The sequence below is a fragment of the Triticum urartu genome, chromosome 1A (genome assembly GCF_056163025.1).
Source record: "Triticum urartu cultivar PI428250 chromosome 1A, HENAU_Tu73, whole genome shotgun sequence".
Classification (NCBI taxonomy): Eukaryota; Viridiplantae; Streptophyta; class Magnoliopsida; order Poales; family Poaceae; genus Triticum; species Triticum urartu.
Genome location: NC_141873.1, coordinates 19,203,433 through 19,275,521, shown reverse-complemented (window position 1 = coordinate 19,275,521; position 72,089 = coordinate 19,203,433). Strand labels below are relative to the sequence as shown.

The 72,089-nt window shown below is 43.5% G+C and overlaps 2 protein-coding genes and 1 long non-coding RNA gene across 8 annotated transcripts; 2 read left to right on the top strand and 1 right to left on the bottom strand.

Annotated features, from left to right (window-relative positions):
- Positions 1-25,096: 25,096 nt before the first annotated feature.
- Positions 25,097-29,966, top strand: LOC147988506 (uncharacterized). Of its 3 annotated transcripts, none has more exons than XM_087544525.1 (15): positions 25,098-25,718; positions 26,100-26,169; positions 26,759-26,908; positions 27,015-27,123; positions 27,212-27,355; positions 27,572-27,676; positions 28,061-28,144; positions 28,287-28,402; positions 28,495-28,596; positions 28,677-28,790; positions 28,884-28,940; positions 29,053-29,119; positions 29,203-29,256; positions 29,342-29,416; positions 29,504-29,966. In XM_087544525.1, exons 3-15 carry the CDS (start codon positions 26,880-26,882, stop codon positions 29,651-29,653), a joined length of 1,206 nt encoding a protein of 401 aa, XP_087400651.1. In that variant the 5' UTR covers positions 25,098-25,718; positions 26,100-26,169; positions 26,759-26,879; the 3' UTR covers positions 29,654-29,966. The 3 variants fall into 3 exon arrangements, with proteins under 3 accessions (XP_087400656.1, XP_087400651.1, XP_087400654.1); XM_087544528.1 differs by having other exon boundaries at positions 25,098-25,735; positions 26,102-26,169; XM_087544530.1 differs by lacking the exon at positions 26,100-26,169 and having other exon boundaries at positions 25,097-25,735.
- A 587-nt stretch (positions 29,967-30,553) lies between these two features.
- Positions 30,554-33,256, bottom strand: LOC147988505 (uncharacterized). Of its 4 annotated transcripts, none has more exons than XR_015617077.1 (3): positions 33,101-33,256; positions 31,563-31,686; positions 30,554-31,058 (listed from the first exon to the last, which is right to left on the bottom strand). It is a non-coding gene; the product is annotated as an uncharacterized LOC147988505 (long non-coding RNA). The 4 variants fall into 4 exon arrangements; XR_015617075.1 differs by lacking the exon at positions 33,101-33,256 and adding an exon at positions 31,847-32,295; XR_015617076.1 differs by lacking the exon at positions 33,101-33,256 and adding an exon at positions 31,971-32,070.
- Positions 33,257-36,806: 3,550 nt separating this feature from the next.
- LOC125531189 (uncharacterized) lies at positions 36,807-39,320 on the top strand. The gene is made up of 5 exons (XM_048695601.2): positions 36,807-37,092; positions 37,219-37,377; positions 38,276-38,386; positions 38,505-38,571; positions 38,655-39,320. Exons 1-5 carry the CDS (start codon positions 36,889-36,891, stop codon positions 38,927-38,929), a joined length of 816 nt encoding a protein of 271 aa, XP_048551558.2. The 5' UTR covers positions 36,807-36,888; the 3' UTR covers positions 38,930-39,320.
- The last annotated feature ends 32,769 nt before the right edge of the window (positions 39,321-72,089 follow it).

Genomic DNA, 72,089 nt, shown 5'->3' with positions numbered 1-72,089 from the left:
TGGCGCGGGGCTGGGCGGATCTGGCGCAGTGGCTGCGAGGCAGAGAGGAGGCGAGGTGTTGAGCGCATGCGGGCGCGGTCTCCATGAGGCGGAGTGGAGGCGAGGTGTTGCGCGCGTGCGGGCGCGGTGCAATGCGCAGGACGGTGGCTCATTGCCACGGCGAGCGCCCTTGGCGGTGGCATGGTGGGCTCATGCAGATCCGGCTAGCTGGTGGCCGGGGTTGCAGCAGACGACGGACCTGGCGAGCGTGCTGGTGCTCGCGTTGGTGTGGCAGTGGCGTGAGGTCGCGGTCGTGGTGTGAAAGGATCGATATGGTTGACTAGAGGGGGGGTGAATAGGCAACTAACAATTTTTAGCTTTTCTTTAGCAATTTAAACTTTGCATCAAAATAGATTGTCTATATATGCAACTAGATAAGCAACCTATATGATGCAACACGAATAGGAACACAAGCAAGCAAGATATATGAAACAAATAAGCTACACAAGTAAAGGCACGAGATAACCAAAAGTGGAGACGGTGGAGACGAGGATGTGTTGCCGAAGTTCCTTCCCTTTGAGAGGAAGTACGTCTCCGTTGGAGCGGTGTGGAGGCACAATGCTCCCCAAGAAGCCACTAGGGCCACCGTAATCTCCTCACGCCCTCACACAATGCGAGATGCCGTGATTCCACTATTGGTGCCCTTGGAGGCGGCGACCGAACCTTTACAAACGAGGTTGGGGCAATCTCCACAACTCAATTGGAGGCTCCCAACGACACCACGAAGCTTCACCACAATGGACTATGGCTTCGCGGTGACCTCAACCGTCTAGGATACTCAAACACCCAAGAGTAATAAGATCCGCAAGGGATTAGTAGGCGGAATCAAATATCTCTCGGTGGAAGTGTAGATCGGGGCCTTCTCAACCACTCCCGAGCAAATCAACAAGTTTGGTTGGCTAGGGAGTGAGATCGGGCGAAAATGGAGCTTGGAGCAATAATGGAGCTTTAATGGTGGAAGAGGTGAGTCAACGGGGAAGAAGGAGACCCTTTATATAGTGTGTGGAAAAGATCCAACCGTTACCCACCTACCAGCCCGCGGCCAGCGGTACTACCGCGCATGGCCAGTGGTACTACCGCAAGGCCGCGCGGTAGTACTGCTTGCAACCAAGCGGTACTACCGCACGGTAGTGCGGTACTACCGTACCACCCTACGGTACTGCCGCGACCCCCAGCCAGGGAAACAGACGCAAGCTGGGGCGGTACTTCCGCACGCGCGGTACTACCGCGCCCTCAGTGCGGTACTACTGTGAGGCAAAAAGTCCCGATAGCGGGAAGGGAAACTTCCGTGCATACTTCCGCAAAAGAACGGAAGTAGCAAAAACTCGACACAGTAGTACTGCCGAGGGGCGGTACTACTGCCTGACCGCCTAGCGCGGTACTACCACACGGCGAAAGCGGTACTACCGCGGCAGGTGCGGATGTAAAAAATTACATCCGCTCCTACTACCGCAACCGGGCGGCACTAGCCTGGTGGGCAGCGGTAGTACGGCTCCAGGAGAGCGGTACTACCGCTCCACTGCGCGGTACTACCGTGGATGCCCACGGTACTACCGTTGATCCTGGAGCGGTACTACCGCAACCACACAAGCAGCCAGTCAACTATGGCAGGAAAACGGAGGAAGCTCCAAGGAAGAAGGAGGGGATAAAAGGAGACGTGTACGTGATGATTCCACCCAAACCTTTCCAACGCGGACCCCCTCTTAATAGTACGGCTTTCCTACGACTCAAATCCACCAAAAAGAAATGTAGAAAAGACGCCGTCTTCGTCAGTCTTCGAGGGGCACCCAATCGTCTTGTGCCTAGCAGAGAAGAGTCTGGAAAGCTCATGGCACACGATTTGTCCGCAAATGCGTTGTCATCAATCACCAAAACACTTAGGGATAAATATGACCTTACAATCTCCCCCTTTTTGGTGGATTGATGACAAAACGGGATTTGCACAAGGAAAGATACTATTGAGTAAAAGCAAACCCCTCCTCTCTATAATATAGGCGGGCTCTCTCTAAATGTGTGCCACCTAGATGAGCACGAATGCTAGGAACCGAGCTCCCCCTATATTATAGAGACAAGGCAAATTTATCGCTAGACAAGATAGTACAAACATAAGATAACTAAGATAGATAGAGTGCATATGTCTTACACCATATGGAGGAAAGGTCTCGGAAGCACAAACCGAACTAAAGCAAACGAGGTCCAAACGACAAAGCAAACAAAGCAAACAAACACACCAAACACAACGCAAATCCCTACACTCTCTCCCCCTTTGGCATCGAGACGCCAAAAAGGCAGAGAGGACACCTACAGACACAGGGTGGCTCAGGCAGAGAAGTCGTCCCACTGCTCCTCGTGCTCCTCGTCAGACTCAGCGGCGGGGATAGTCTCCTCCATGTCATCCTCTGAACTGGTCCACTTGTAGCCCTGCTTAGACATCCAGGCAGCCTCAGGAGTGATGACGTCCTCAGACCCGCCAGACACATCCTCTCCAAAGAGCCTCATCACCTTTTTGTCACGGCAGCGACTCTCCTTGTCAGACACGTGAGCCCTGTACTGTCCCTTCGCCTGCATGCAGAAGAGAGTCGTCATCTTGTCCTTCAGCTTCTTGGCCCATGATGGCTTGGAGGAAGAAGTGGTGGACCTGGCAGCACGGTCCTCAGCAGCACGGTCCTCAGCAGCCTTCCCCTGACCAGCAGCCCTCCTAGCAGAAGATGTCTCAGCACGAGTAGTGGTGTTGGCCCAGTTGGGCTTGACGCGGAGGCAAATGGACTCATGGCGGATCCAGTCTGGAGCAAGGAACTCATCACCTGGATACGTCTTCTCCCAAGTGGTAGAGAGCAGCAGAAACAGGTACGGTCCATAGATAGGAACCTTGCGAGTGAACACCGCAAACCGAAGCTCACACCACATGATGTGAGAGACATCAAGTGGCTGAGTCTGAGAAGTACGTGCCTCTGCACACAAGAGCAACATGTCCACTAGATATGCATGAACCTTGTCCTTGTCGCCAATGCGTGGGAACAGAGTGTTGCGGAAGATGCGATGCATGATATCCAGAAAAGAGTTCAACACCCAAGTAGACTTTCCATTGGGGAGTACCTTCTCAACAAGGAAGGGCTGAAGCAGGTTCTTGTTGGCAGACTCAGAGTTGGCATGGGGGAGGACGCCAACGGGGGTGTGAAGCCCATTATCAGGAATGTGCAGCAGATCCATGAACTACTTCCATGTAGCAGACAGCTGGCGGCCATTGGTCATCAAAGTCATCCTCCGCTCCTCCCCGGGATGAAAGTACACTGAGGCAAAGAACTGACAGATAAGCTCAGGGTCATAGTCAAGGTGAAAGGAGATCACCGGATCAATAGCAAACTGCTCCACCAAGTCCAGAGCCTCTCCAAAATAGTCATGAAACTTGTCTTTCCGCAGGTGATGCATATCTATCCACTTGACATCCACGTAGGTGTTCTGCTTGTTCTTGATCACATCCAGATAGATGAGAATCTGTTGCTTGGTCCAGAACATCTCGGTGCCTCTGAGGGTAGCCCGAGGATTCACATAGGGATTGATCTTCCGGCGCTCGACATACTCAGTGGTTGAAATCTCGTCCATCCCCTTAGCCGGTTCCTTTTGCTTGCTGGCAGTGGACTTGACAGTGCGCTTGGGGGCATTGGAGCCCTCTGGGGCTTCATCTTGGGGGCTGCGCAGATGCTTGGAGCCAGTGTCACGACTGGGATTGGAACGGCGAGAGCCACCACCTGAGACACAGAACACAAAACACCCACAACAGCCAAGAGAGATTAATGCAAAGACCACAACAAAGGCAAGTGAAACAAGTAGAAAGCACACATGATACATGCCTAGAGAGAGATTTGATCCCTACGGTAGTACTGCCAAGAGCTGCGGAGCTAAGAGAGTAGTACGACTCTTAGACGCGGTAGTACCGTGCAAGATCACGGTAGTACCGGGTGTAGGAGCAGTATTACGGCCTTAGCACCGCGGCCGGCACGGCAGTACCGCGTCCGCGGAGCGGTAGTACCGCACGGCACGGTAGTACCGCGCCTGACGGGCGGTAGTACCGCGAGAGCGGTAGTACCGCACATCGGGCACGGTAGTACCGCACCGCATCAGATCTAAACTGGTTCAAATCTGAGAAAGCCCGTGAAACCACGGCGGTACTACGGTAGGACAAAGCTACCACAAGACAGCATATCAATTATGTTTCCTACGCATCATGACTCTCCTACATCCTACTCTTGCATAGATTTGGCCTAAAATCTCAAGAACAACAAATTTCTCCCCAAAAACCTAGAAGCAAGAGAACAGCCAAGAAAAAGAGGGATTTGGGGAAAAACCTTGGTCCATGGCAAGATGAAGTGGTGGGGAACGATCCCACCGGTCGGAATCCGAGGAGAGTGGCCGGAGACGGAGATCCGGCGAGGGCCTCCGGCGCCGTTCTTGAGAGGGAGAGACGTGGAGAGAGAGACAATGAATGGGTATGGGGAGTGGTAACTCCCCTGCCCGAGTCATAACCCCCACGCGCCCTTGACGGCGCGGTAGTACTGTGCCCAGACACGGTAGTACCGCATGGTGCGGTAGTACCGTGCTGTGGCGCAGTAGTACCATGCCTCCCAAGCGGTAGTACCGCGCCCAGACGTGGTAGTACCGCGGGCTCAAGAAGATGCACGTTTCGAGCCAAAAAAAACTGGATCTTTGCACAAACTACTCCGAGCCAACACAACACCACAAGACCACGCAACACACAAAACCAGAAAGGCACACGACAAACGAACTAACCACGAGACACCACCTCTCCAAAAGAGAGGGCGGTGGCCGTAGCCACCTATGTTTGAGTCAATTGGTATGGCACCGCGAAGAATTATCCTTGGGTCCATGACCAAAACTCGTCTTTGAAGCACAAGTACCATCAAAAATGGCTAATGTGAAAGACTTGATTGATTTATGCATAATGGGGGGAGGGAGAGTTCATTGAGAGAACATCACTCCCCCTATGTCCATGCCTACATCTAAATAGGACAACCCGTTGAGTATGGTGGAGTGTGCAAGGGTTCAAGCAACATTGCTCGAATCGATGATATTTAGCTCATGCCTTAACTCGCGAAATCTTGCTTCATCCAAGGGCTTTGTGAAGATATCTGCAAGGTTATCATGAGTGTTGACGTAGTTGAGCTCGATCTCTCCTCACCTAATGTGATCCCGGATGAAGTGATACCGGATCTCAATATGCTTCGTCTTGAAGTGTTGCACCGGGTTGAGAGAGATCTTGATGGCACTTTCATTGTCACACCAAAGAGGCACTTTGTCACAAGTGACACCATAATCCTTTAAAGTTTGCCTCATCCATAAGAGTTGTGCACAACAACTACCGGCCACAACATACTCCGCTTCGGTGGACGAGAGAGACACACAACTTTGCTTTTTGGAAGACCAACTTACCAAAGAGCAACCAAGGAATTGGCACCCTCCGGAAGTGGACTTCCTATCCACTTTGTCTCCCGCCCAATCGGAATCCGAGTACCCTACAAGCTTGAAGTTTGATCCTCTTGGGTACCATAAGCCAAAGTTTGGGGTATGAGCCAAATATCAAAAGATTCGTTTGACCGCCACATAGTGACTTTCCTTAGGTGCGGCTTGAAACCGTGCACAAATTCCCACACTCAACATGATGTCCGGTCTAGATGCACAAAGGTAAAGCAAGGATCCAATCATGGAACGATATACCTTTTGATCCACCACTTTACCATTGGGATCTAAGTCAAGTTGGCACTTGGTGGGCATTGGAGTGGAAGCCGGCTTGACGTCACTTAGCTTGAATCTCTTGAGCATGTCTTGAGTGTATTTGGATTGATTGATGAAGGTTCCTTCTCTTCTTTGCTTCACTTCGAACCCTAGAAAGAACTTCAACTCTCCCATGGAGGACATCTCGAACTTTGAGGTCATGAGAGCGGCAAATTCCTCATTGAAAGCTTTGTTAGGAGAACCAAAGATAATATCATCAACATATAATTGGCACACAAACAACTCCCCTTTGACCTTCTTAGTAAAAAGAGTGGGGTCGATTATCCCAACTTCAAAGCCACGGTCTTGTAACAACTCGGTAAGGTGGTCATACCACGCGCGTGGGGCTTGTTTAAGGCCATAGAGTGCCTTATCGAGTTGATACACATGATCGGGAAAGTAGGGATCCTCGAACCCGGGGGTTTGCTTGACGTACACCAATTCATTAACGGGACCATTAAGAAAAGCACTCTTCACATCCATTTGATGTAACTTAAAGTTATGATGAGAAGCATATGCAATCAACATGCGAATGGATTCAAGACGAGCAACGGGAGCAAAGGTTTCACCGTAGTCGATACCCTCGACTTGGGAGTAGCCTTGTGCTACCAAACGAGCCTTGTTGCGAATGATAATCCCATGGGCATCTTGCTTGTTCTTGAATATCCACTTGGTTCCAATGACATTGTGGTTCCCCGTTGGCCTTGGTACCAATCTCCACACTTTGTTGCGCTCGAAGTTGTTGAGTTCTTCGTGCATGGCATTGAGCCAATCCGGATCTTCTAGCGCCTCATAGACCTTGTGGGGTTCCACACAAGAGACAAACGCATGATGCTCACAATAATTTGCTAATTGTCTATGAGTGCTTACCCCCTTTCTTAAGCTTCCAAGCACATTCGTCATGAGATGATCCTTGGTGGAGAGCTTGGAAGCAACCTTGGCGGCATGACGCCTAATTCCTCCTCGGTGGTGAGTTGAGGAGCGGTTACTTGATCATCTTGAGCGCCGTCATGAACTTGTTCTTGATCTTGAACTTGCTCGGGGGAGAGAACTTGACCTTGGGCATCACTTGGTGTGTCCACACCGTCTTGAGTATGATCTAGCCCTTGGTCTTGTTCATGAGGTTGAGGGCCTTCACTTTGTTCTTCGGAAGCGTGTGGGCCTTGGGTTGGTGATGGCTCCACTTGAGTGGAGCATTGTCCTTCTCCTTCGGCCACAAGGGGTTCCTCAATGGGTAGGATGAAACCAACACCCATTCTTCTTATGGCTTGAGGAGGAATTTCATCACCTACATCACAAGTGCCACTTTGCTCCACTTGGGAGCCGTTATTCTCATCAAACTCCATGTTACACGTCTCCTCAATAAGTCCCGTGGATTTATTGAGGACACGGTAAGCATGAGAGTTTGTAGCATAACCAACAAATATGCCCTCATAAGCTCTAGCCTCAAATTTAGACAACCGAACACCTTTCTTGAGAATGAAACACTTACACCCGAATACCCGGAAGTACTTGAGGTTGGGCTTGTTACCGGTGAGTATCTCATATGGAGTCTTGTTCAAGCCCTTGCGGAGGTAGAGCCGATTGGATGCATGACATGCGGTGTTGATGGCTTCGGCCCAAAAGTTGTACGGAGACTTGAACTCCGCCATCATGGTCCTTGCCGCATCCATCAACGTCCGGTTCTTCCTCTCCGCAACACCGTTTTGTTGAGGGGTGTATGGTGCGGAATATTGATGCTTGATTCCCTCATCACTAAGAAATTCATCCAAGGTGTAGTTCTTGAACTCGGTGCCGTTGTCACTTCTTATTGTCAAGATCTTTGCATTGTGTTGACGTTGTGCTTCATTTGCAAAGTCAATGACGGTTTGTTGGGTCTCGCTCTTCCTCTTGAAGAAATACACCCACGTGTACCGTGAGTAGTCATCCACAATCACCAAGCAATACTTCCTACCTCCAAGACTATCGAAGGATGGAGGCCCAAAGAGATCCATGTGAAGGAGCTGCAAAGGCCTCTTTGAATAAATGATAGTCGTGGGAGGGTGAGCCTTCTCATGTAGCTTTCCTTCGATACAGGCACTGCAAGCACGATCTTTAGCAAAACTAACATTCGTTAGTCCACGGACATGGTCCCCCTTTAGGAGACTTTGCAAAGATCTCATATTGACATGAGCTAAACGGCGATGCCAAAGCCATCCCACATCAACTTTAGCCATTAGGCATGTCGCGGTCTTAGTGGGTCGCTCCGAAAAGTTAATCACATATAGACCGTTCTTGACATGCCCAACAAAGGCTACTTTAAGAGTCTTGCTCCACAAGAGGGCCACGGTATCGATATCAAAGAAAGTGGCAAAGCCCATGATTGCAAGTTGACGAACGGAAAGTAAATTGTATGCAAGGGACTCAACAAGCATGACCTTCTCGATCGTGAGATCATGAGAGATGACAACCTTGCCAAGTCCCAATACCTTAGAAGATGAGGCGTCACCCCACTCGACATTGGTGGGCATAGATGGAACCTTGTGCACGTCCACCACCAAGTCCTAGCTTCCGGTCATATGATTTGTAGCTCCGCTATCGAGCAACCATGATCCACCACCGGAAGCAAACACCTACAAGAGATCAATGCTTGGTTTTAGGTACCCATTTTGTAATGGGTCCTTTGATGTTAGTAACAAGGGTCTTAGGAACCCAAATAGACCATTCAATGTACTCATGAAGAGAACCAACAAATTTGGCATAAACATGCCCATCACTAGCACGGCACAACACATAATAAGGATTAAAATCGCCGGCTTTGTTGGGTGAGGTGACATTGCCCTTCTTGACTTTGTTCTTCTTCTTATCCTTGGGGACACTCTCTCCCGCCCTCACAAAGGTTTGCGTGAGGGGAGGAGGTCGTTTGGTCTTGTCATTCTTCTTCTTGTTCTTGGAGTCGGGGACGTACCCAACCCCTTCCTTCGCCACACCTCCCTTTTGGTTGATCAAGAGATCATTGAGGTTCTTCTTGCCTTGTATGCAAGTCGCAAGGCCTCTCTCAAGTTGCTCCTTAAACTTAGCATTTTCCTCAACAAGATGTATATGCTCACAACACGGGTTAGTAGAATTTGCACTATCAATTAAAACCATATGAGGAAAAGTTGCTTTCTCCTTAGTTAGCTTCACTTGGAGTTGATCATGAGACTCCTTGAGACTAGCGTGAATACCCTTCAAGGCCTTGTGGGCCTTGTCAAGTATATCAAACTCCTCTTTGAGTCTAGCAAGATCAACCCCGAGTTTTGAAGGAAATATGCCCTAGAGGCAATAATAAAGTTATTATATATTTCCTTATAATCATGATAAATGTTTATTATTCATGATAGAATTGTATTAACCGGAAACATAATACATGTGTGAATACATAGACAAACAAAGTGTCACTAGTATGCCTCTACTTGACTAGCTCGTTAATCAAAGATGGTTATGTTTCCTAACCATGAACAATAAGTTGTTATTTGATTAACGAGGTCACATCATTAGTTGAATGATCTGATTGACATGACCCATTCCATTAGCTTAGCACCCGATCGTTTAGTATGTTGCTATTGCTTTCTTCATGACTTATACATGTTCCTATGACTATGAGATTATGCAACTCCCGTTTGCCGGAGGAACACTTTGGGTGCTACCAAACGTCACAACGTAACTGGGTGATTATAAAGGAGCATTACAGGTGTCTCCAAAGGTAGATGTTGGGTTGGCGTATTTCGAGATTAGGATTTGTCACTCCGATTGTCGGAGAGGTATCTCTGGGCCCTCTCGGTAATACACATCACATAAGCCTTGCAAGCATTACAACTAATATGTTAGTTGTGAGATGATGTATTATGGAACGAGTAAAGAGACTTGCCGGTAACGAGATTGAACTAGGTATTGGATACCGACGATCGAATCTCGGGCAAGTAACATACCGATGACAAAGGGAACAACGTATGTTGTTATGCGGTCTGACCGATAAAGATCTTCGTAGAATACGTAGGAGCCAATATGGGCATCCAGGTCCCGCTATTGGTTATTGACCGGAGACATGTCTCGGTCATGTCTACATTGTTCTCGAACCCGTAGGGTCCGCACGCTTAAGGTTACGATGACAGTTATATTATGAGTTTATGCATTTTGATGTACCGAAGGTTGTTCGGAGTCCCGGATGTGATCACGGACATGACGAGGAGTCTCGAAATGGTCGAGACGTAAAGATTGATATATTGGAAGCCTATGTTTGGACATCGGAAGTGTTCCGGGTGAAATCGGGATTTTACCGGAGTACCGGGAGGGTTACCGGAACCCCCCGGGAGCCATATGGGCCTTCATGGGCCTTAGTGGAAAGGAGAAAGGGGCAGCCCAAGGTGGCTGCGCCACTTCCCCCTCCCCTAGTCCTATTAGGACTAGGAGAAGGTGGCCGGCCCCCCTCTCTCCCTTCCCCTCCGAGGAATCCTAGTTGGACTAGGATTGGGGGGAGGAATCCTACTCCCAGAGGGAGTAGGACTCTCCTGCGCCTCCCCTCCTTGGCCGGCCAGCCCTTCCCCTTGGCTCATTTATATACGGAGGCAGGGGGCACCTCTAGACACACAAGTTGATCCACGTGATCTATTCCTTAGCCGTGTGCGGTGCCCCCTGCCACCATATTCCTCGATAATACTGTAGCGGAGTTTAGGCGAAGCCCTGCTGCTGTAGTTCATCAAGATCGTCACCACGCCGTCGTGCTGACGGAACTCTTCCCCGACACTTTGCTGGATCGGAGTCCAGGGATCGTCATCGAGCTGAACGTGTGCTCGAACTCGGAGGTGCCGTAGTTTCGGTGCTTGATCGGTTGGATCGTGAAGACGTACGGCTACTTCCTCTACGTCATGTCATCGCTTCCGCAATCGGTCTGCGTTGGATACGTAGACAACACTCTCCCCCTCGTTGCTATGCATCACATGATCTTGCGTGAGCGTAGGAAAATTTTTGAAATTACTACGAAACCCAACAGTGGTATCACAGCCTAGGTTATTTATGTTGATGTTATATGCACGAGTAGAACACAAGTGAGTTGTGGACGATACAAGTCATACTGCCTACCAGCATGTCATACTTTGGTTCAGCGATATTGTTGGACGAGACGACCCGGACCAACATTACGCGTACGCTTACGCGAGACCGGTTCTCCCGACGTGCTTTGCACACAGGTGGCTTGCGGGCGACTGTCTCTCCAACTTTAGTTGAACCAAGTATGGCTACGCCCGGTCCTTGCGAAGGTTAAAACGGAGTCTATTTGACAAACTATCGTTGTGGTTTTGATGCGTAGGTGAGATTGGTTCTTACTTAAGCCCGTAGCAGCCACGTAAAACATGCAACAACAAAGTAGAGGACGTCTAACTTGTTTTTGCAGGGCATGTTGTGATGTGATATGGTCAAGGCATGATGCTGAATTTTATTGTATGAGATGATCATGTTCTGTAACCAAGTTATCGGCAACTGGCAGGAGCCATATGGTTGTCGCTTTATTGTATGCAATGCAATCGCGATGTAATGCTTTACTTTATTACTAAACGGTAGTGATAGTCGTGGAAGCATAAGATTGGCGAGACGACAACGATGCTACGATGGAGATCAAGGTGTCGCGCCGGTGACGATGGTGATCATGACGGTGCTTCGGAGATGGAGATCACAAGCACAAGATGATGATGGCTATATCATATCACTTATATTGATTGCATGTGATGTTTATCTTTTTATGCATCTTATCTTGCTTTGATTGACGGTAGCATTATAAGATGATCTCTCACTAAATTATCAAGAAGTGTTCTCCCTGAGTATGCACCGTTGCGAAAGTTCTTCGTGCTGAGACACCACGTGATGATCGGGTGTGATAGGCTCTACGTTCAAATACAACGGGTGCAAAATAGTTGCACACGCGGAATACTCAGGCTATACTTGACGAGCCAAGCATATACAGATATGGCCTCGGAACACGGAGACCGAAAGGTCGAGCGTGAATCATATAGTAGATATGATCAACATAATGATGTTCACCGATGAAACTACTCCATCTCACGTGATGATCGGACATGGTTTAGTTGATTTGGATCACGTGATCACTTAGAGGATTAGAGGGATGTCTATCTAAGTGGGAGTTCTTAAGTAATATGATTAATTGAACTTAAATTTATCATGAACTTAGTACCTGATAGTATCTTGCTTGTTTATGTTGATTGTAGATAGATGGCTCGTGCTGTTGTTCCGTTGAATTTTAATGCGTTCCTTGAGAAAGCAAAGTTGAAAGATGATGGTAGCAATTACACGGACTAGGTCCGTAACTTGAGGATTATCCTCATTGCTGCACAGAAGAATTACGTCCTGGAAGCACCGCTGGGTGCCAGGCCTGCTGCTGGAGCAACACCAGATGTTATGAATGTCTGGCAGAGCAAAGCTGATGACTACTCGATAGTTCAGTGTGCCATGCTTAGAATCGGGACTTCAACGACGTTTTGAACGTCATGGAGCATATGAGATGTTCCAGGAGTTGAAGTTAATATTTCAAGCAAATGCCCGAATTGAGAGATATGAAGTCTCCAATAAGTTCTATAGCTGCAAGATGGAGGAGAACAGTTCTGTCAGTGAGCATATACTCAAAATGTCTGGGTATAATAATCACTTGATTCAGATGGGAGTTAATCTTCCAGATGATTGCGTCATTGACAGAATTCTCCAATCACTGCCACCAAGCTACAAGAGCTTCATGATGAACTATAATATGCAAGGGATGAACAAGACTATTCCCGAGCTCTTCGCAATGCTAAAAGCTGCGGAGGTAGAAATCAAGAAGGAGCATCAAGTGTTGATGGTTAATAAGATCACTAGTTTTAAGAAAAAGGGCAAAGGGAAGAAGAAGGGGAACTTCAAGAAGAACAGCAAGCAAGTTGCTGCTCAGGAGAAGAAACCCAAGTCTGGACCTAAGCCTGAAACTGAGTGCTTCTACTGCAAGCAGACTGGTCACTGGAAGCGGAACTGCCCCAAGTATTTGGCGGATAAGAAGGATGGCAAGGTGAACAAAGGTATATGTGATATACATGTTATTGATGTGTACCTTACTAGAGCTCGCAGTAGCACCTGGGTATTTGATACTGGTTATGTTGCTAATATTTGCAACTCGAAACAGGGACTACGGAATAAACGGGCACTGGCAAAGGACGAGGTGACGATGCGCGTGGGAAACGGTTCCAAAGTCGATGTGATCGCGGTCGGCACGCTACCTCTACATCTACCTTCGGGATTAATATTAGACCTAAATAATTGTTATTTGGTGCCAGCGTTGAGCATGAACATTATATCTGGATCTTGTTTAATGCGAGACGGTTATTCATTTAAATCAGAGAATAATGGTTGTTCTATTTATATGAGTAATATCTTTTATGGTCATGCACCCTTGAAGAGTGGTCTATTTTTATTGAATCTCGATAGTAGTAATACACATATTCATAATGTTGAAGCCAAAAGATGCAGAGTTGATAATGAAAGTGCAACTTATTTGTGGCACTGTCGTTTAGGTCATATCGGTGTAAAGCGCATGAAGAAACTCCATACTGATGGACTTTTGGAACCACTTGATTATGAATCACTTGGTACTTGCGAACCGTGCCTCATGGGCAAGATGACTAAAACACCATTCTCCGGTACTATGGAGAGAGCAACAGATTTGTTGGAAATCATACATACCGATGTATGTGGTCCGATGAATATTGAGGCTCGTGGCGGATATCGTTATTTTCTCACCTTCATAGATGATTTGAGCAGATATGGATATATCTACTTAATGAAACATAAGTCTGAAACATTTGAAAAGTTCAAAGAATTTCAGAGTGAAGTTGAAAATCATCGTAACAAGAAAATAAAGTTTCTACGATCTGATCGTGGAGGAGAATATTTGAGTTACGAGTTTGGTGTACATTTGAAAAACTGTGGAATAGTTTCGCAACTCACGCCACCCGGAACACCACAGCGTAATGGTGTGTCCGAACGTCGTAATCATACTTTACTAGATATGGTGCGATCTATGATGTCTCTTACTGATTTACCGCTATCATTTTGGGGATACGCTCTAGAGACGGCCGCATTCACGTTAAATAGGGCACCATCAAAATCCGTTGAGACGACGCCTTATGAACTGTGGTTTGGCAAGAAACCAAAGTTGCCGTTTCTTAAAGTTTGGGGCTGCGATGCTTATGTGAAAAAGCTTCAACCTGATAAGCTCGAACCCAAATTGGAGAAATGTGTCTTCATAGGATATCCAAAGGAAACTATTGGATACACTTTCTATCACAGATCCGAAGGCAAGACTTCTGTTGCTAAATTCGGAAACTTTCTTGAGAAGGAGTTTCTCTCGAAAGAAGTGAGTGGGAGGAAAGTAGAACTTGACGAGGTAACTGTACCTGCTCCCTTATTGGAAAGTAGTACATCACAGAAAACTGTTTCTGCGACACTTACACCAATAAGTGAGGAAGTTAATGATAATGATCATGAAACTTCAGAACAAGATACTACTGAACCTCGTAGATCAACCAGAGTAAGATCCGCACCAGAGTGGTACGGTAATCCTGTTCTGGAAGTCATGCTACTAGATCATGATGAACCTATGAACTATGAAGAAGCGATGGTGAGCCCAGATTCCGCAAAGTGGCTTGAAGCCATGAAATCTGAGATGGGATCCATGTATGAGAACAAAGTATGGACTTTGGTTGACTTGCCCGATGATCGGCAAGCAATTGAGAATAAATGGATCTTTAAGAAGAAGACTGACGCTGATGGTAATGTTACTGTCTACAAAGCTCGACTTGTCGCAAAAGGTTTTCGACAAGTTCAAGGGATTGACTACGATGAGACCTTCTCACCCGTAGCGATGCTTAAGTCCGTCCGAATCATGTTAGCGATTGCCGCATTTTATGATTATGAAATTTGGCAGATGGATGTCAAAACTGCATTCCTGAATGGATTTCTGGAAGAAGAGTTGTATATGATGCAACCGGAAGGTTTTGTCGATCCAAAGGGAGCTAACAAAGTGTGCAAGCTCCAGCGATCCATTTATGGACTGGTGCAAGCCTCTCGGAGTTGGAATAAATGCTATGATAGTGTGATCAAAGCATTTGGTTTTATACAGACTTTCGGAGAAGCCTGTATTTACAAGAAAGTGAGTGGGAGCTCTGTAGCATTTCTAATATTATATGTGGATGACATATTGCTGATTGGAAATGATATAGAATTTCTGGATAGCATAAAGGGATACTTGAATAAAAGTTTTTCAATGGAAGACCTCGGTGAAGCTGCTTACATATTAGGCATTAAGATCTATAGAGATAGATCAAGACGCTTGATTGGACTTTCACAAAGCACATGCCTTGACAAGATTTTGAAGAAATTCAAAATGGATCAAGCAAAGAAAGGATTCTTGCCTGTGTTACAAGGTGTGAAGTTGAGTAAGACTCAATGCCCGACCACTGCAGAAGATAGAGAGAATATGAAAGATGTTCCCTATGCATCAGCCATAGGCTCTATCATGTATGCAATGCTGTGTACCAGACCTGATGTGTGCCTTGCTATAAGTTTAGCAGGGAGGTACCAAAGTAATCCAGGAGTGGATCACTGGACAGCGGTCAAGAACATCCTGAAATACCTGAAAAGGACTAAGGATATGTTTCTCGTATATGGAGGTGACAAAGAGCTCACCGTAAAAGGTTACGTTGATGCAAGCTTTGATACTGATCCGGACGATTCTAAATCGCAAACCGGATACGTGTTTACATTAAACAGTGGAGCTGTCAGTTGGTGCAGTTCTAAACAAAGCGTCGTAGCGGGATCTACATGTGAAGCGGAGTACATAGCTGCTTCGGAAGCAGCGAACGAAGGAGTCTGGATGAAGGAGTTCATATCTGATCTAGGTGTCATACCTAATGCATCGGGTCCAATGAAAATCTTTTGTGACAATACTGGTGCAATTGCCTTGGCAAAGGAATCCAGATTTCACAAAAGGACCAAACACATCAAGAGACGCTTCAACTCCATCCGGGATCTAGTCCAGGTGGGAGACATAGAGATTTGCAAGATACATACGGATCTGAATGTTCCAGACCCGTTGACTAAGCCTCTTCCACGAGCAAAACATGATCAGCACCAAGGCTCCATGGGTGTTAGATTCATTACAGTGTAATCTAGATTATTGACTCTAGTGCAAGTGGGAGACTGAAGGAAATATGCCCTAGAGACAATAATAAAGTTATTATATATTTCCTTATAATCATGATAAATGTTTATTATTCATGCTAGAATTGTATTAACCGGAAACATAATACATGTGTGAATACATAGACAAACAAAGTGTCACTAGTATGCCTCTACTTGACTAGCTCGTTAATCAAAGATGGTTATGTTTCCTAACCATGAACAATAAGTTGTTATTTGATTAACGAGGTCACATCATTAGTTGAATGATCTGATTGACATGACCCATTCCATTAGCTTAGCACCCGATCGTTTAGTATGTTGCTATTGCTTTCTTCATGACTTATACATGTTCCTATGACTATGAGATTATGCAACTCCCGTTTGCCGGAGGAACACTTTGGGTGCTACCAAACGTCACAATGTAACTGGGTGATTATAAAGGAGCATTACAGGTGTCTCCAAAGGTAGATGTTGGGTTGGCGTATTTCGAGATTAGGATTTGTCACTCCGATTGTCGGAGAGGTATCTCTGGGCCCTCTCGGTAATACACATCACATAAGCCTTGCAAGCATTACAACTAATATGTTAGTTGTGAGATGATGTATTATGGAACGAGTAAAGAGACTTGCCGGTAACGAGATTGAACTAGGTATTGGATACCGACGATCGAATCTCGGGCAAGTAACATACCGATGACAAAGGGAACAACGTATGTTGTTATGCGGTCTGACCGATAAAGATCTTCGTAGAATATGTAGGAGCCAATATGGGCATCCAGGTCCCGCTATTGGTTATTGACCGGAGACATGTCTCGGTCATGTCTACATTGTTCTCGAACCCGTAGGGTCCGCACGCTTAAGGTTACGATGACAGTTATATTATGAGTTTATGCATTTTGATGTACCGAAGGTTGTTCGGAGTCCCGGATGTGATCACGGACATGACGAGGAGTCTCGAAATGGTCGAGACGTAAAGATTGATATATTGGAAGCCTATGTTTGGACATCGGAAGTGTTCCGGGTGAAATCGGGATTTTACCGGAGTACCGGGAGGGTTACCGGAACCCCCCGGGAGCCATATGGGCCTTCATGGGCCTTAGTGGAAAGGAGAAAGGGGCAGCCCAAGGTGGCTGCGCCACTTCCCCCTCCCCTAGTCCTATTAGGACTAGGAGAAGGTGGCCGGCCCCCCTCTCTCCCTTCCCCTCCGAGGAATCCTAGTTGGACTAGGATTGGGGGGAGGAATCCTACTCCCAGAGGGAGTAGGACTCTCCTGCGCCTCCCCTCCTTGGCCGGCCAGCCCTTCCCCTTGGCTCCTTTATATACGGAGGCAGGGGGCACCTCTAGACACACAAGTTGATCCACGTGATCTATTCCTTAGCCGTGTGCGGTGCCCCCTGCCACCATATTCCTCGATAATACTGTAGCGGAGTTTAGGCGAAGCCCTGCTGCTGTAGTTCATCAAGATCGTCACCACGCCGTCGTGCTGACGGAACTCTTCCCCGACACTTTGCTGGATCGGAGTCCGGGGATCGCCATCGAGCTGAACGTGTGCTCGAACTCGGAGGTGCCGTAGTTTCGGTGCTTGATCGGTTGGATCGTGAAGACGTACGGCTACTTCCTCTACGTCATGTCATCGCTTCCGCAGTCGGTCTGCGTTGGGTACGTAGACAACACTCTCCCCCTCGTTGCTATGCATCACATGATCTTGCGTGAGCGTAGGAAAATTTTTGAAATTACTACGAAACCCAACAAGTTTGGCCTTCTCGGAATTTAGCACACGAGAAACAACGAGGGCATGATCATAATCTTTCTCTAACTTAGCATGATCAACGTTGTGTGACTCCTCAAGAGCCAAACGAAGACCACGCTCTTCCTCAAGAGCATTGGAAAGATCCGAAATCTCATCGGCATAGTCACGACTATGCCCTTCCATCTTCGAGATGGTGTCTTCGTGAGCCTCGATCATGTCATTGGCCTCACCAAGTTGTTCCAAGAGAGCAACAAAGTGCTTCTTGGATTTTCCCTTGAGTTTACCCATAAAGGCCTTAAACTCGTTAGCCTCCACATTAGCTCCCTCAACTTCATTAATGCTATCCGTTGGAGAAGGATGATTAATGATGGTAGTTTTGATGTTGGAGGTTACCTTGTTGGTGGCTTTAGCCATGAGGCACTTGGCGGTGATGCTCTCGTTGGGTGAGTCGAAGAGAGACACTCGTGACGTTGTTGCAATGGCGACGGAGGCCATGGCAACCGACTCATCATCTTCATCATCATCATCATCCTCATTGTACTCTTCTTGCACAACCAAGGCCTTTGGGAGGAGTCTTCTTGGTGAAGTTGTTCTTGTTGGGGAACGACTTGGCCTTGTCCTTTCGGATGAGTTTGCCACCATTGTCTTCCCTCTTCTCATACGGGCATTCCGCAACGAAATGACTTACGTTGCCGCAATTGTAGCAAGTCCTTACACGTTGCTTGCCCCTTGTGCCACTCGAGTTGTTTTTGCTAAAGTTGGGCCTCGAGTTTTTCTTGCTCCAAAATTGCCTTGAAGCAAGTGCCATATGTTCATGATATGCATACTTCGTATCTTCGGGGTTGCTCTCCTCTTCTTCCTCTTCTTCTTCTTCCACGGTGAGCTTGGCCTTCAATGCAAGGTTAGGCTTCTTTGCCCGTTGAGAACGGAGCACCGCATTGTCGGCGGTCTTGTCCAAAATGTTCATGGCCACAAACTCATCCAACACTTCGCTTGAGGTCAAAGTGTGGAAGTCCGGTCTATGACGAATGACGGAGGACATGGCCTTGTGGTAGGGCATCATCGCCTTGAGGAATTTGCGCTTGATCCAATTGTCATCCGTGTCCTTGCTCCCGTGATCTCGTAGTGAGACCGCGAGTTTGGTGAATCTCCGATAGAGCTCACGAGGTTCTTCATCTTCCTTCATTGCAAACTCATCGGCCTCATCTTGTACCACTTCATAGTTGGAGCATTGAATGCTTGCGCTTCCCCGGTAGAGAGACACGACAGAATGCCATGCATCTTTGGCCAAGGCGAAGGGACGAAGATGAGGTAGGTCTTCGGGTGGAATTGCATCTTGAATGATGAAGAGAGCATTCTCATTGAATTGATTATCTGCGGCTTCTCGAGGAGTGAAGTTGCTTGGATCATGTGGATAGAAACCTTCTTCAATGATTCTCCAAAGGTTAGTGTTCACATGATTTAAATGACGTTTAAAGCGGTAAACCCAAGAATCAAAATCCTTATTTTTCACAATCTTAGGGGAGGACCGCATGATTCAAATGAGTGGAAGGAACCGGTCTACCATAAACAAGTGGTGGTTCCACATGGGCAAAGATGCCGGTGCCATTCTTGCCACTAGAAGAAGGAGCCTCTTCACTACTAGCTTCCCCCTTTTCGGGGATAGCATCCGACACCTTGTTGGCGGGATCCCCCACTTTCAACGGTGCGGTTGATAGTTTAAGCCCCTCAAGAAATTTAGTAAACATGCTTTCAACTTCGGTCGTCATGGAGGTCTTCAATGTCTCCAAGGCTACATTGAACTCCTCACGAGAGACCGAAGTTCCCCCATCGCCCGTAGACGAGATAGGATTCACACTGGAGTGTTCCTCCACTCCGTCTACGGTATCAACCATACTCTTCGGACGGTAAAGTCCTTAATAAAGAGACGAGGCTCTGATACCAATTGAAAGGATTGATATGGTTGACTAGAGGGGGGGTGAATAGGCAACTAACAATTTTTCGCTTTTCTTTAGCAAGTTAAACTTTGCATCAAAATAGATTGTCTATATATGCAACTAGATGAGCAACCTATATGATGCAACACGAATAGGAACACAAGCAAGCAAGATATATGAAACAAATAAGCTACACAAGTAAAGGCACGAGATAACCAAAAGTGGAGACGATGGAGACGAGGATGTGTTGCCGAAGTTCCTTCCCTTTGAGAGGAAGTACGTCTCCGTTGGAGCGGTGTGGAGGCACAATGCTCCCCAAGAAGCCACTAGGGCCACCGTAATCTCCTCACGCCCTCACACAATGCGAGATGCCGTGATTCCACTATTGGTGCCCTTGGAGGCGGCGACCGAACCTTTACAAACAAGGTTGGCGCAATCTCCACAACTCAATTGGAGTCTCCCAACGACACCATGAAGCTTCACCACAATGGACTATGGCTTCGCGGTGACCTCAACCGTCTAGGATGCTCAAACACCCAAGAGTAACAAGATCCGCAAGGGATTAGTAGGGGGAATCAAATATCTCTTGGTGGAAGTGTAGATCGGGGCCTTCTCAACCACTCCCGAGCAAATCAACAAGTTTGGTTGGCTAGGGAGTGAGATCGGGCGAAAATGGAGCTTGGAGCAATAATGGAGCTTTAATGGTGGAAGAGGTGAGTCAACGGGGAAGAAGAAGACCCTTTATATAGTGTGTGGAAAAGATCCAACCGTTACCCACCTACCAGCCCGCGGCCAGCGGTACTACCGCGCATGGCCAGTGGTACTACCGCAAGGCCGCGCGGTAGTACTGCTTGCAACCAAGCGGTACTACCGCACGGTAGTGCGGTACTACCGTACCACCCTACGGTACTGCCGCGACCCCCAGCCAGGGAAACAGACGCAAGCTGGGGCGGTACTTCCGCACGTGCGGTACTACCGCGCCCTCAGTGCGGTACTACCGTGAGGCAAAAAGTCCCGATAGCGGGAAGGGGAACTTCCGTGCATACTTCCGCAAAAGAACGGAAGTAGCAAAAACTCGACACAGTAGTACTGCCGAGGGGCGGTACTACTGCCTGACCGCCTAGCGCGGTACTACCGCACGGCGGTCTTATTCAAATTCAAAGCGCTTCGTAATCTTCAACCAGTTCTGTGCTTCAATATAATTTCCCGGAGTAAGCGTTATAGCTTGTTTCCAATATTCAGCAGCTTGATCAAACCAAGCTTCCGCAATTTCCGAATCACCCTGTAGAATGGCCTGTTCTCCTCGGTCGGAATAGGAAGTGCGGTACTAGCGCGGCAGGTGCGGATGTAAAAAATTACATCCGCTCCTACTACCGCAACCGGGCGGCACTAGCCTGGTGGGCAGTGGTAGTACGGCTCCAGGAGAGCGGTACTACCGCGCCACTGCGCGGTACTACCGTGGATGCCCACGGTACTACCGTTGATCCTGAAGCGGTACTACCGCAACCACACAAGCAGCCAGTCAACTATGGCAGGAAAACGGAGGAAGCTCCAAGGAAGAAGGAGGGGATAAAAGGAGACGTGTACGTGATGATTCCACCCAAACCTTTCCAACACGGACCCCCTCTTAATAGTACGGCTTTCCTACGACTCAAATCCACCAAAAAGAAACGTAGAAAAGACGCCGTCTTCGTCAGTCTTCGAGGGGCACCCAATCGTCTTGTGCCTAGCAGAGAAGAGTCTGGAAAGCTCATGGCATACGATTAGTCCGCAAATGCGTTGTCCTCAATCACCAAAACACTTAGGGATAAATATGACCTTACATGGTGTCTGCGAGCGGGCTGGCCAGATCTGGGCCCGTCTAGGACACGGGAGTCTTCGTTCGTGCTCGTGGATCTGCAAGTGGGAGGTCCCCAAAGCGGAGGCTCCGGGGCGAGGCGGTGTTCGTGCTGGCCGTGTGTACGGCGGTACACGGCCGGTGGTGCGTGCGAGGGGTGGCTGCAGCTGATGCACGGGGTGCCGGATCTGACCAGTCACAGTTGGATCGGCTGTTCTGGTGGTGGTCTAGCTCGGGTTGGTGGTTGGAGGTGCAGGGCCGGGTGAAGACCTTGCTGCCGGTTTTTGGGCCGGGGCAGGCGACGACGACGCTTGCAGGCGCCGCTTCCTTCTTGAAGGCGTCGCCGAGGCGTTCCTGCTTGCTCCACTATGCAAGAATGCTCGGGGGAAACCCATGATCCCCTGGGATCGGGCGATGGTGGTGATGTGCATCGCACCTCTTGGGGCATCGTTCCAGGAGCTCCTTACCGACCAGAGGGACCAGTGGTAGATGGGGATATCGCTCGTGCTGCTTGGTAGTGTCTGTCCGGCAATGAGGGCGGTTTGGCTTCTGTGGCAACGATGACGGTAATGAGCATCGTCGGAGGCGTGGCATTGGTCGTGGTAGTCGGCTCTTCTCCGACGTGTCCGTAAGATTACCTCGGCCGCTTTGTTGTTGTGAAGTCGAAGCTGCGGTGCGGGGCACTGGTGGTGTACGATGACGGGGCGGCAGGCGGTTCGTTCGGTGATATTCTGTGACGCCAACCATGCTTTGTTCTCTGTAGTTCTTCGTCGAAGTCGGAACTGCGTTGTCTTGCTGTGGATGGATGGTGTTCCATCTTGTAAGAGTAGTGTTATTCTGCAGCCAGTAGAGTTGTCATTTTTCTTTTTCTTTGATCTTCGGATCCTCCTCATGTTATTCTTCCGCTGCTTTCTGCTAAATCTAATCGAAGCCAGCAATTTGCTGGATCTTTAAAAAAAATATGTAATGCACGGTACACCAGTTCATGGAGTCTGCTGGGTTCCAGTGAAGTGGGTTAAGCAAATGTTATCCAACTAATATATAAATTTAGTGATGAATAACAGCTAGAAACACATTTCAAATTGACGTTAAGAATCAATTCCAGCTTCTGCCAAGAGCGGACATGTATACATTCATCGATTTCTACTTTTTACTAACAGTGTGCTTTTGCTATGTAACCATTCCAATTCTCAGGAACACGTATCTTGCAATTATTCGTCGTCGTGGGTGAGAAATAGTTATTCTTCATCCTCTCTACTCTCTCTCCCCCTCTATTTTAACATAAATGCACCGGAATTTACATTTTGTAAATTTTGCCTTATTCCACACGTAAAAAGAAAACGTAAGAAAATATATAATTACTGTAAAAAATATTTTATATTACGTAAAATTAGAAATGTCAAAACATAATATAAAATATACATAAAATGCAAATTTTCTTGTTTTACGATCTATATATTTGTTTTCTTGTGCCAAATTTTACATAGCGAATCAATATGAATGTAATTCCAAATGTAATTTATTTATGAAATGGTTGCTCGGGTGAAGAATAACTTATTCCGCACCCTGTATCATGTGCCTAGCCTGTGATCTTTGCAATATCCTGTTTCTTGGTTGAACTTACTAACCATGCAAACACTTGTATGTTTCATAGAAATTCGCGAACTCTCTCAAATCCGCGAACAGACCTCCTAAAGAGAAGATTTTGTTTTCAAAAATATACAGTAGCAAGAGTAGTGCACTGGTCGGCCTTGAATCATTCTTTTCTTCTATTTGACACATTTCGACATGTACACCCCTGTATTTAGCGCACACCCCTGTCAATTGTTTCTTCCGTCAAAAGGCCGGCCCATCTAATGTAACTTAGCATGCGATCTGGTACGAAGCTCCTCCTCCCCCCCCCCCCCCCCCTGCGCGCGCGCTTATACCGCCTTACCTGGTTTTGTAAAAAAATTTTCTTTTTTATACTTTGCTTTTCTATTTCTTTTTCCAAATGTGCGCAGATTTTTCAAAATCGAATTTGTTTTTGCAAATTCTTGAACTTTTTACTCAAATTCATGAACGTTTTTTCAAAATTCGTGAAGCTCTTTCGATTTTTCGTGATCTTTTCATATTTGTCAACTCTTTTTCATTTTTGCAAACTTCTTTTCAAATGGTTAACATTTCCAAGTTTTGAACTTTTTTCTTCAAATTTTTTGAACTTTGTTTAAACTTGTGAAATATTTTAGAATTCATGAGCATTTTTGTAGCCGCTAACTAGTTTCAAATTTGCTAAAAAAATCAAACTCATGATTTTTTTTGACTTTTTCAAAAAATCAACAGTCAGCCGGTCGACTGTTTAACTGGTCAATTAATGGTCAACTGGTCAACTGAGGCAAGCGAGCTGGGGTAGCTGGGCCTGCCCATGTCGCGTGCGCGTGAGCGCCAGCTGGGTTGCTGGCGCCGCAAGCGCTGTTTAGGAGGTTTCCTTCACAAGTTTAGCGCGCATACTGGGCTGGGCTCAGGGCCAGCGGCTGGGAGTTGACTAAGGCATGACCTGGTCAGACCGGCCCAGATCGCCTCAAACTGTTTGTCGGTCCATCGCGCGACCTGCTCAACGCGCGCACATAAATGACGAGAAAAAGTCATGCGCAGTGGTCAAAAGTGGAGTACTACTCAGCATCTTTTTTTTTTGTCTAAAAAAACTCAGTATATTTTTTTTACCTAAAGAAATATCTACTCGGTACTCCCTCCGTCCCATAATATATGATCACTTTTCAAAGTCCTGGTGCACGTTTTGTGGGAATCGAGTCCATCCTCGAGTCTAGAACCATCTGATCAACTTTAGAGGGCATAAATGGATGTATCTATAACTAAAAACGCATCTACCTACATCCATTTTCGCGACAAGTAATTTAGAATGGAGGGAGTACATAATAGCAAGTTAATGTAGGTGTTGAAAAACTTCGGCGAGGCAGCAAAAGGAGGCGTCGGCTTGTTGTGGGTTATCTCATTATGGACGTGTCAGGCCCTCCACAACGTCATAAGAACCGGAAGTCCCTCATCATGAGAACATTGGTGCAGCAGATGGAGGAGGAGCCATTCAGGCCCCGTATTCTTGATCTTCTCCAAAGCTGGCATACTCCAATGCTCGCTCATAGCACACCAGAGACCTTGCGCCATCGGACATTTGCAAACACACATGGAAATCTACTCAGTATTATGTGACGTTCTAGTATTCTTTTTATATGGCATGTGGAGTCGGTTTTCAAACATTTTTTTTTAAAGGAGGATGACCCTCGGCCTCTGTATTTGGAAGATGCAATGAAGACATGTTTTGCTTTGACCAGTAGAGTACGTTGCTGCCGTGTGGTGTAGACGACGGAGAATGGAAATCTAGGAGTAATGCAAGCATGCGAAGTCTTTTTTGATTAAACGTCTCTAAATCTTGCACAAATACTACATGAAAATCTTTCTCTTGGTGGGAGACGTGGGCATGGCAGCTTGGTAGGTGGCTGCCATTTTCTCCTGTCCGTCGCGGGAGGGGACAGCGCACAGCTCGGACGGCGGTTGGTGCACGTGGCCTACCCCCGCGCGCGCGCCCATTCGTCCACGCATCCCGGCCGTGCGCTGCCGGATCGGCCGCCGCGGGCGCGTGGACCGCACCGCAACCGGCGTCGCGTCCACGTCCACGACGTCGTCGCCTCGCCCGGAGTGGGAGGGGAGGGAACAGTGAAACTTCCTTTCCTCTGCTTCGCTTTCCCCTGCTTGGCTTGGGTGCTTCTGTTTGTGCGGTTGGTTGGACTCCGCCTCCCCTCTCGCCGTCGCGCGCCGTTGCCGCGCCCCACGACTTCCGCCCCCTCCACCCACCTCCGCCCCTACATATACGCGCCGGCCACAACCTCGTGCCGCACCGCCTACTTTCCTAGCTGCTCCGCCCGCCGCGCGCCGCGAAGCTGCTTGCTTTCTTGGTTTGGTTGGTGGGGTTGAGGCGGGATTCGTCGCGGGTTCCGGCGCCGGTGCACTCGATCCGGGGGGCCATCGCCGTGGGCGGCGATCCCGTCTGTCTTGCCAAGCTCAGCGGCTGCGCCGGAGGCGAGGGGGATCGGCTCCGTCCCAGTGGTTCAGCTTCCGCCACCGCCTCTGATTCTGGTAGGTGCGCGCACAGGTTCCTCTCTTTCCCCAACCCTTTTCGAGTAGCAAAAAATATGCTTTTTTTTCTTCTTCTTCTTCTTCTCTGAAAAGCATGCTTTTAGGTAGGTAGGTGCAATTGGTTGGATTTGGGGATTGGATTTCAGAAGATGGGGACCTGGATTGCTACTACTAATTGGATGTTCAGTCAATATATTTATCACTATTTATTGTTTGTTTAAGAAAAGATTTAGTTTATAGTTTAGGAGTTGAATCCTCCGTAAGCATGCTTGGACTTTTCAACTCTAAGTCTTAGTTAATCAGCAGGAGTAATCAATCCCGGTGCATAGAGGCAGGTCTCTCAAGTTGACTGTGGGCTAAATTTAAACTACTGTTACTACAGGTTGTGATGTTCGATACTTCTGAGGTTGAACAATTGCAAGCTGTCAGCGTCTTGTGGGTCACTGCAATGTATTCTGGTTGGTCATTAGTTCATCATGCATAGTAAGTCAGAGAGGCAGGTTTCTCAAGTTAACTGCAGGCAAAATTTAAACTACTCTACGACTTATTAGCCCTCCATTCATCGCGAAATATCGTGTTGTTCAATGCTTTTGAGGTTGAACAAATTCAAAATGTCAGCGTCTTGGGGGGGCATTAGAATATGTTCTGGTTGTCAATCTTGAAAGAAAGAAAAGAATTTGTTCTGGCTGTCAATCTCAAAAAAAGAAAAGAATATGTTCTGGTTGGTCATTTGTTCATCATGCATAAGCCAGAGAGGCAGGTTTCTCAACTTAGCTGCAGGCAAAAATTTAAACTACCACTTACCACTTGTTGGCCGTCCATTCATCATGAAAACATTGCATTGTTTGATGCTTTTGAGGTGTTGAACCATATTACAATTGCAAACTGTCAGTGTCTTGTGGGTCAATCTTGAAAAAAGAAAATAATATGTTCTGGTTGGTCATTACTTCATCATGCACAGGTCATGCAAATATGCAATGTCACTTGCTTGTACTTCTCGGGGTCTCTCACCATGGGTTTGCCATTGTGTTTCCTACAGGCTTTGATTTTGTTCTGCGTATGGTGCGGCGCATCTCCATCAGCATGATCTCTGTGGACGAGGAGTAGCAGTCCTCGCTCGCAAGTGTCCACCCCCTGTGGTTGCGTTCTTGTACTGGATCATGGCGAAATTCCCAGCTGTCAGTCGCAGGTGTGTACCTTCTTCGCTCTCTACTTCTGATTTGAATTGGCTATACGCTTCCCCTGCAGTTAATATTTCCCCATTTGCTCTTTGCGTGGCATGTCAATGCTCGCAGCGTGTTTAGATTTACGAACGAAACCATGAGGATTGTTATGGTAACCGTTATCGGAGTGGTCCTTGGCTTCTTCATTGGAATTTCATTCCCGTCGGTCAGCATAACAAAGGTAGTAATGATGTTTTTTTTTCTCAGTGTAACCGCATTGTTTTGGTTCAACGGAACAGAGTAACTTATTTGTGTTTGGAATGTGCCAGCTACACTTCCCATCCAGCTTTGTTTCGTACATAGAGGAGAGGAACTCTGGGCTCACGACCCAAGCTTTACTTAATCATGCCTGGAATTCTGTCAGGAATGCAAGGGAGAACACTTCCGAACCAAATACAAACACTACTTTAAAGGTTTTCTTCTATGACTTGTTAATTTTGACATTGTGACAGAATGCTACTAGTTTAGTTTGTAAAGTATTTGATATGGCGTCCATTTGGCAAAACATTCTGCTTGAATAATCGGTGTGCATAGATTAACCATTTACATTGATCACATCCATTCCTGATCAATGTTCACCTCTACTAGATTTTGTCCACTAAAACAAAGTATTTGCTTATGAATCATAGATTTATGTCCCGACAAACCCCAGGGGTGCAGAGAGGCTAGCACCAGGCATTGTTGTGCCAGATACCGACTTCCATCTGCGCAGATTGTGGGGAGACCCAAGTGAGGTACATTTTCTTGGGCAGAATACTCACATCACCTAACTGATATCCAGTTCAATGGAACTATTTATAACTGAACATCTTGAGAAATATCTTGCATTCCCATCTCTGTGTCGAATATTCAGATTTACAAGCATGTGTGCGTTATCTTTAAGCCAGTTCTCTCTTTAAGATCAAAACGTCATGCACTGTTGAGATTGAAATTAATGTTATACTTTGTGGCTCTTCATGTTCATCTCCATTGTTATTAAGTTAGAAACTTAGTACCTCACAACCAGTGCTCACAACTCACATGTTATGTCTTGAACTAATTCAAATCAGAAGTCCTAAATTCTGTACCCTTCTACCGTCTGGTGCTTGGTGTGCTGATATTTGATCTCAAATATGCAGGACCTGCCATTCAAACCAAAGTACCTTGTGACTTTCACTGTTGGATATGCACAGAAAGAAAATATAAACAGAGCAGTGAAGAAGGTAATGCTGTTGTCAACTTTATTGAGCAGAATAACCAAAAATTTAGCTCTGTGCAGTTTCAGTAGAAACTGAATTTTCTTATCAATGCATGCCATTTCACTTGATTACCATCCTGATTGTTTTTTCTTCTTATTTGTTGCAGTTTTCTGACAATTTTGCTATCCTGTTATTCCACTATGATGGTCGTGTGACCGAATGGGATGAATTTGAGTGGTCAAAGCGAGCCATCCATATCAGTGTCAGCAAACAAACTAAATGGTGCGCTACTGTGCTGCAATGTGCTGGCTGTTCCTCTGATTGTAATTTGAAATCAATCTTCTTTTAACGCTTCTTTATGCACGTACCTCTAGGTGGTACGCCAAAAGATTCTTGCACCCTGATATTGTGGCAGCTTACGAGTACATATTCATCTGGGATGAAGACCTTGGGGTCGATCATTTCAACGCAGAGGAGTATGCCTCCACTCTTCAGTTCTCCAGACATTTTTTCTTGATATGAGAACTGACATATACATATTGGTGTTGGATTACAGGTACATCAAACTTGTTAAGAAAAATGGTCTGGATATCTCCCAGCCTGGCTTAGAACCTGACCGAGGACTAACTTGGCAGATGACCAAAAGAAGAGGTGACCGAGAGGTCCACAAGTGAGTGGTGCATTTACAGTCTGAAAGAAAGCAAAGAAATAGATTTCTTTGTTCTGATGTAGTAACTTGAGCTGGCAACTTGTGTTGTTGCAGGGTGACAGAGGAAAGGCCAGGCTGGTGTGCTGACCCTCATCTTCCACCTTGTGCTGCGTATGTGCTTATTACCTCTTTGCTGAGTTTGATCCACATCTATACTATTAGAGAGATCTAACTGACGCGTCTCTGTTGCTAATTACTTGATTTATGTTTTGCTGTAAAACAGGTTTGTTGAAATAATGGCTCCAGTCTTCTCAAGGGAGGCATGGCGATGCGTATGGCATATGATTCAGGTCAGTATACGTTACTGGCTAGTGCCTGCCGTCCTATATGGACTTTATCCGTCTTTACTCATTGGTGCCTCTCCTGAATGCAGAATGATTTGGTTCATGGATGGGGTCTCGACTTCGCCCTCAGGAAATGCGTAGAGGTATATTTATCTCTCTTTCTTTAAATTCGTCATGAAATTTCAGCAGCATATATCTTTACTGAATTGTTTTGGTCTTCGTTCACAGCCTGCTCATGAGAAGATCGGAGTCGTCGATTCCCAGTGGATCGTTCACCAGGTGGTTCCTTCTCTTGGGAACCAGGTAATTATTCACTACAGATACTTCGCGTATCAGGTAGCATGGCATTGAGGCCAATCTGCTGATTTGTATGAGTGTTGAATTTGGCAGGGCAAGGCGGAGGGCGGGAAGCCGGCATGGGAAGGGGTGAGGGCGCGGTGCCGGAAGGAGTGGGGCATGTTCCAGACGAGGTTGGCGGATGCCGAGAAGGCCTACTACAAGATGATGGGCATCACCCCTCCAAACTCCACACTTGTCTAGCTTAGCTGATGACTCGTCTCGGTCCTCCTCATCTCCATGTTTTCTTTTGATGGATGACATGACAAGCCCTGACTCCTCTACTAGGATGATGAAGATGACGATGACAACGATGACAACGATGAATGTATAGCTTTTAGATGCATGTAGAGTACATGATGGTGGTTATGTATCAACCAACATTACAGTGCAGTTGTTGACTCATGGTCCTTTCTGACTGTCGATCTCATGAGAGAATTGGCTCGAGAATTTCGAGAAACCTTGTCTTTTCGGATTGTACCTGCATATATGATATATATATAATACTACCGAACCAGATCGCATAATAGTAATGAGCACCAGTTAATCAGGGGTGGTGCATCCCCAGTTCCTTGGCCTTACCTCTGCCAGATTGTCTATGGAAGATGCTGTTTTTTGGTCTGGTGAATGATAGTACAGTACATTACAGGTGAATCAAAATAGCTCATCATTGCCAGGCAGTCAGCGGCGATGAGTTCACCATCTCCATCGCAAACCTGAAGACGACACCTTCTCGCTGATCTCCTTGGTCTCCTTCCGGTGAGATTGCGTGCATCGATATCAAGGGTGCCATACTGAACTTTCCTCTCCAGAAAAGGTACAATGCTGAATGGTTCTGCTGTTTCTTCTGTTGCAGTGTATATATATGTAGGGAGGCCCAATGGATGAAGCACTGCCCTGATCCCACCTTCGATGTCTTTTTTGTTAGTCGGTGTTGGATTATTTCGGTTGAAACAAATATATGCTGACTATGTGTATTGCAATTGCATTGTTTTGTGAATTATCCTGTGGCAGAGCAGGTTGAATGTCTGCTTTTGCTCCTGTTTTGGATGATATGAAAAGCGGGCTCGGGTTTTCCTTGGCCTTGCCTCTGCCAGTTGCCTATGGAAGATGCTGCTTTTTTGGTCTGGTGAATGACAGTACAATACATTACAGGTGTATCAAGAATAGACTCTTCAGGTCGAGGCCACCAGCTGGTTGACGATTGACCGTCCTGGTGGTGAGCTTCATCATTGCCGGGCAGTCTGCGGCGACGAGACACCATCTTCATCGCAAACCTGAAGGCGACGCCTTCTCCCTGATCTCCCTGGTCTATTTTCTACCAGCCAGTCTGCACGCATTGATATCAAGGTGTAGGACTGACCTCTTCTTTGAAAATAACAAATAATGCTGAATGAATCTGCTATTTCTTCTATTGCAGTGTATGCAGGGAGGCCCAAAGATGAAGCTGTGCCCTGATCCCGCCTTCGATGTCTGTTTCGGTAGTTGAGCTGCAACTGCATGCAAAGAAGGGCTGGTGCAAGTTTGTGTGCTGAAATATGTCAGGACAGGTATTAACGTAGGTGTGATTGCCCTTATTTTCTCTCAAGACCACTGCTGGTTTTATTTCCTGCAAAGTAGGACAGCGCAATCTTGGTTATTGACCCAATTTGTATTTTGGTCCTTTTCACAAATAAATAAATAAATTGGATTTTGATCTGAAATGGGGTACTTTCAGATATGTAGAACACTTTCTTTTTTTCAGTTTATGAAGTTTCAGAAAGATAGTTCACACATGGAAATGTTCATATAATATACGTATTTGCAGATTTCATGTGCTTGTGCAGAAAAGAAAACAAAAGCCGAGTTCTGTGCTAAATTAGCCCTTCATCCCTGTCTCATCTAAATGTTATTGTACATCTGTCACCGTTGACCAATTAGGTTCAGATCAAACTATATCTGGATGAGATTCGCATATGCTCATCCAGCATGTAAAAATAAAAGCCTACTTAAATCAATGTACAAGTGGGTGGCAAGATGCATGCTTGAGGGCCAGATCTATTGTCTCGGTTCGACGATACTGAATGATGCAGGAGCATCATCCAGTCAGTCAGGATGGTGCGTCTCTACATACCTTGTTCGTCGGCATTCTTGAGTGTACTGATTTATTCACCACTCTTCCTTCTGTTCTTCCAACGTATATAGTCGCCTCTCCCCCTTTTTTTTATGCCAAGATATTCGTCGTTCATTCTGCTTTCCTGCAAAGAAGATGTTCGTCATTCTCCATTTATCTGTAAAGAAGATATTCGTCAGTCTCTATTTTTCTACAGGTCATGTGCATTCATGGATGAATCGGGTGCAACCCATGCTGTGGGACGAGGGTCCTCGTTGAAGGCTTCTTCCATACCGCAAACTTACCACCAGGCACAGCCGCGACGACAACAAGGATCAGCGCAACCGCTGACAAGTTTGCGGTTAATGGAAACAGCCTTCAACGAGGCCGTTTGATCGTCCCATTGCATGAGTTGCACCCCGTTCGTACATGAATGCACACCGCCGCACGAGGAATAGCGCAACTGAGATGCTCGTGATCTTGGCCATCGAACCTAAGAAAGTGGTTGAGGGATGATTCATGAATCCAATGAGATGCTTCGCCTGGAGGCTTATGAAGGTGGTCATTGCTCTAAATAGGAGATGGCGTATGAAGACGGTGTGAGGCCACGAGAGCTTCACGGGTGTTGTGTGGTGGATGCAAAATTGGTTGCATGCATATGCATGTGTCTAGGCGTACGGGCCACTGCTTGCCCGTTGTATTGACCGAGCACCCACAAGTGGCCACCGATTAGATACCCTGAAGAATTCCTAGGAAGCAGGAGTACCATCCATCTAGGTAGTCATTCATAAGTAGTGAGGCAATTTTGCTCTTGTCTAAATGTACATGTTTTCATGTCTGAGATTAAGTCAAACTAAAACATCTTAGTAGGCAGAGGAAAAGACTAAGAGGCTATCTGGTTTGAGACTAAATTTGTTTAAGGTTGTCACATCTAAGGTTAGGAAATTTTGACCAACTTAGATGGAAGTTTGGTTTAAGACACATCATAGGCAAGATGCTTTTTGCCACACTAAGACCCCATGTCGCATACACTCAAAAGATGTGGCAAGATTCTATTATGCTTGCCAACTTGTGGCTCCAAATTTATGAAACTAACCTCAGGCAGGTTTGCCAAAAATATTTAGTGTGGCATTCCTAGGTCTAGAACCAAACAATCCCTAAACCTTTGTACTTAATCCATTGATTTTATCTCTCAGGAATACAGGCCGGTGTCATTCTTGTTCTTGTTCAAGATTTGGTCGGTACTATTGTGCATGACTGACTAACTTGTGATCTATTGTTTTGAGATTGTAAATTTGCAAAATGCATGTAGTGTTGGTTGGTTGTGCGGATTGATGCCCCAGAGTGTTTTATGATTAAGATGCTTGAACTGAAGCAAAGAAAATATTATTTACATAACTATGTTTATGTCTGAGGATTTATGCATGTGCACCATATAATTTAAATATATCTTTTTTGAGTTTGCAAAGCAAGATGTCCAGGTTTAGCCCATATACATTTTATCTATCTGATGTCTTTCTAATAAAGACATCGTGTTATGGTGTTAGGTGCAACTCAACCTTCTAAATTTTCCTTGGTAAGTTTCATGTATAGTGTAGTGTGTGACACCCTATCATTAGATGGAAAATGTGTCTTCTTTAACACTGGGACACTGGGTCATTTTCCCTCTTGGTCCGCCCCTGATAGTGAGCTGGAACATGCAACTGAAAAAATAGGAAGACGATAATAATTAATGAGGTGACATGTGTGCATATTGTGAAAAATAAAAGTAGTGAGAATCAACTATCTTGGTATACTAGAAGATAACTATCTCTCTTTTCCTGCAAAAAAGAAGAATATAACTCTCTCATTGCAGCAGTAAGACATGCTAAAATTGGTAGGATAACGATATTATGAGGATGAGTTGCATGGCAAACATGCATGACTTATTAAGGTGGATGAGTTGCATGGATAGGAAAAAATGTATAAATTATGAGGATTAACTATGTTGCCATTGCATGTTGATGATGTGACAAATGTGCGTGACTTATTGATGTGGATGAGTTGCATGGATGGGAACAATATATATAAATTGTGAGAATTAACTATGGTGGTGATAATGGCGTGGCAAACACGCATTACTTATTGATGTGGATGCATTGTATGGATAGAAAAGAATACTAATGTGAAGCATGCAACTAAAGAATATAAAAAAGAAAGCAATTGATGAGGTGATATATGTGATTGTGTGTGTTTTAAAAGAATATAAGTATTGGGCATCAACTATTTACTTTCCATTTCTACTTCTCCAGGGAGAAATATTCATCGATGCCAAGCTAATCCTGGTTGCAATTGTGATGATGTGCATTCGTGGAAGGGGTGACACTCATGCTATGGGACGAGCTGCCCGATGAAAGGTTTCTTTCAAACGACAAACTTGTTAGCGAGGGTGATGACACTGGTCTACCATGATGGCAACAATGGTAGGTGCAACTGCTAACAAGTTTGGCGTGATGGAAGCAGCCTTCACCGAGGCTGCTCGGCCAATAACATGAGTGGCACGCTGCCCATCAATGAATGCACACCACCGGTTGTCCTAACAAGTGGTCGGGGGATGATTTGAGAGAGATGTTGCTGCTTCCAATGAGATGCTTCATGTGGAGGCTTATGAAGGTGGTCGATGCTTAAAATAGGAGACAGTGCATGAAGGCCTCTTGAGGCCACAAGAGCTTCACGGGTGTTGTGCGGTAGGTGGGAAATTGGTTGCATGCATGCATGCATGTCTAGGCGTATGGACCACAACTTGCCCATTGTATTGACTGAGCACCCACGAGTGGGCACCCATTGGATACCCTCAAGAATTTCCAGGAAGGAGAACCATTCGTGTACGTAGCTAGGCATCCATAATTAGTGAGACGATTTGGTCTTGTATGAATGTATATGCTTCTAGGCCTGAGATTGAGTCGAACAGAAACATGAAACATCTTAGTAGCCAAAGTAAAATATTAAACCTTATTTATTTTTTGAGTTCCATTGATTTTATCTTTAGGAAATGCATATGACATTCTTGTTCTTGTTCAAGATCCAATCGGTACTTTGTGTGCATGATTGACTAGCTTTCTAATCCCTTGTTTTGACTTTTGAGATTGTAAATTTGCACAATGCATGCAGTGTTGCTTGATTGCTTGTTTTGAGAGTGTTTTATGATTAAGATGCTTTAATTAATTGAACCAAGCAATTGTATTTTAGATAATTATGTTTATGTTCGACGGTTTATGTATATATAACATTTAATGTTTCAATATTCCTCTCCCTGATTGCCAAGCAAATCTTCAAATTTAGCCACAACATTTTATCTATTTGATCTCTTTCTAGTTAAGTTACTGTGTTAGGGATAACTCAAAATTAAATTAACACACATATCTATTTAGCCTCCCCTCTCACTAAAACCCAGCTAATTAGATAATATTTTCCATTCTATTTATAATATGTGGCATCCCTATGGTATAAGCGGCCTAGGATACAACATACTGCAGTAACCATACCCATTCCACATTATTACAACGTGAAGTCCAATTGTAATTCAACGGTTGGATTTTTGTAGGCTGGTACCCGAAAACTCATGGGACACGGATTAGAAATAGCCTCACGGACCCATTGGGTACCATTTGATAGGTGGGCCCACATGGAAGTGACCCAGGTCATATAGGTAGTCTCGAAGCCCAATGACCCAAAGGTGAATACATGTCTGTACTTGTGATGTATGCAAGGCTAAATATATGTAATGTAATATGAGCAGACTTTTAATATTGTTATTGTTGTCATACACACCGTTGTGGTTCTTTTTTTTTATTGTGGATGTCCAGCGGACAAGACACGAGCAGAAGCTGTGATCCGTTAATGTTTTCATGGCCGAGAAAATGGGAAATGGATGTACATGGATATGGTCATAGATTTGAAAGAGGGTTGACTGTCCAACATGGCCTCATTGCCATCCGCAGATAAACTAGGGACCTCTAGTGGACACTCATTGTCGTCCAATAGAGGTGACGATACCTGAACCGAGGCACTAATGGTCTGACCCACTCCAAAACTTTCTGTTACGCAGGACAACAATATTAATAAATTTTTGGTGTATACTTTAAAAAAGTTCAGTGTGTATTAGGGGAAAATGTTCATCGTATGTTAAAAAAATTTAACCACATATAAAAATTGTTCATCGTATATTAGAAAAAAAATTGATGTGTATTAAAAAATGTTTACCCTCTATCAAAAATGTTCAGTGTCTATTAAAAAGGTGTTCAATATATATTAGAAAAGTTTGCTGTACAGAAAACTATAAGAAAGAAAAGGTGAGAAAGGAAAAAGGGAAGAAAACCAGGGAAAAATCAAACCCCAAGATAAGATAAAAATAAAGTAAAATCATAAAATGTGAAAAAAAACCATAGAGAAACCAAAAAAAAATAGAAGAAAAGTAAAAAAAAACTACGTAGCATTCAGCGAACGAAACAGAGCAACCGCACGCGAACTCTGGAACTAGGCTGACTCTGTCTCAGCTGCAAGCGTCAACTAGGGTTGTTGATAAATCATACTCCATTCGTTTCAGAATATAAGGTGTGATTTCCATGCAAGTCAACCATTTGAATGTTTGACCAAAAATATACAATGAAATAACAACACCTGCAATATTAATAGACAAAATATGAAACTACTTTTCATGATCGATCAAATTATATAAATTTCATATTGTGGATATTGATATATATTTTCAAAAAACTTGGTCAAACAAGCACTCATTTGGCTTTTGAAAAAACAAATACACCTTATATAAAGGAAGGAAGAGAGTGCTTCTTTAGATGTTTCGATAAATCATTATGTAACAAAAAAACAAATTAGAAGCGAATGGTTCAAGTCTACCATGGTTCAAGTCCTAGACTTGACACTAATGCTCGCATTTTCCTGGATTTGTTTTAGGTCTTTAGGCAACATGCGTACAGCGGGAGGAGACGTTCTCGTCGACTACGAAGACGTCTGTGGCGACTTTGTCAATCTCAAGATGATGTGCCAGCTCAATCTCTCGAAAGAGGTCAAAGGGGTGGGTTGTGTCTGCCTGTATCCGTAGACATAAGTGTGCGAGCATTTCCGTCTGTATACTTTAAAAAACAACTCAACTCGGACTTAAGAAAACTCAACATGGACTTTGGTGGGCCGTGAGAAAGCACATTTAACGTCAAGCCCAAGCCAAACCACAGTGGGAGAGAAAACAAAAACTTAAACCCATATCTAAACCCCTAGTGGGCCACACGGCTCTTCGTCTCGGCTCGATCCCCATTTCTCCCTTCCTCCCGCTAGGGTTGCGCCGCCGCCAATGGCCGCCGCCGCAGCCGCCGCCGCCATGGCGCGCAGGCTGCTCTCCCCCTCGGCCTCCACCTCCGCCCGCTTCCTCCTCTCCCGCCACCTATCCTCCGCCCCTTCTTCCTTCCCGCGCGGCGGCGCCCCGGCGGCGCTGATGGACATGCTGCGCCCGGCGGCCGTCGCCCCCCAATCCTTCCATCAGCTGATCCGCAATGCTGTAGGTGCACCACCCCTCTCCCGCTCCAGCTTCTTACACACGATCTGCGGTGCTACGTTTCCTACTGGTTGCTCAAATTTGGTGATGGCTGAAATTGTGCGTTCGCCGCTGGTTGTTTCTTTGCAGGGGATATCGACCGCGAGGAGCCTACTTGCTGATGATGATGCAATGGTCCCTGTTTCTTCCCCGTTGTCGTCGCCGTTGGGGGCTGCGGAAGGGACCGACAACAAGGGAGCAGTGGTGAAGCGGACGAAAGTCCAAGCCATCAAGAAGGACATCAAGCAGGTAAACATCAATTCAGTAACTCAGTTGTACTCCCTCCGTAAACTAATATAAGAGCGTTTAGAATACTAAAATAGTGATCTAAATGCTCTTATATTAGTTTACGGAGGGAGTAGTAGTTAGTTATATTCCTCAGAGATATCCTAAAACGCTTGACTAAGCACATGTGTTGTGTAGCTCTGTGACAGCCATGTCAATTGTCAAGTATGCAGTTTTCTGGAAGCTTCCCTTCAACATGTAGTTTTGTCGAAATACATGTCATTTCCATGAAACTTACTGAAAATTGCTTAGGCGCATGAAGCTTTTTATGCACCTCATCTACAATTGTTAAATATGTTTTCCTGAGATCTGCAATGGCTACTTAGCCTACTGTTAGTCATAACGATGAAAGTAGAAAGCTTCTAGTGCATGTCTGCCCTTAGCAGAAGCTGCAATTGTTTCTTCATGCCAATTGAAAATGTGTTTGTAGCTTCTATCCATCACTCAATTTATGCATTGGCTGGTAAACATTTTCTTATCCCACTTCACTGGAATACAATGGTGAGCACGTATAGAGATTAAGGCTGTGCAGCATACTTTATCAGCTGGTTATTCATCACTAAATTCATATATTAGTTGGAAAACTTTTGCTTACCTCACTTAGCTGCAATACAATGATGGACACGTAGAGAGACTAAGGCTGCCCAGCAGACTTTATCAACTGGTTATTCATTGCTGAATTTATATGTTGGCTGGAAAACATTTGCTTATCTTACTTCGCTGGAATATAATAATGGGCATGTAGAGAGACTAAGGCTGCCCAGCAGACTTCATGAACTGGTGTACTGCTCATAATATATTGCTAGTACCATCAAGAGATATTTGTTTCTCCAATTGATCTTAATGTTCCTGGTTGTTTTAGAGCCCCAAGAAGGTAAATCTGGTAGCCAAGCTGGTTCGAGGAATGCGCGTGGAAGATGCCCTTTTACAGTTGCAAGTGACGGTTAAAAGGGCTGCGAAAACATTGTACCAGGTTCGGCAATCAGCAAAAAAAATAATGTTACCTACTCAAGTAACTCTACTTTCTGCGATAGGTCCAGACTGACCATTGATGTTTTTAAATAAAAATTTCTTCCTATCAATTGCTGTAGGTTATCCATTCTGCTCGTGCGAACGCAGCTCACAACCATGGACTGGATGCAGATAAACTTATTGTGGGTAAGATTGCCACAAAGCTGCTCACATTTACGTCAACATCTGCAATAAATTAGATCTCATCTCCCTCCTTCTTGACACTGCAGAAGAGGCTTTTGTGGGAAAAGGACTTTATCTTAAGAGGTTGTCTTACCACGCCAAAGGGAGGTGTGGTGTCAGGGAGAGACCTAGGTGCAGGCTGACGGTGGTGGTCAGAGAAGCCACAGCCGAGGAGGAAGCCAAGATTGCGAAACTCAGGGTCATGAACTACAAGAAGCTCACCCGGAAGGAGAAGCAGCTCATGCCGCACCGGCTTATCGAGGTCAGCCCCAAGTGGGCTCGCAAAAGGAAAGAGGAGGAGGAGGCTGGTGCTTCAGCGTAGTACGAGTTTCCGTTTGCAGCAGGGTCCGTCTTTCTTCCCGGGCCTGGAGCCAGAGACTAGTAGCTGGATCTGTACTGAAGAACAGCCGTGGCGTGGGGTTCCATACTGAAGAATCTGTGATCTCGTCTGCCCGACCAGCCTCTGTTGTGTTTGTGTCATCCATACGAAATCTTTCAAGACATTTGCTCTAGTTGACAATGAATAAGTTGACCTCTGATGTGTTGTTAGGCACGTCTGTTCTTATACATGCCATCGGTCTGTTTCTTGAATTCATGGAGCAGTGGAAGTGCTGGTTCTTTTTGTCTCGGCAACGCTAGTTGTGCGAACCACATTTTGAATTTTTGATACTAGTTGCCGCCTCCCCTCAGAAGTTGATATTTAAGGGTGTTTAGGTTGTGGGTGTGTTATTTTTTGGAAAGTTGTTATGAATGGTGTTAATCAATGGTTAGATATTCTCTCAAATTCTGGACCGAATAAAATGCATTTCTTGCAACTTGATTAATTTTCCTTGTTGAGAAAATGCAACCTGATTAGTTGTCTGTTGAATACTCCCAAACCTAATAGCTGAGTAAATCGGAGTATTATTAGATTATTCATTTTAAGATTTAAGTCCGGCCTGCCAAACCTAATACTCCCTCCATTCTACAATGACTGTTATGGTTTTAGTAGTTTAAATTTTGAACAAGCACACCTAGCAGCCCAGTCAAGACAGACTTGAAAAGTAAGGGGAGACAAGAAAATGTAATAAGTAAGAAAAACATATATTTCTAGAAATTTTAATGATGCTTGTTAGTCCAAGATATATATTCTAGAAAAACACATTGGATTCAAAATCATTTATTATTATATATATATCTCCAACTTATCACATTCTCCATTGCCTTTCAATGATGATCCTGTTTTCTAAATTTCATTGAAATCTCTAAAAAAATTCCTTCAGTTTGTTAATGCTAGTTGACGCAGCGGGTGGTACACATGGGGTGGATTATAAAATCAACTCATTACTTTTATTGCTGGGCAATGTGGATGAATCGTCCCGTCTACGTGCGAGAGTTTGTTCATTTTTTTCTGCGGAGCCTGACATTGGCTCAACGATGGGATTTTTTTTTTTGGATAATTACTGGACTTCTTTCACGGGGGATGCTAATGCTATTATTATTTCTTCTCATAATAATAATGATTTGTTGTCCGTTGACGGAGGAAAGTAGGACAAAACCATCATAACATCATAAGGGCGACCCTCGTCGTCCATGAAAGCAGGTACTTGTATATACTCCCTCCGTTCAAAAATAGATGACTCAAAATAGATGACTCAACTTTGTACTAATTTAGTATAAAGTTGAGTCATCTATTTTTGAACGGAGGGAATATATGGGACTCACACTAAAATATACAAAAACATCAGAGTGGCACAGCGGAAGCGTGGTGGGCCCATAACCCACAGGTCCTAGGATTGAAACCTGGCTCTAATAATTGATTTTTTTTATGATTTTTGCTGTTTTTCTTTGAGAGGATGTGATTTTTTTTGTTGGGCCCGTTTTTATCTGGTTGGGCTTTGTCATTTTTTTGGGCCCTTTTCTTATTCGTCATCTCCGATTGTGTTTTCTTTCTTCTGCTGGACCCGGTTGTATCTAGTTGGGCTTTGTCATTTTGTTGGGGTCCTTTTCGTATACCTCCATCTCATAATAAATTCTGATTGTGCTTGTTGCCTTCTTCATTAACTAAAAAAACAGGTTTCTTCATTTTCTAAGGCCCATATTTTGCTCGGTCGTGGTTAATGATGCACTAATTGGTCGTGGTTAATGCAAGACATGTGTGGTCGAAGAGACAGAAGAAAAGGAAATGCATCCGGTTAACTATTTTGACAGGTTCATTGACCATTAACCTAAATCAACGATAATTGTTTTTCCTAAACCTAGGACATTTTTTTCATGGAATTTGAACAATCCTGGTCCCAGGATCGAAACCTGGCTCTGATAATTGTTTTTTTATGTTTTTTGCTGATTGTGCTTGTTGCCTTCTTCATTAACTAAAAAAAACAGGTTTCTTCATTTTCTAAGACCCATATTTTGCTCGGTCGTGGTTAATGATGCACTAATCGGTCGTGGTTAATGCAATACATGTGTGGTCGAAGAGACAGAAGAAAAGGAAATTCATCCGGTTAACTATTTCGACAGGTTCATTGACCAATAACCTAAATCAACGATAATTGTTTTTCCTAAACCTAGGACATTTTTTTTCATGGAATTTCAACAATCCTCTCGGGAGTTAGAATAATTTATCGTGAACCTGAAATAATTATTTTTCTTGAATCTGAAACATTGCTCTTTAAAAAAAATTATTCTAAAAACAGTGGAGGTACCACATCAATGTAGTACCAACCTAGTTTGGCAGCAAGACATGTGTGGTCGAAGAGACAGAAGAAAAGGAAATGCATCCGGTTAACTATTTTGACAGGTTCATTCACCAATAACCTAAATCAACGATAATTGTTTTTCCTAAACCTAGGACATTTTTTTCATGGAATTTGCACAATCCTCTCGGGAGTTAGAATAATCTATCGTAAACCTGAAATAATTATTTTTCTTGAATATGAAACATTGCTCTTTAAAAAAATATTTTATTCTAAAAACAATGGAGGTACCACGTCAATGTAGTACCAACCTAGTTTGGCAGCAATTTTTCATAGGCCTACACGGGTATCACACAAGCATCGGCCGCCAGCGGTGCTCCGATGGATTTTTCATAGGCCTACATGGGTATCGCACAATTTTTCCTCAATATATGCTCTGATCCAAGAAATAATCAAAATCACAAAAGCAATGATGAACAGACCATACTCATGAAAAAGAAAATATCAAGATAGATACATGATGAGTTATTTCTTTCCTTCCTCGGATGGATTTTAATGAAGGACTTTGTGTTGGTGTATGGATAATGTAATTAATTAGGTGAGTCCCCAGGGCCTAAAATGTAAGTTGTACAAACAATATATAAATCAGCACAAAGAGAATGGATCGGTGAGGAATGATCCCAAATTTTCCCAAATGCTCTTCACTCTCCCTCCAATCCCTAGCTCAAATTCCTCAAATCTCAGATGATTTTCAACATGGCATCAGAGTAGGTTAATCCTGTGTGGACCTTGGTGATGGCTAATTGTGGTGCTGTGTCGCCATGATTTACTGCTATGGGCACTCGAGCTGCCGCCATGACCTGCGGCATCATCTCCAAGCTACAACACGGAGTACTGCCACAAACCTAAGGACTCACCTAATTACATTATCTATAATCAAATAAGATGTAGGCTACTCGCATCATGCAAGACTTGACTAACTTGAAGCAAGGCTCAAAATCAATGACTAAGTATGCAGGTGAGATGAAGAGATTGTATAGGGAGTTGCACTATTACCATCCTTTTCAACCCGTTGACAAGAGTGACGTGGCTGTTCACCATACTTGGTTTGAACCACTTGTGGGCAAGCTCTTCCCTGATGGCCTAAATCAAGAGTTTGATCTCCACCGCCAGCTAACATTATCCAAACTGAATGGCTAAGCCTTGATAATATCATTTCCATTGTGATTGAGGAGGAGACTCGTCTTGCTCAATCCAGTGAGCATGTTCAAGAAAAATCAGATGCACGTGATGATGAGTAAATGTGTAATTTTTCGATTAATTTAATCCAGGAAATAATCATGAACATGGCATTGGCGGAATTAATGACATACTGGATTCCATCTAAATAAGCACGTACTACGCAAACAATAAATACATCTACACATAATGTCAGTACGGCTAACACAGAAATAAATATGAGCGGGATAAACGAGTTAAACCCACCGAATAATTTGTTACTCCGTAACAACCCATGAATATTTTAGCTAGTTTTCGTAGAAATCACGTAACACAAACACATAACGTCACTTTATTCTTCCGTCAGTTATACCGTAGTATAGTAGTCACAGGGAGAGAGGGACGACGTACACGCTGGTACGTACAGTACGTAGTATTCCGTTACTACGTGCCATTCGCGGGGCGGGAGGCTAGCCGATGACGGGGGTCTTGGAGACGACGCCGCTGAGGTCGATGAAGACGCGGACACGCTCGAGGTCGTAGTCGTGAGTCACCGCCGCACCGGTCGGGAGCACGTCGACGGCGACGTCGGGCCGGTCGTGCGCGATCTGCGCCGCCGCCAGCGTCGCCAGGATGCCCACCAGCTCCGGCCACGACGACTTGCTCATCTTGGGAGTTGGGACCTAGGTAACTCGTGAGCACTGATGGAAGATGATAAGCTAGCTAGCTAAGATCCGTATCTAAGTGGCGTGTTGCACCATGGTGTATTTATAGGGATTAGGGAAAGCCATCGTACATTTCTAGACATGTTTGCACCTCGTTTGGTCAGTGCCATTTCGGTGGTGGTGCTCCCTGGACGGGAGGAATTAGGCATCATCATAAGAGTGATCGTCGACAACCCTTGCTTGCTTGCTAACTGAGCTGCTATCATATGTAAACTGACGTCGCAAACGTAACAAGCAGATCAGAGTGGCGCAGCGGAAGCGTGGTGGGCCCATAACCCACAGGTCCCAGGATCGAAACCTGGCTCTGATACGTTCTTTTCTTTGTGATTTTTTACCTGTTGGCCTCAGTTCAATATGATTGGGCATTTTGTTTTTTCAGGCGTGTATGATTGGGCTTGATGATGAGCAGAGCAATGTTTCAACCACCAGCCAGCCCATACGGTTATATGCAGCTTATTGCGCATATATCTAAAAAAAACCTAAATTTACTTACCAGTTTTGAAAATGTTGATAACTTAAAAAACGTTCCCGCATTTCAAGAAAATGCGTGCAATTTTCTACAAAAATATTTAAAAAATGTTTCATGCCACTAAAAGAATGTACGTCACATTTGATGGAAATATTCCCATGTTTCAAAAATATGGTCATAAATAACGAAAAACATTACTCCCTAACATCTTATATTATGGGACGGACTAAGTAACATTTTTTATAACTTCTCTTTTATGAGGAGCTTCAGCCAAAAAAGACAATTTTTGGGTGTGTGAGAAACTTTGAAAAAGAACACTATTTGGAGCTGATTTTGTTTTTCGGTATGAGCTCCTCGGATGTCTAAAGAACACGAAAATTTGCACGCACCCTTGAGCACATGAGCATCTTGGATTCCTAAAAATTATGTTTGTTTTTATTTTTACTATATTTTTTGAGTTTACTGTCCACCGCATGTAGATGAGTCTGGGCACCGTTTTGAATTATCGCTTTTTATTTATATATTGTAAGAATGCGAAAATTCTAAGGGTTTAGGGTTTTACGCTTTTTAAGATACTTCGGTCTTGGTATTTGTTCTAACTACCAATACTGATTTAATTATCAACACAAATGATGCAATCCCAACAAAATGTAACAATTTTTAGATCATAAATATGTTAGATGTAGCATGCTTCGCCCACTCAGTGTTTGCCTCCTGGTTCTAAGAGCATAGATATGTCCTCGAGTCCTTAGGAATTGCCCTTGCATCCTGTGTACTCCAACTCATACTTCCTTTATCCGAGCGGCTTTATGTGATTTTCAGATATTCAGAGTGGATTAAAAATCTTGACGTTCCGCTTTGCATAAAATTGTTGATGGTTGGGCGGACTAGAATAAATAGATCAGGAAAGAAGGGATATAGGGGTGCAGCCAGAGCTTGGAGTCATGGTGGAATGATGAAAATTCGCATCATACAGTATATTCGCTGCACGGTTTTGAATTATTGCTTTATATTCATATATTGTAAGAATGCAAAAATTCCAAGGGTTTAGGGTTTATGCTTATTAAAATACTTCGGTCTTGCTATTTGTTGTAACTACCAATACTGATTCGGGCGCTGCTCCTCTCGCCGGCAGCGGCGCCGGCGCCCCGTTACCCCTGCCGGTTCCTCTCCCTCACCGCCCGAATCGATAAATAGGATGGTGACACGTGCTATTAGTTGGGGAAATTATGTTGTATATTAGTTTTCATCTGGTACATTAAAAAACATGGTTTTTCCTTTTTTTTCCTTTTCCCTTTTTTCTTTTGGTTTTTTCATTTTTTTACTTTTTCATTTTTAATGTACTTTCCATTTTGTGAACATCTTACAAATTCATGTCCATTTTTAGGAATTGTGAACATATTTCTAGGATCACAAACATTTTTTGAATGGAAAACGTTTGGGGCCAGCGCGGGGGCCGAACGCTCGGCCGGTCGCGACTCGCATGACGGGGACGACACACGATTTTTTGTTGCTACAACAGGCAGTTAGGGAAGCTTCTACCAACGCTGGGATTTTTTGTTGCAACCATGGGGGCCTCCTGGAACTGCGGCTGTTCGGGATCGAGAATGGCGAGCAGCGGCAAGGTGGTGAGGTCATCAGCGCCCTCCCCCTCCCCCTCCCGATTTCGATGATACTTCTAGCATTGTCGGAGGGTGTGTGAGGTTTGTCTTATGTGGATCCGTACGAATCATGTGTTCGTGTGTCTACATGTTGGATCCTTTCGATATATGCGTGTCTTCATCGTCAGCGGTTGTTGTTTTGGTGCGCTGATCCGGTGGGATCGTAGCACGACGACATACGCATTGTATACTACAACGATGTTTTGCCTGACACCGTTGAGAGAGGGGGCGATGATGGCATCTGACTGATGAAATTCATTCTTATGTCAAACTTCGAAAAGAATTTGAGAATAACTTCGGGAAAATTAGAAGAGTCAGGTAAGATCCTGGGAAAAGACCTGTGGGTTTGATGTGGTTGATAGTTGAGAAAGCCAGGTTGTGAAGGTGTCCAAATTCTCAGTGTTTATGGCATTTGATTGACCTAGAAAACTGAGCTACAAGCCGTTATTTTTGCTGCTAATCACCAAACGTTGAAGTACGATAGCATTGCAACTCTAAACAAGCAAATTAGAGTGGCGCAGCTGAAGCGTGGTGGGCCCATAACCCACAGGTCCCAAGATCGAAACCTGGCTCTGATATGATTTTTGGGTGATTTTTTCTGTTGGCCTCAGTTCAATATGATTGGGCTTTTTGTTTTTTCAGGCGTGTATGATTGGGCTTGATGATGAGCAGAGCAATGTTTCAACCACCAGCCAGCCCATGCGGTTATATGCAGCTTATTGCGCATATATCTAAAAAAAACCTAAATTGACTTACCAATTTTGAAAACATGAATTTGAAAAAACAATGTTAACATACTATAAAAAATAATTTATAGCATTTTAAAAAATGTTGATAACTTAAAAAAAATGTTCGTGACAATGAAAAAATGTTCCCACATTTCAAAAAAATGCGTGCAATTTTCTAAAAAAATATTTAAAAAATGTTTCATGCCACTAAAAGAATGTACGTCACATTTGATGGAAATATTCCCATGTTTCAAAAATATGGTCATAAATAACGAAAAACGTTACTCCCTAACATCTTATATTATGGGATGGAGTAAGTAACATTTTTTATAACTTTTCTTTTATGAGGAGTGGCGCAGCGGAAGCGTGATGGGCCCATAACCCACAGGTCCCAGGATCGAAACCTGGCTCTGAGAATTTCTTTTTTTTTTGTGATTTTTTAACCTGTTGGGCCCTTTCTTTTACGTCCACCTGATAAATTCTGATTGGGCCTTTTCATCCATTGGAAACAGAGCGGTTGGGCTTCTCCATTTTCGCTAGGCCCATATTTTGTCGGTCGCCCATTTTTTCTGCTTAGTTTGACTTAGAGGCTAGAGCATCTTGTACTGAAAAATATACTCCCCCCAGTAAACAAATATAAATATAAGACCTTTTAGATCACTGGAGTATATTATAAAAAGGTTGACTTAATTATCCGGTGTATTCCCCTCAAAACAAAAAGAGGCATACATTGTTATATTACTTCTCATCTTGTGCATCTAAGATTGCATATTCATAGATCCGTTTGATTTTTGTTTGTTTCTTTCAGCCTGAATCGATAAATAGGATTGTGACACATGCTATTAGCTGGGGAGATGATGATGTATGGACTGGTACATTTTTAAAAAATCACGGTTTTTCTGTTTTACTTTTTTATGTTCTTTGTTTTTATTTTTTTATTTTTACTTTCCAATTTTCTTGCATTTTTATTATACTTTCCATTTTGTGAACATCTTACAAATTAATGAGCATTTTTAAAATCATAAAAAAAAAATTAAATTCACAAACATTTCTTTGAGAACGTGATCATTTGCTGGAATCGTAAACAATTTTAAAATTAGGAAACTTTTTTTTACAAACTCGTGGCTTTTTTGAAATCATTGATATTTTTTGAATTCGTGATCATTTTTAAAACAATTGTGAATTTTTTTGAAATATGAATTTCTTTGAAACTTGTGAACACTTTTTGAATCGAGTAACATTTTTTGAATTTGAACAATTTTTGGAATACACAAACATATTTAGAAAACTTTTTTTGTAATTCATGGAACTTTTTGAATATTTTTAATTGGCGAATATTGTTTTGAATCAATGAACTTTATTTGAAATTGGGGAACCATTTTGAAATTCACAAACATTTTTTAATTCTATGAGCATTTTTTATTGCGCTACCAGTTTTTCAAATTCACGAGCATGATAAAAGGGAATGTGCCGAGTCAGCAGTTATTTTCAACTGACATGTGAGCTTGTAATAAGCCGTTACTAACAGTAGTCATCGAATGAAGAAATATGTGCTTTTGTTGTTATCATCCAAACACTAAAAAGGGAATGCAATAAACAAAAAGACTAAAATTCTATTCTCTACCATATTAAGTGCTTATTAGTTCATGTAGCCCGCTTTAGTACTTGTTTCTATCGAACAAAGGCATACAAAACGATTTGCACCATTTGGATCAAACGAGGATCCACCACGTGAAAAATGTTGACTAGACCCATGCCAAAAAAGGGACATCCAATTTATACTACTTCTATATCGCAAACTAAGGACAATTTCCAAAATGTTATTTGTTAGCACCTTCACTCTTTTTCGAGGTTAGTTAGCACCTTCACTCTAGTTGATGGGTTTTGTCATCGATCACCCATGTCTTGCTTTTATATAAATAGTAGAGAATGAATGTTCATTTACGACTTCACTTAAAAAGAGTGTTCTTCATGCGGGTGTTATAGGCGGTTTCTTTGTCATGGCAATTCTGCCTTTTCTCACTAGTCTTTGTAGAAAAAAAAAGATCAGATAGTTTTACCAAAAGGAAGGCAAACATGATAAAGCTTTAAAAAAGGAGGAACTTAAGCCAATGTTGAAGAGTAAAAACATAACTGGAATGATTACTTTGGTGAAGTCTACAAGAGCCTTCTTGATAATAAGTTGGTTGCAGTGAAGACACCAATCAAAGCTAGAGAATGAACAATTTGCCAATGAAGTCATCATCCAGAAGAACATCATCATGCTCATAGGTTGTTGGCTAGAAGTTGATACCTCGATGCTTGTCTATGATTTTTCTCCCCAAAGGTAACCTTGATGATATACTTCATAGCAACAACAAGGTTGTGCCTCTCAATTTGGATGTGTGTTTAAGTATTGCTTCGACATCAGTAGGTGGTCTAGCTTATAAAATCCTGCATAGCGATGTTAGGCTAGCAAATATACTCTTAGATGAAAACTTCATGCTAATGTGGCAACCAAGTGGCAGATTTTTTTTCTCTCAAGTCAGTTTTGGTTTTATTTGATCAAACCAACGACTTTATGGCCTAAATTCATCACTCCTCGACTTGTGGTATAAAGCATGCAATCACTTCGAAACAATGGATTAGTAGCACATTTCACTCTTATTTCAAGGTTAATACTCGACTGCAAGGGCACCCCGCGATTAGGTTTTCCCCTGCCTTCCGTGGACGCCACCGTCGGTCTAACTTGTCTCCTGTGGCCTTAGTAGGGTCATGGAGGCGCGATGGATCTCGGCCCTTGCCGGCGGGAGTGCTTCATTTTTAGAAGTTTTTCTGAAGTTTGTTAGGATTTGTCTCCTTCTTAGAGAGACGAGCCAGCTCCATGAAGATGGACTAACGTCCTCCCCGACTACCCCCCGCTCTGTTTCGATGATACTTCTAGTGTCGTCGGATGACATGTGAGGTTTGTTTCGGTAGATCTCGCGGGATTCGGTCGGCATTTGTCTACAATGGATCCGCATGATTCGGTCTTTGTTGGTCTGTGTTCGTGTGTCTACAAGTTGGACACTTTTGATGTATGCTTATCTTCGTCGTCAGTTTTGGTGCGCTGATCCGGTGGACCGTAGCATGACGGCATCCTCACTGTGTACTACAACGACGTTTGCCTGACACCGTTGAGGGAGGGGCAATGGTGGCGGCACGTCTTGGGTCCGCTCCAATGCTTGTAGTTGTTGCTACGTGGTCTATGGACCCGAATGTTGAGGGAGGGGCGATTGTGGCGGCACATCTTGGGTCCGCTTCAGTGCTTGTAGTTGTCGCTACGTGGTCTATGGACCTGAATGTAAATTTGTAAAAAAATGAATACTCTGTAATTAATGAGTATGTTTCTACTTTTGAAAAAATAAAAAGAGTTGGTCGGTTGGTTAGTTGAGCGAACCCATGGTACACGGAGACATGGAACCCGCTTGTAACATCTCTTCGTGTAAAGCCCGAGGCATATTTACGTAGGCTCTGCCCGAGGAGGATCCCCGAGGCAAAGTGCCGGCAAGCCCAGCGGGTGGCAAATGGCCGTCCTCCCCGACGGAAACAAGGCCAGAGGCAAGCCTTTTAGACTGGGTCTCACATGGGCTTCGAGCCCACTAACCACACCGTACGAACTCTTTAGCCCTCCTGAGCTGGAGTTACAGGCGGGAACGACCACGCCCGGCTGGTGCGAGCGCTATTCGGTTAGCGATGTGGGACTATTTGCTAGCAGCCCCCAGCCGCCCAGCTAGCCGCTCTCTGCAGTGCTGCAGTGCCTAAAAAAAAGTTGTGCTGCAATGGTGAAAACAAAATATGAAGGCCCTGGTGTTCATCTCTTCTCGGAAATAAAAAGGAGTAGATTTTCCGTGTTGCTTTTGAGGCAGCAGTAAATCCCTAAGCAGTTTTTTGTTACTACCACAACGTTTTTCACTCACAATTTATCTACTCGCTATTTAGGTAGCAGATTCTTTTTTTTTTGCGGGTGAAATAATTAATGTATTACTCAACTCATAATGTTCATACAATCAATCGTGGCTAGCTCCACAGCAACCAAAGGGCCCGAACCTATCCAAGTCGTAGTTTTGCCTTTTAAACAAGCAAACTTAGCTACACTATCACTAACCATATTTTGAGTATGATTGACATGAGTAATGCATGATTCACGAAGAGACATAGGGTATATAATTTCCTTGATGAGCGAGGAGTAGACCGTTCTGTCCACCTCCCGAGACCGAATCAACTTCACCGCAACAACATAGTTCATCTCAATTATGGTTGGTACGTCACTCCTCTGGATAGCAATCGACAAGCCTTCCATGCAAGAGCACGACACGAGAAGAGTTGTCTGCAGAAGAGAAGATAATGGTACCCTTACGTCTCTGTCGTACCATCATTTGCATAGGACCCATTTGTACACATCTTAACCCAACCAGCTTTAGGCGCACACCACTTTGTGACGGTGTCCGGGATTGGAAGGTGAACACCACGTCGGCCTACTAGTCATGGGCCGGACCGAGGACCCACCAACAACCAAAGAATGGGCCACGCATGTCCCGGCCCTCGGTGTACTCAAGATGGAACCCTCCGAAGACTTGGCACACACTTCAAGGCATATTTGAATGATCGACATATTATCTCTAGTTGTAGCCGAGATACTTGTAATCCTAGATAACCCCCGATGCATATATAACCGACGGGTTTAGTCCATAGAGGCAAAGGTTTTTAGAGGTTATAACTCACTTATACAATCTCGACGTAGATCATCATGTACTTTGTACCCCATCCGCGATCAATACAACACATGCAGGATGTAGGTTTTACCTCTTTGAGAGGGCCCGAACCTGGTTAAACGGTGTCCCCCTTTACTTCCTGTTAACCATTGTGCCGAGATCATCAACTTGGGACCCCTACCCGAGATCCGCCGGTTTTAGCACCAACGTTGGTGCCCCCTTTACTTCCACATAATCTCTTCTATGTGATACATCTTGATCAGGCGTTCATTGACCTTTAGTTTCACATGGGATGGACCAGTACGGAACGGATCACTCCTGATTTCTTCGAGAAATTGCTTGAGTTGTTTGATCTCCTTCCTCACACTCCCAAATGTATCTCTACTCCACTTGCCCAAACCCCTAGAGAGATTACTAAGTTTCTGTCGCATGTCTTCCACCGATGTGCAAGGTGGTCCGGCATCCCATCCATTAGTCACCATATCCCTGAGGCCTTCATGTGACTCCCACATTAATTCATACTTGAAAGATCTTTGCGTTCGCTCCTCTTCTAAACTTCCGAAAGCAAGAAGTAAGGGTGAATGATCAGAAGTAGCACCAATTAGATGCGTGATGGAGGCCGATGGAAATCTGTCCAGCCACGCTGCATTTACCAGTGCTCCGTCGGGTCTACATCTCGTATACCACCCTCCTGACACTTTCTTCTCAAAGTACAGAAATTGCCCTTATACCCTAAGTCTAGCAACATGCAAATATCTGTAGACTGTCGGAATGCCTGGACCTGAGTATTGTTGCTTTTTCCAACTCCTACGTGTTCATCCGGACGTAGAACTTCGTTGAAGTCACACATACAAAGCCATGGCAGTGCACTCAAAGTACTTATGTTTTTCACAAGTGTCCATGTTTAATGCCTCAAGTGTGTTTGCGCTTCTCCATAAACACACGTCATCCACCACTTCTCCTGATCATGATCCTCTATCGAGACATCTAGATGATAAACAGAGTAACCAAGAATCTCAACTTTTGTAGAATTGTTCCAAAAAAGACCAATAGCACCGCTTCTACCTTGACTATCAATGACATAAGAATTGTCAAAACCCAGAGTACTAGCTAATGCTTCTAGCCTAACACCTTCAATTTGTGTTTCTACAATGCACAATAGGGTAGGGGTAAATTTCCTCGCGAAATTGTGAAGCTCACGGACTGTCGTGGCTTTGTCCGCACCACGAGAGTTCCAGCAAAAAGCCGGCGGCGCCCATCGCATAGGCCCGCCAACTTTGGTTCGCCTTTTCCGTGTACTCCACTCTTAGCCGCCATGTCTTCTTTGCGTCCACAACCACCTTGGCCCTATAGGGGTCTTATTTTCCACTTAGGCTCGGAGGAACAATAGGGAGAGGCAGCAGCAACATGTCTGCATCGGCCGTCACACTGATTCCTGCAGATGATGTGTTCTACCCCGCAGCCAAAGCTAGTGGCCACTTTTTGTTATGTTCTGCATCATGCATGTCTGAATCCAGGTCAGCTACCGGCTCCTCCAGATCCTCTTCCTCCCGCAGCCCTGATTCTTCCATCAGTTTCTCCACATCATCGATCTCCTTTGGACCTGCAGCCGCAGATCCTGAAGCCTCGCTTGATGACATCTCGAACCCTAACCCAACTAAAAATCGACCGGGCCTTGCTGAGGTAACCCTAGAGCCTCCGCCTTCCATAGCCTCGCCAGGAACCAGGAGGCGTCGCAGAGAACGCTCCCTGATCGAGCACCGAGAACAGCGGAACAAGACCGAGGTTGGGAAAAACAATCTCGACGACGGCGAAAAAAACAGAATCATCTGTTCTTTCATGCATAGCTAGTTTTCATGGAAATAATAACGTACGTAGCACAAACATATATCGTCACTTTATTCTTCCATTATTATACCGCGCACAGATAATCGCACTAGTGCTGCGCGGACGCCGTCTGACGTAGTGACGAGTATTACATTCCATCCCGTACGTTCACGGGGGCCAGCACTATCCGATGGCGGGGGTCTGGGAGACGATGCCGTTGGTGTCGATGAAGACGCGGACGCGCTCGGGGTTGTAGTCGGGCGTCAGCGGCGCGCCCGGCGGGAGCACCTCGACGGCGACGTCGGGCCTGTCGTGCGCGATCTGCGTCGCCGCCGGCGTCGCCATGACGCCCACCAGCTCCGGCCGCGACGACTTGCTCATCTTGGCAGCTAGCTCGTGATTACGTGAGACGAGCGATGTGGCTAGCTAGCTAGCTAAGATTCGTATCTGAGTAAGTGGGGTGTTACACCGTGGTGCCCGTATTTATAGGGAAAACTGTCGTGTATTTCTAAACAAGTTTGCGCCTCGTTTGGTCAGTGCCGTTTTGGTGGTGGTGTTCCCTGGACGGGTGGAATTAATAAGGAGGACAAAACTCATAAGAGTGAACGTCCGTCCATGTGTGCATCTAGAACCCCTAGCTAACTTTTCCACAATGCGGCAACGGCCAGAAAGAGAAGAAATCAGATTAAGAGATTACTTGGTGAAAATGATGTTTGGGTGCAAGGGACGGAGATGAAGGATCATATTAAGAGGTACTTTTAGAATCTGTTTACCTCAGAAGTAACCCAACCGAATCAGGACGTTCTTTTGCTTATCCCAAGGAAAATAACTGAAGAAATGAATAATGCTCTTCTGGCCCCTTATACGGCCGAGGAAGTTCGAAAAGCCCTATTCGACATTAGGGATTTAAAAGCGCCAGGTCCTGATGGCCTTCATGCTATTTTTTATAAAAGATTCTGGCCTATGGGAGATGATTTGATTGAAGAGGTTCTCAAGGCGGTGAATACTTGCTCCATTCCAGAGGGATGGAATGACACTGCGATTGTAATGATCCCAAAGGTTAATGCTCCAGAAAAGGTAACTCAATTTAGACCAATTAGCTTGTGCAACGTGGTATATAAGGTAATTTCAAAGATGATTGCTTCCCGTTTGAAGATAATCCTAACAGATATTATCAGCCCAACTCAGAGCACTTTTGTGCCTGGAAGAATGATTACGGATAATATATTAGTGGCTTACGGGTGTTTTCATACAATAAAGAAAAAGAGGGCCGCTAAAGAGGGTCTATGTGCCATCAAATTGGACATGCACAAGGCATGCGGTAGAGTGGAATGGGTCTTTTTAAAGGAAATTATGTTAAAATTGGGATTTGATAAGAAATGGTTGAATTTAATTATGCAATGTGTTTCTTCTGTGGAGTACCGAGTTTGTTTTAATGCCGAGGAAACTGAGAGTTTTAAAGCCACTAGCGGACTGAGGCAGGGAGACCCCATTTCTCCCTACTTATTATTATTATGCACGGAGGGTCTTACTGCCCTTTTAGCAAAAGCAGAGGAGAATGGAAGTATTTCAGGCATAAAGGTATGCAGAGAAGCTCCACCTATTTCCAATCTTCTCTTTGCGGATGACTCTTTGATACTTATGCGAGCAAATGCTATGAATGCGGAGGCGTTGAAATCAGTTTTGGATTCTTACTGTGCCGCCTCAGGACTGATGGTGAGTGTTGAAAAATCTAGCATATTTTTTAGTCCAAACACAAAAGTAGAAGAAAAGGCACAAATTTGTACAATTCTAAATATTATGACTGAAGCCCTAAATGATAAATATTTGGGTTTGCCTGTCAATGTGGGCATGGATAAAAGTGATTGTTTTCAATTCCTGATTGACCGAGTTATTATGAGAATTAATGGATGAAAGGAAAAACTGTTATCATCTGAAGGGAAAGAAGTTTTGCTGAAATCTGTTGTTCGAGCTATACCTACCTATGCCATGTCCATCTTTACAATTCCTAAAAAAATTGTAAAGGAATCATCGATGTTGCATTTTTGATGGGGTGACTAGGACAATCAGAAGAGAGTCCACTGGATGGCATGGTGGAAGATGTGTGTACCAAAAAACCAAGGAGGCATGGGCTTTCAAGATATACATTGTTTCAACTTGGCTTTGTTAGCCAAACAAGCATGGCGTCTTATTGATAAACCGGAGTCTTTATGTGCCACTATTTTGAGAACTAAGTATTTCCCTGATGGCGACTTGATGAGTGCAAGTTTAAAGAAGGGTTCGTCCTTTACTTGGCAAAGCATTATGGCGGGGGTTAACTCACTGAAAAATGGTTATATCTGGCGAGTTGGAAATGTTCAAAAAATTGATATTTGGAGAGACGCATGGATTCCTCACAATACGGATAGGAAAATTATCACCCCTAGAAGAGGGCAACTTTTGTGAAAGGTAGCTGATCTCATTGATCCAGTTATGAATTGTTGGGACGAAGATTTGGTGAGGCAAACTTTGTGGCCGATTGATGCTCAAAGAGTCCTCGCCATTCCCCTTCCTATGCATACCATGGAAGACTTCATTGCATGGAGTTTTACGAGAAATGGTTTGTTCACTGTTCGAGCTGCCTATTTGGAGGAATGGAACCAACAATATGGAAAGAAATTGCGGTATATAAGCGGCATGGGTAGAATCAATGTCAACCCTATTTGGGGGAAGATTTGGAAATTGTCTTGTCCGGGAAAGGTAAAAATCTTTATTTGGCGTACTTTGCATGGTACCCTCCCATGTCGCGTTACACTGGCTAATAGACACATGAAGGTCTCGCCTATATGCCCCTCATGCACGAATGAACCGGAAGACACGAAACACGTACTGTTCCTCTGTCATAAGGCAAAAGAGGTTTGGAACAAACTCGGGATGTGCAGGGTGATTAAAGAAGCATGTGCTATTGATAGGGCAGGAGAAACAATCCTAGAATTTTTACTTCTCAAGCCAGATAATGAAATAGCTACTCTAGGAATCCAGAATGTATGTGAACTAATAGCTATAACCGCTTGGTATTTATGGTGGGATAGACGTAGGCTGGTTCATGAAGGTAAGGCTCAAAACGCACAACAATCCTCCATGGGGATTAGGGCAATAACAACAAACTATGTAAATGCCCATTTCCCTAATGCATCTATTAAAAAGGAGGATGGAGCAAACCTCCTCTGGGACTTGTTAAGCTGAATGTTGATGCTTCGTTTAATCATGATCGGCTTAGTGGTGCAGCTGGGGCTGTTTTCAGAGATGATAAAGGAAGATTTATTGCCAGCGGAAACTGGAAGTTTGACTGGTGTGCGGATGTTCTGACAGCGGAAATTTTGGCCCTAAGGTTTGGTTTATTACTTGCACAGAGGGCAGGATGCAATCGCCTTGATGTCAACTCAGACAATATTGAAGTCATCAACACAATGAAGAATGGAGGACAATCAGCGGGAGCGGCGGCGGCGGTCTTTGATGATTGCTATTTTTTGGCTTGTGATTTTCCTCTTACTAGGTTTGAATATTGTAATAGGGAGGCAAATAAGGTGGCTCATGAACTAGATAGATTAGCGAAAATTTCCGTGACAAATGACTATTTTGAGGAGCCCATGGATGAAATTGTACCTCTTCTTATGGACGATATAACTGCTATTTGCAATTAATAAAGCTAAAGGTTTATTTCAAAAGAATCTTTTCTTTTGAGAAACACATATAACTTTATTGATACTCATAACAATTACAGGTACACTGATTTGATCCTAAGATCCAAGAAAATACAAAGTAACTCGTATGACTAAGAATTACAATAAAATCTCCTGTAAACACTTTTTTCGCGGTATCAATCTCTGCTCGAGCTAACTGAGCAGTTGAGATATGTAGCGTGAAGCAGCAAATTAAACAAGAAAACCAGAGTTAAACTTTTGTGATTTTTTCTGTTGGGCCCAGTTCAATATTATTAGGCTTGACTATCAGCGGAGCAAGGATTCAACCAATAGCCCATACAAAACGCAATGCGCGCATGGCCCTGTAGGATCGGGCTAATATGCTCATGTCAACCGAAATTATTTTTTTGTCCTCCTTCTTTACTTTGTTTATATTTTAAATTAAATCAATACCTAAATTTACTTACCAAATTTATGAAAAAATGTCAACATAGTGTAAAAAATTTGGTACCGCAGTTTTAGAAAATGTTGATAACTTTGAAAAACAAATGTTCGTTACAATGAAAAAACATTCCTGCATTTCAAAACATTGCATGCAAAAGTTATATATATATATATATATATATATATATATATATATATACAATGTGAAAAAATGTTTCTTGCCACTAAAAGAATGTACGTCAAGATGGAAATATTCCCGTGTTTCAACAAAATATGAATGTTATAAAAAATGTTACTCCCTCCTTCCCATAATATAAGATGATATTACAACAAATATACTAAAATATCACATAGGCTAAAAATGTTCGTTTCCATTTAAAGAATATATCGTGCCATTTTAAGAAAACATTAACGTGTGTTTCAAAAAATGCCTGTGAAATTTTCAGAAAAGTTGTACAATTTGGAAAAATTATCGTGTAGTTTAAGAAATGATTATTACCTATTAAAATGTACAACATTTATTTAAAAAATGTTACCATGTATTTTTTGAACATGTTTTGGTGCTCGCATTTATTTCTGGATTTATTTCAGGATTTCCGGCGATGCGCATTCAGTGGGAGGAGAGGTTCCCGTCGACGACGAGGTGCCTATGGTAACTTCGTAAATTTCAAGATGACTAGTAGTATGCCCGTGCGTTGCCACGGGCTTATGAAATATATTGCTAAAGATATATAAAATAATCCATGTAAAATATCACAGGAAGAAACAATATAGCGTGGACACAATTGCATAAGAATTGAAGTCTACTTCACTTGTAATGTAAATTGATAACAAAAAGGCAAATTGACGATGTATACACATAAATCGATGATCCAACTAAAAATATATTACAAATTATTCAAATCTACTTGATGCGCTTAAGAAATTCTCGCACAATATCAAAAAAGTTTTTTTTCTTCATTCGCACGATGCTTGAGCAAGTATAATAAAAACTGTTTTCTCAACTCATACCCATCATGCAAAAACAATAGTAAAACACCCATGCGTTGCTACGGGCTGCTACGGACAACAATGCATATAAATGAATCAGAGAAACAATTAAAGTCGTATTCACGTCTAAGCTTATTTTTTTTCTCATACGTCCGAATGTGTTCGGACATCAAACGGGCTACTACAACCGTCTTGATAGTCCGGGTGCCCCAAATCCGGCCCATATATAAGAAAGAAATGTTGCTATCCAGACTATTCGTGATGTTATTTCCAACATGTGAAACCAACACAAAACCCCACCACCACGACACACCCTCTCCTTTTCTCATCGGACCCTACCCTTTCTGCTCTGTTTCCCGCCGTAGTGGGTGACGTCCGCCTCACTTTCACCATGACACCCTCTCTCCTTCACACCATACTTCCTCATAGACCGTTAAGGAGGAGTCCCCCATAATGCCTGCCCCGCTCTCTGCCATGATCCCCTCCCCCGTGTCCGTGTGTTTTCACCACTGCCATCAAGAGGGAGGAGGTATTGCGCCGCCTGTGGCGCCCCCAAAGCCAAGAATGCAAATTTGTAAGTAAACATACCAAACCCAACCTCCGTCCCGCTCACTCTTATCACAAAATCCATCAGCTTGTATTTTAAGTGAGCCGGTGATCAACATCGCCGTGGTCGGCCAGCAGCAAGGGATAAGGGCGGCAACCACCTTCCATCTTAGTGCGTTCTCATGGAAAAGAAAGCTATGCATAAAAATGTTCGTCCAGAGCATGAAAAATGTCAATGGTTCTCTCCTCTTCCCTCCTCGCGCGCACATGCCCGATTCAATCAGATATTAGTGAATAAACCAAATAGATAATTAAACGACATGTCTGAAGCACACACACACACACAACACACACTATATATACATGGTAATACTATTCATCACCCAGGGTGGAGTATAAGTTATTCTTCACCCGAGGTAATATTACAATCGGTTCATAAATAAATAAATTTTGTTTACAGAGGGAATACATTAGTAGTCTTTTTAGAGATACATGAGTATTTATTCCTAGTAATAGCAATTAGCAATTTAGCATAGTACAACCATAATCTTGGAGCCGTCTATCATTTCGATAATAGGTAGTTGCTATAAATGCAATTATGATGACCGTGTTAAGAATTTGCACAGAGCAACCCTTTTACAAACTGAACAAAATAACAAGTCAATCCCATTCACACTGCAACTGATTCATGCATTAAGGAATGGCACAAAAAGTAAATAGGAATCCAAACTAACAACAAGGGACGACAACATGGATGCTATCTTATTCCTTTCCAGGTGGATAGCAACCATATCCGTCGGGATGCATGAAATAGTCCTATTCTTTACAACTTTATAAAAAGCTAGACTTAATCCAAAAATAATTATGAAGAGAGGCTAGTAAGTAAAACTAAGTCATGACTAAACTATTGAAGGGAGAAAATGATTGTTTTTTTTCAAAGATAAATAACCCAGTATAATAACCAGTGGCATTGTGCAAGCATCGACAGCAATACAAATAGCAGTAGCCTCTCAATCCTTTGCTATCTCTCTAAAGCTCTCTACTACTCTCTTTTATTCCTCTCCCAAGACCACACACGGCAGCAACAGCACGCTCAATCTCTCTTCTTCCTCCCAAAATCAGCAGCCACTCTCTTCTTCCTCTCAAATAGAACATCAATAGCCCAGGCACCGCCGACCACCACACCTATCACCTTCCGCAACCGCCTGGTCGTAACTGCTGCAGCTAGCGGGCGTGTGTAGGAGGAAATCAGGCTGCCCCAGCTATAAGTTGAATTGCCCGTTTATTACTGAACCAGAAAATTACATATTTTATATTTGATCAGCAACCTGCTTGGATCATCAAGAAAATAGCTTAGCTTGCCCAGAAGACATGTAAATTGCTAGATGTGTTCAAACTATTATCTACATGAATCTAGACGTGTTGTTGAGGAATATATGAAAATGATACATAGTAAAAGTCAATTCTGTCCCAATTATCAACTTTTTGTACTTCACATACAAATTTAATTGATAAGAAATAAACTAATCAAGGCAGCCATTTTTTTTACTGAAAAGTCTGTCGGTTAATGTTCTCTTCATCCACCATGACCTACTCGGTTTTCCTGCAAAATCCACAACAACAAAACTAATCTTTGTTTCTATGATGCATGACATTGAATAGATAGCACAAATGGTCAACCGAATAGTCATCTCACGATCCAAGTGGCCAAGCCCTTCTTCCATCTCCTCCCGCCCGGTTAATCACATGCGAGATCTTTATATATAGTTAGAAGCAGATGCATTGCTAGAACTCTTTAATCATTATAACGTTACTATGTATTTCTTTTCTCTTTATCCCTTCTTCCCTCTCCTCCCGCTCGGTTAATCTTCTCTAATTATTTGTTTTAAGTTTTCTTGTCAAGCTTATAGAAAAAAAATCAAAATGCTCACATGAAAGAGAAAACCGATTATTTTAGAGTGGCAAAGAAAATTGAAAGATGAGACGATACCTTGATAATAATATGTGCAGATCCACTTGTGCGACTGCTTGGGTCATTGTTCAAATACATTCCCCAAATGGGCTTGCTGTTCATGGATCACAATTCAACACTTGCATTACACTTGAAATGGATTTAATCAGTCAAGAATTGTTTAATCACAAAGCATGGCCGACAGTTCGAGTAGTCTAAGGTGATGATATACGAAATTAATAATAAGATAGAGCAATTATAATGCCTTGGGTATATATTCCAAACTATCCCGCAGATCTAGGTTGATCCTTAATGGCACTTATACACAATAGTAAGTGATTTTACTATAGAAATTATAAAAAAAGTAATTTGACTACAGTGATTTATTAAAAATATGCTATTATGAGGACCAAATGTGCTTAAACAAGTGTTTTCATCATTCCAATTCCCATTGAACTGATCCTTGATTCTTTTTTTAAGGTAATGTCGAGTAGGAGAGTCTCCTGTATATTTCATCAAGTAGCTGATCCTTGAATCTGGTGCATACCTATAAGAAAGAACACATATTTATGTATATTCCATCAAGTATATGTCAGAAATATTAACAAGCGAAGTTGAATGTAAACTTGTGCAGTTTGACCTCAAGTCCCTGAAGGAAATATGCCCTAGAGGCAATAATAAAGTTATTATTTATTTCCTTATATCATGATAAATGTTTATTATTCATGCTAGAATTGTATTAACCGGAAACATAATACATGTGTGAATACATAGACAAACAGAGTGTCACTAGTATGCCTCTACTAGACTAGCTCGTTAATCAAAGATGGTTATGTTTCCTAACCATGGACAAAGAGTTGTTATTTGATTAACGGGATCACATCATTAGGTGAATGATCTGATTGACATGACCCATTCCATTAGCTTAGCACCCGATCGTTTAGTATGTTGCTATTGCTTTCTTCATGACTTATACATGTTCCTATGACTATGAGATTATGCAACTCCCGTTTGCCGGAGGAACACTTTGTGTGCTACCAAACGTCACAACGTAACTGGGTGATTATAAAGGAGCTCTACAGGTGTCTTCAAAGGTACATGTTGGGTTGGCGTATTTCGAGATTAGGATTTGTCACTCCGTTTGTCGGAGAGGTATCTCTGGGCCCTCTCGGTAATGCACATCACATAAGCCTTGCAAGCATTGCAACTAATGAGTTAGTTGCGAGATGATGTATTACAGAACGAGTAAAGAGACTTGCTGGTAACGAGATTGAACTAGGTATTGAGATACCGACGATCGAATCTCGGGCAAGTAACATACCGATGACAAAGGGAACAACGTATGTTGTTATGCGGTCTGACCGATAAAGATCTTCGTAGAATATGTAGGAGCCAATATGAGCATCCAGGTTCCGCTATTGGTTATTGACCGGAGACGTGTCTCGGTCATGTCTATATTGTTCTCGAACCCGTAGGGTCCGCACGCTTAAGGTTTCGATGACAGTTATATTATGAGTTTATGAGTTTTGATGTACCGAAGGAGTTCGGAGTCCCGGATGAGATCGGGGACAAGACGAGGTGTCTCGAAATGGTCGAGACGTAAAGATCGATATATTGGATGACTATATTCGGACATCGCAAAGGTTCCGAGTGATTCGGGTATTTTTTGGAGTACCGGAGAGTTACGGGTATGCGTATTGGGCCTTATTGGGCCATACGGGAAAGAAGAAAAAAGGCCTCAAGGGTGGCCGCACCCCTCCCCTTGGTCTGGTCCGAATTGGACTAGGGAAGGGGGGCGCCCCCTTCCTTCCTTCTCCTTTTCCATTCCTCTTTTCCTGTTCCATATAGTAGGAGGACTCCTCCTTGGCGCGCCATAGAGGGCCGGCCGGCCTCCTCCCCTTGATCCTTTATATACGGGGGCAGAGGGCACCCCTTGACACACAAGTTGATCCAGGTGATCATATTCTTAGCCGTGTGCGGTGCCCCCTTCCACCATAGTCCTCGATAATATTGTAGCGGTGCTTAGGCGAAGCCCTGCGACGGTAGTGCATCAAGATCGTCACCACGCCGTCGTGCTGACAGAACTCTTCCCCGACACTTTGCTGGATCGGAGTCCGGGGATCGTCATCGAGCTGAACGTGTGCTAGAACTCGGAGGTGCCGTAGTTTCGGTGCTTGATCGGTCGCGTCGTGGAGACGTACGACTACATCAACCAAACGCTTCCGTTGTCGATCTACAAGGGTACGTAGATCACACTCTCCCCTCTCGTTGCTATGCATCACCATGATCTTGCGTGTGCGTAGGAATTTTTTTGAAATTACTACGTTCCCCAACAGTGGCATCCGAGCCTAGGTTTTATATGTTGATGTCATATGCATGAGTAGAACACAAGTGAGTTGTGGGCGATATAAGTCATACTGCTTACCAGCATGTCATACTTTGGTTCGGTGGTATTGTTGGACGAAGCGGCCCGGACCGACATTACGCGTACGCTTACGCGAGACCGGTTCTCCCGACGTGCTTTGCACAAAGGTGGCTAGCGGGTGACAGTTTCTCCAACTTTAGTTGAACTGAGTGTGGCTACGCCCGGTCCTTGCGAAGGTTAAAACAGCACCAACTTGACAAACTATCGTTGTGGTTTTGATGCGTAGGTAAGATTGGTTCTTGCTTAAGCCCGTAGCAGCCACGTAAAACTTGCAACAACAAAGTAGAGGACGTCTAACTTGTTTTTGCAGGGCATGTTGTGATGTGATATGGTCAAGACATGATACTAAATTTTATTGTATGAGATGATCATGTTTTGTAACCGAGTTATCGGCAACTGGCAGGAGCCATATGGTTGTCGCTTTATTGTATGCAATGCAATCGCGCTGTAATGCTTTACTTTATCACTAAGCGGTAGCGATAGTCGTGGAAGCATAAGATTGGCGAGACGACAACGATGCTACGATGGAGATCAAGGTGTCGCGCCGGTGACGATGGTGATCACGACGGTGCTTCGAAGATGGAGATCACAAGCACAAGATGATGATGGCCATATCATATCACTTATATTGATTGCATGTGATGTTTATCTTTTATGCATCTTATCTTGCTTTGATTGACGGTAGCATTATAAGATGATCTCTCAATAATTATCAAGAAGTGTTCTCCCTGAGTATGCATCGTTGCAAAAGTTCTTCGTGCTGAGACACCACGTGATGATCGGGTGTGATAGGCTCTACGTTCAAATACAACGGGTGCAAAACAGTTGCACACGCGGAATACTCAGGTTATACTTGACGAGCCAAGCATATACAGATATGGCCTCGGAACACGGAGACCGAAAGATCGAGCGTGAATCATATAGTAGATATGATCAACATAGTGATGTTCACCAATGAAACTGCTCCATCTCACGTGATGATCGGACATGGTTTAGTTGATTTGGATCATGTGATCACTTAGAGGATTAGAGGGATGTCTATCTAAGTGGGAGTTCTTAAGTAATATGATTAAATTGAACTTAAATTTATCATGAACTTAGTCTCGGTAGTATTTTGCAAATCATGTTGTAGATCAATAGCTAGCGTTGTTGCTTCCCTGTGTTTATTTTGATATGTTCCTAGAGAAAATTGTGTTGAAAGATGTTAGTAGCAATGATGCGGATTGGATCCGTGATCTGAGGTTTATCCTCATTGCTGCACAGAAGAATTATGTCCTTGATGCACCGGTAGGTGACAGGCCTATTGCAGGAGCAGATGTAGACGTTATGAACGTTTGGCTAGCTCAATATGATGACTACTTGATAGTTTAGTGCACCATGCTTAATGGCTTAGAATCGGGACTTCAAAGACGTTTTGAACGTCATGGAGCATATGAGATGTTCCAGGAGTTGAAGTTAATATTTCAAGCAAATACCCGAGTTGAGAGATATGAAGTCTCCAACAAGTTCTATAGCTAAAAGATGGAGGAGAATCGCTCAACTAGTGAGCATGTGCTCAGATTGTCTGAGTACTACAATCGCTTGAATCAAGTGGGAGTTAATCTTCCAGATAAGATAGTGATTGACAGAATTCTCTAGTCACCATCACCAAGTTAGTAGAACTTCGTGATGAACTATGATATGCAAGGGATAACGGAAACGATTCCCAAGCTCTTCGTAATGTGGAAATTGACGAAGGTAGAAATCGAGAAAAACATCAAGTGTTGATGGTAGACAAGACCACTAGTTTCAAGAAAAGGGCAGAGGGAAGAAGGGGAACTTCAAGAAGAACAGCAAGCAAGTTGCTACTCAAGTGAAGAAGCCCAAGTCTGGTCCTAAGCCTGAGACTAAGTGCTTCTACTGCAAAGGGACTGGTCACTGGAAGCGGAACTATCCCAAGTGATTGGCAGATAAAGAAGGATGGCAAAGTATATTTGATATACATGTTATTGATGTGTACTTTACTAGTGTTTATAGCAACCCCTCAGTATTTGATACTAGTTCAGTTGCTAAGATTAGTAACTCGAAACGGGAGTTGCAGAATAAACAGAGACTAGTTAAGGGTGAAGTGACGATGTGTGTTGGAAGTGGTTCCAAGATTGATATGATCATCATCGCACACTCCCTATACGTTCGGGATTAGTGTTGAACCTGAATAAGTGTTATTTGGTGTTTGCGTTGAGCATGAATATGATTTGATCATGTTTATTGTAATACGGTTATTCATTTAAGTAAGAGAATAAATTGTTGTTCTGTTTACATGAATAAAACCTTATATGGTTACACACCCAATGAAAATAGTTCGTTGGATCTCGATCGTAGTGATACACATAATCATAATATTGAAACCAAAAGATGCAAAGCTAATAATGATAGTGCAACTTATTTGTGGCACTGCCGTTTAGGTCATATTGGTGTAAAGCGCACGAAGAAACTCCATGCTGATGGGTTTTTGGAATCAGTTGATGATTGCGAACCATGCCTCATGGGCAAGATGACTAAAACGCCGTTCTCCGGAACTATGGAGCAAGCAACTGACTTATTGGAAATAATACATACTGATGTATCCGATGAGTGTTAAGGCTCGTGGCGGGTATCATTATTTTCTAACCTTCACAGATAATTTGAGCAGATATGGGTATATCTACTTAATGAAACACAAGTCTGAAATATTTGAAAAGTTCAAAGAATTTCAGAGTGAAGTGGAGAATCATCATAACAAGAAAAATAAAAGTTTCTACGCTCTGATCGCGGAGACAAATATTTGAGTTACGAGTTTGGTCTTCAATTAAAACAATGTGGAATAGTTTCACAAACTCATGCCACCTGGAACACCACAGCATAATGGTGTGTCCGAACGTCATAACCGTACTTTATTGGATATAGTGCAATCTATGATGTTTCTTACCAATTTACCACTATCATTTTGGGGTTATGCATTAGAGACAGCTGCATTCACGTTAAAAGGGTACCATCTAAATCTGTTGAGACGACACCTATGAACTATGGTTTGGCAAGAAACCAAACTTGTCGTTTCTTAAAGTTTGGGGTTGCGATGCTTATATGAAAAAGTTTCATCTTGATAAGCTCAAACTCAAATCGGAGAAGTGCGTCTTCATAGGATACCCAAAAGAAAATGTTGGGTACACCTTCTATCACAGATCCGAAGGCAAGATATTCGTTGCTGAGAATGGATCCTTTCCAGAGAAGGAGTTTCTCTCGAAAGAAGTGAGTGGGAGGAAAGTAGAACTTGATGAGGTAACTGTACCTACTCCCTTATTGGAAAGTAGTTCATCACAGAAATCTGTTCCTGTGACTACTAGACCGATTAGTGAGGAAGCTAATGATGATGATCATGTAACTTCAGATCAAGTTACTACCGAACCTCGTAGGTAAACCAGAGTGAGATCCGCACCAGAGTGGTACGGTAATCCAGTTCTGGAGGTCATGTTACTTGACCATGACGAGCCTACGAACTATGAGGAAGCGATGATGAGCCCAGATTCCGCGAAATGGCTTGAGGCCATGAAATCTGAGATATGATCCATGTATGAGAACAAAGTATGGACTTTGATGGATTTGCCCGATGATCGGCAAGCCATGGAAAATAAATGGATCTTCAAGAGGAAGACGGACGCTGGTAGTAGTGTTACTATCTACAAAGCTCGACTTGTCGCAAAAGGTTTTCGGCAAGTTCAAGGGATTGACTACGATGAGATCTTCTCACCCGTAGCGATGCTTAAGTCTATCCGAATCATGTTAGCAATTGCCGCATTTTATGAAATCCAGCAAATGATGTCAAAACTGCATTCCTGAATGGATTTCTAGAAGAAGAGTTGTATATGATGCAGCCGGAAGGTTTTGTCGATCCAAAAGGAGCTAACAAAGTGTGCAAGCTCCAGCGATCCATTTATGGACTGGTGCAAGCCTCTCGGAGTTGGAATAAACGCTTTGATAGTATGATCAAAGCATATAGTTTTATACAGACTTGCGATGAAGCCTGTATTTACAAGAAAGTGAGTGGGAGCACTACAGCATTTCTGATAAGTATATGTGAATGACATATTGTTGATCGGAAATAATGTAGAATTATTCTGCAAAGCATAAAGGAGTGTTTTTAAAGAAGTTTTTCAAAGAAAGACCTCGGTGAAGCTGCTTACATATTGAGCATCAAGATCTATAGAGATAGATCAAGACGCTTGATAAGTTTTTCAATGAGTACATACCTTGACAAGATTTTGAAGTAGTTCAAAATGGAACAGTCAAAGAAAGAGTTCTTGCCTGTGTTGCAAGGTGTGAAATTGAGTAAGACTCAAAGCCCGACCACGGCAGAAGATAGAAATAGAATGAAAGTCATTCCCTATGCCTCAGCCATAGGTTCTATAAAGTATGCCATGCTGTGTACCAGATCTATTGTATACCCTACACCGTGTTAAGCAAGGGAGTACAATAGTGATCTAAGAGTAGATCACTGGACAGCGGTCAAAATTATCCTTAGTGGAATAAGGAAATATTTCTCAATTATGGAGGTGACAAAAAGGTTCGTCGTAAAAAGTTACGTCGATACAAGTTTTGACATAGATATGGATGACTCTAAGTCTCGATCTAGATACATATTGAAAGTGGGAGCAATAAGCTAGAGTAGCTCCGTGCAGAGCATTGTTGACATAGAAATTCGCAAAATACTTACGGATCTGAATGTGACAGACCCGTTGACTAAAATTATCTCACAAGCAAAACATGATCACACCTTAGTACTCTTTGGGTGTTAATCACATAGTGATGTGAACTAGATTACTGACTCTAGTAAACCCTTTGGGTGTTGATCACATATCAATGTGAACTATGGGTGTTAATCACATGGTGATGTGAACTATTGCTGTTAAATCACATGGCGATGTGAACTAGATTACTGACTCTAGTGCAAGTGGGAGACTGAAGGAAATATGCCCTAGAGGCAATAATAAAGTTATTATTTATTTCCTTATATCATGATAAATGTTTATTATTCATGCTAGAATTGTATTAACCGGAAACATAATACATGTGTGAATACATAGACAAACAGAGTGTCACTAGTATGCCTCTACTAGACTAGCTCGTTAATCAAAGATGGTTATGTTTCCTAACCATGGACAAAGAGTTGTTATTTGATTAACGGGATCACATCATTAGGTGAATGATCTGATTGACATGACCCATTCCATTAGCTTAGCACCCGATCGTTTAGTATGTTGCTATTGCTTTCTTCATGACTTATACATGTTCCTATGACTATGAGATTATGCAACTCCCGTTTGCCGGAGGAACACTTTGTGTGCTACCAAACGTCACAACGTAACTGGGTGATTATAAAGGAGCTCTACAGGTGTCTTCAAAGGTACATGTTGGGTTGGCGTATTTCGAGATTAGGATTTGTCACTCCGTTTGTCGGAGAGGTATCTCTGGGCCCTCTCGGTAATGCACATCACATAAGCCTTGCAAGCATTGCAACTAATGAGTTAGTTGCGAGATGATGTATTACAGAACGAGTAAAGAGACTTGCTGGTAACGAGATTGAACTAGGTATTGAGATACCGACGATCGAATCTCGGGCAAGTAACATACCGATGACAAAGGGAACAACGTATGTTGTTATGCGGTCTGACCGATAAAGATCTTCGTAGAATATGTAGGAGCCAATATGAGCATCCAGGTTCCGCTATTGGTTATTGACCGGAGACGTGTCTCGGTCATGTCTATATTGTTCTCGAACCCGTAGGGTCCGCACGCTTAAGGTTTCGATGACAGTTATATTATGAGTTTATGAGTTTTGATGTACCGAAGGAGTTCGGAGTCCCGGATGAGATCGGGGACAAGACGAGGTGTTTCGAAATGGTCGAGACGTAAAGATCGATATATTGGATGACTATATTCGGACATCGGAAAGGTTTCGAGTGATTCGGGTATTTTTTGGAGTACCGGAGAGTTACGGGTATGCGTATTGGGCCTTATTGGGCCATACGGGAAAGAAGAAAAAAGGCCTCAAGGGTGGCCGCACCCCTCCCCTTGGTCTGGTCCGAATTGGACTAGGGAAGGGGGGCGCCCCCTTCCTTCCTTCTCCTTTTCCATTCCTCTTTTCCTGTTCCATATAGTAGGAGGACTCCTCCTTGGCGCGCCATAGAGGGCCGGCCGGCCTCCTCCCCTTGATCCTTTATATACGGGGGCAGAGGGCACCCCTTGACACACAAGTTGATCCAGGTGATCATATTCTTAGCCGTGTGCGGTGCCCCCTTCCACCATAGTCCTCGATAATATTGTAGCGGTGCTTAGGCGAAGCCCTGCGACGGTAGTGCATCAAGATCGTCACCACGCCGTCGTGCTGACAGAACTCTTCCCCGACACTTTGCTGGATCGGAGTCCGGGGATCGTCATCGAGCTGAACGTGTGCTAGAACTCGGAGGTGCCGTAGTTTCGGTGCTTGATCGGTCGCGTCGTGGAGACGTACGACTACATCAACCAAACGCTTCCGTTGTCGATCTACAAGGGTACGTAGATCACACTCTCCCCTCTCGTTGCTATGCATCACCATGATCTTGCGTGTGCGTAGGAATTTTTTTGAAATTACTACGTTCCCCAACAGTCCCACCATCCTAGAAACAGATGAATCATCATCCTTGTGTATGGAGTGCTTTTCATCCTTGCTCTAGAAACAAATTTGTATATATGATTTTATTCCAGCATACTGCCCCTTGATATGTTTTGCTTATGTAGAAATGCTTTAAAAAATACTCATACAGATTTCGTTCTTTATGTGCTGAAGTAAAAGTAGCTACTATCCATATAAACACAAGTGATTCTGTTCATCTAAAACACATCAGGAAATGTAAACAAAAGACATATTGGTGAAATTTAGATCTTAGACTAAATATCTGAAACAAACAACAGGAGCAAGTCTCAGTCCAAAAATACTGCCTACAGCTAACATGTTACAGAACATAAAACTAACACATACACCTTATCAAGTGGCCACCTAGTCACAGTAGCTCATGTGTTTTTTAAGCTCATTCCTGGAGAAACAAGACATCCACTTTAATAGTAAACTCACACTGTTTATTTTTTTGAAACATGAGCACTGCTCATATGAAGTAGGATGCATGTATGACATTAATTCAATGTTCAGTTAGTCGAAAAAGAGAGAATGTCGGTGTAAATACACATAGAATCCTATCGGTTCTCAATGTTCCGGAGAAAATGATGTTGGCAGGTTGCTTTCAACATCATTATACCGATGATGTTCTATATAAGACCTCAACCATCGAGCGAGATTAGAAAACGTTGATATTTGGATTTTTATTTATAAAAATTCTTTGAGACCCCCCACATTCCAATTCCCATGAATCATTCAAGTAACCTCTGACCGATAAAATTCGAAATGTTGAGATTAAAAATAAAAACAGTAGAGCAAGCCATTAGATTGCAAAACTTAATAACGAAACATCATACAAATTATGACACCTACAGGATGGAGTAGAAGCTCACCTGGAGCTTAGGTGTTTTGCCCGCCATCTACACTCTGAATAAAATGGATGGCGATGAGCAAGGGGAGGGTCGAGAGAGCAAGCGGAGGAGCACGTGCAAGGGATCAAGCCTGCTGCAAATTCCTGCACAAAAGGCGACCCTCTACTTAGTTTCTGTAGATTCAGGCTCTAAAGAAAGTCAATACACAAACCAACTGAGACCATCAGTTTCAAGCTTACTCGAAATAAGAAAATGATATGTGAATAATATCTCTTATAATATATCTAGATTAGTCAAATCCACCGATTGATCAAAAATGGAATATGTTTCAGTTAACGATATCGATAGAAAAATTTCTGTGTGTGCTCAGTAGGCAATGGATAAGCAACATACATGTCCTCTGAAGCTAATGTGAAATCATCTTGAGTAATAGGCAACCACACCATAACAGGATTCATAATTTTTGAACCAAGCTAACAAAATCTGTGAATAAGTATTACTGTTCAGACGAAGACAAAGGAGAGAAGTAATTATTATTCAAATTTTAGTGTCATTTTGAGAAAATGACCAGACAATAGCATGATTTTCAAAAGTATTTGTGTGCATTTTAGTGTGCATGAACTACTTTGGTTTTCCATTGGAATTTTTTTATGCTTTAGAGCCGCCCCACCTTATTTATTTTTCGTCCTCCGCCATCCAGTGCATATTATCGAAGTATTGTCTCTTCCACAACTCAAACGAATTACAAAGATTTTCATACAAAGTTTTCAACCTTATCAAATTCTGAACCAGCAACAGATTGACACTTACCTACTATTTTTTATATTATGAAAACACGAAGATAGTCTTGCCCACACACATTTGGGATTTTATCGGTGGATGCAATCAATGTACAAGTCTTCTATTTCTTGGATCAGGCCCAGACTACATTTTTATCGGTGAAGCTTGTATTTGTTTCCTTTTCGAGAAATGTATGTGCATAAATAGATATCAGAATTATCAAAGTTTAAGATGTGGGAATTATATATATTTCCGGCTATGTTCAACTTTTTTGAAAAAATATTTTGTCTCATTGCAACGCACGGGCATTGAGCTAGTGAAAAAGAAAATAGCCATACACATTCCTGCAATTTTTTAAATTAATAATATAAATAATATAGTGATAACAAAAATAAATGTTTCTATTATGAATTCATTACCCGTCTATACTCGTTGGAATGCCAAACGGAAGTAAACGTTGTCATTTAGATATATCGGAATTCCAACCAGACAGCTTTATTTCGAGTGCTTCTTTGAAATCCCTTGCAAAACTTTGCATGTCTTCAAACATTCATCATCTACTCCTTCCTAAAAGTTATAGGGAGTTACCGGTGCACTTGTCTTCCACAGCTCATTAAAGTGGAACCTTAATATTTACATGGTGTAATGCAACTTCTCGAACTTCATCCTGGCTCATTAACTCCACCACAGAAGCGCAAACACAAAATAATGATTATACTGTGTAGAACAAAGAACAAAAATGACTTCACATGCTAAATAATGATTCTGACAAGGACATACTGTTTTGAGAAGCTGATCTATACTCGTAAGATCTGCAGTAGGTACAGATGTTGCAGAAGTTGATGTACTTTCTGAAGCTTCCCCAAAGATATCACTGTCATTCACCAGGGCAATCAACATAGCCTATTGAACACATTCAAATGTCACGTTCAGTATTGATAAATTGAGAATTATTTATTTACAACTCGTGCAAGGTACTTCGTTTAGTTTTCTTCATATTGATAAGGAGAGGAGCATATAGTGTTACTTAAATATTTCAGTCTTAGAGCTAGTCTCACAAAAGTTATGGACTTTTTACACCATGAGAT

Bases quoted from the DNA above. Each gene is read 5' to 3' on its own strand.
- LOC147988506 (XM_087544530.1), top strand. From the start codon at position 26,880: ATGGCGAAATTCCCAGCTGTCAGTCGCAG. The intron at 27,356-27,571 runs GTTTTCTTCTAT...TATGAATCATAG, and splicing joins ATACAAACACTACTTTAAAG to ATTTATGTCCCGACAAACCC. The intron at 28,597-28,676 runs GTATGCCTCCAC...GTTGGATTACAG, and splicing joins GATCATTTCAACGCAGAGGA to GTACATCAAACTTGTTAAGA.
- LOC125531189 (XM_048695601.2), top strand. From the start codon at position 36,889: ATGGCCGCCGCCGCAGCCGCCGCCGCCATGGCGCGCAGGCTGCTCTCC. The intron at 37,093-37,218 runs GTAGGTGCACCA...GTTTCTTTGCAG, and splicing joins ATCAGCTGATCCGCAATGCT to GGGATATCGACCGCGAGGAG. The intron at 38,387-38,504 runs GTTCGGCAATCA...CAATTGCTGTAG, and splicing joins CTGCGAAAACATTGTACCAG to GTTATCCATTCTGCTCGTGC.